Genomic DNA, 72089 nt, shown 5'->3' with positions numbered 1-72089 from the left:
TAGTATTATATACTATAATATACTATATTATATATTATATAGTACATTAAAATTGAAAAACCGGACCAAATTAGACAGAAAATCGGTAAAATTGGAATACCGGTTTAGGAGAATAATAAGTGCATAATTAGTTTTGAAAAATATAAAACCGGTACATACTGATTCGGTTTTAAATTTTATCCAAAATTAAATCAAATCGAACCGATTACACCCATAAGTAAAACTATCCCATCTTCCAAACAAGCTTTAAGGCTCCCATGATTCATTTTAGTTTTTGGTGTTAGTGGCATCTTAAATGACTTTGCATGATGACTGTATTTTAAACAAGTGTCATAATCCGGGTTGGTAATGATGTATTTAAAGATATTTCTTGGGAGAACAATGCATTTCAAGAGATATATTTTAAGATTTATAACTTAGATCATATAGATATATATCTCAATTTATCTGATATAGATATATATATCTCAATTTATCGTATAAACAAACTCTATAAATTAAAGAATTATTTTATTCTTAAATCTATGTGTAAAGTATATCATTCATATGATTTAAATTATAAGATTTTATTTGTAAAATTTAAAATTTAATAAAATTTAAAATTTAAAAATTATATTTTAAATCAAATTATCTCATGACTTATAAAATAGTAATTTTACAGAAATTCGTTAAATTCATTCGTCTTTATCTTTTATATAGACTGTATGTACGTAGTCACAGCACATGTGACATTAATGTAATGACGTAATCCTCCAAAAATCAAGACGGTAGTACCAATGAGAAATACAAAAAAGATGGGAAAACTCAGAGTGCTTGCCGATGCACCACTGAAGATAGATATGGCCTTGGAGTGGGGATGGCATCTAAGGAATATTCTAAGTGAATGGCCCATGGATACCGTACCCATCTCCCAGGCCACCAACTTTCCCATTCGCATATTCGCATATATCATATAGATCTTTTGTACTCTCTCTCTTGAAACCAATCCCAATCGACCTCAGTGTGCATCTGCCTCTCTCGTCTGTCTCCCAATCGACCTCAGGCCACCAACTTTCCCATTCGCATATTCGCATATATCATATAGATCTTTTGTACTCTCTCTCTTGAAACCAATCCCAATCGACCTCAGTGTGCATCTGCCTCTCTCGTCTGTCTCCCTTTTGCAGGCTGCAACCTGCAAATGCTGCAAAAGCCCCACCTCCCACCCATACTGTCCCAGTATCCGTTAGCCGCACAGTTTCGACAGTCCCACGTCCCTTAAACCAGCGGTTTTGTGCCCCTACCACCACCCTCTCACGTGTTTTAATTATAAAGAAGACATACTTGCGTAAGTTTTGTACAAGTTTTTATTTTTTTAATAAAAAGGTGAGATGCACTTAATAAAATTTATCCTTTTTCAGAAGGTTTGTTAAAAGTGTTTATCTTAAATACTATACTGATCAGGTAGATTCCTGCCTCGTTTGAATATGAAATGATTTTATTTTATTTTATTATTATAATTTTTTTAAATTTTTATATAATATATAATAAATAATTTAATTTTATTAAATTTTAAAATAATAATAATATTAAAAAATAATATTTTAATAATATTTTATTTAACTTTCACTTTAATTATCATTTCTACGTCGTATACTTTGATGTTGTTATGTCATAACAATGGTTTCATTTTGTTACACACTCTTGGAATATAATATAATACCATGTTCTTAGACGCCAAAGGTTTCTGTTCGAATATGATTCCTGTAGTTTTGATCAACGAAGTTTTAATAGTTTTATATTCCTTGAAGGAATCGTATCCATTTTTTTGGGTCCATCAATTCCAACGACCAGTCTTAGTCTTCCCCCAGTTACCACCTAACATTACCGACTTTTTCCGTTTATAAGAAATAAATAAATAAATAAAAGACGGACTTTTGACGTTTGGCCCACCATTCTCTTCCATTTTGCGACTACTTTTACTATCCTGTAGGTGTCTGGGTCTGTCTTCGACCTCCTCTGAAGTGCCATTAATGGCGGTTCGCTGTAAGAAAATTGTGGCTCTGTACCTTCTCTTTACCATTACCTTTGGCCTTTGCTTCTTCCATTTATCTGCAGAGCTTCAAAGGTTTGAGCACCCCACCAAAAGTGATGGGTCCCTTAGCTTTTTGGTCGTTGGGGACTGGGGAAGAAGAGGGGCTTTCAACCAATCTCGAGTTGCTTATCAGGTACTACTTGTTTGTCTTCTCTATTATGTTGTAGGTGCTTGTAAGATTCAAATCCAAGTCAAGTTCTTCCGATAACTTATGGTTTGTGGGTTAGAGAAAAACTCAAGAAGGAAAAGAAAGAACTTGTTCTGATTCTCTTTTGTGATGAGTCATGCTTGTATTCTAATGCGCTCACAGAGTATGCTTTGTTATGATTCTTGCTTGTAGATGGGAAGGATTGGAGAGAAGCTAGACATCAACTTTGTAGTTTCAACAGGAGATAATTTCTATGATAATGGATTGACTAGTGAACAGGACACAGCATTTGAGGAATCATTTACCAAAGTATACACAGCCAACAGCCTGCAGAAACCGTGGTACAGTGGTAAGTTCGAACTTCAACTTAAATTAGATGGATAAACCAAAAAATTACAATATTTTTTTCTTCTACTTATCTATAACAATGTGAAGGTATGATGTAATTCAGTTTAATTCCTATGCAGTTTTGGGCAACCATGATTATAGGGGCAATGCAGAAGCACAATTGAGCCCTCTCCTCAGGAAAATTGATAGCAGATGGCTCTGCCTGAGATCTTTTATTGTGAATTCTGGTAAATTGATCTTACATTCATACATTTCACATGTCAACATAACCTGAAATGTCCAACATTCACCATATTTTAGACTAAACAGATGCTATCCATTTCAAATTGAGAGGATCCTTTTTCTAGCTTAGGATTGGCACCCAATGAAATTAAGTTTTCCTCTATGTCTGTGATTTGCAGGATTAGCCGAGATTATATTTGTGGACACCACTCCTTTTGTCAAGGCATACTTTACTGATACAAAGGACCATACTTATGATTGGCGGGGCGTCCACTCTCGCAAGCTTTACATTGCAAAACTATTAAAGGTTTTTTTTTTTTTTTTTTTTATTTTTTTTTTTATTTTTATTTTTTATGGAATATATCAAATTTTGGGAGCAATTTTAATGAATCAAACTTTCTATATTGCTCACAAACCTTTGTAATAGGATGTTAAATTGGCATTGAAAGAGTCAACAGCAAAATGGAAGATTGTTGTTGGTCACCATTCCATCAAAAGTGTTGGACATCATGGTGATACAAAGGAACTTTCAAAGTGGCTTCTCCCAGTGCTTCAGGTTAATAACATCGTCAGAAACAACTCTTCATTTCTTATATACTATGGAAGAACAAAAGGGCTTCAGAATTTCTGTTCTTTTGTTTTCTTCTGCCTCATTAAGCGGCAGAAAGCGATAAAATCAGTTCATTGAAGCTAAATTCTGTTAATGTCATTCAAAATAACAGGCCAACAATGTTGATTTTTACATGAATGGGCATGACCATTGCCTTGAGCACATACGTGACACAGACAGGTAAACAACATCGGAATTTACACCCTTGTCTAAAATCGCTCTAATGCTGAAACTTGTTGCAGCCCTATACAATTTCTAACTAGTGGAGCTGGGTCTAAGGCATGGAGAGGAGACATTAAAGGACTGAGTAGAGATGGTCTGAAGTTCTTCTATGATGGACAGGGTTTCATGTCTGTCCAGCTGAACAAGATGGATGCAGAAATTATATTCTATGATGTTTTTGGCAAGATTTTGCACAGATGGAGAACATTGAAGCAACTTCACCAATCAACATGAAGTTTTGCCACTAAAGCAAAGCACAATGTAAACTTACCTTGTTATGGACTGGATTTTTGTATGCCTTAGTGATTAATTAATGAATTACTAGATCACTTTTTTCCTTTCAACTGCCCCGATTTTGAGCATATGAAGTCCCAACTACACAATTTAGTCCTCTCCTCTGAAAAAAGGCTCTGCCTGCTATCTTTCCTCTTATTTTATTTTATTTATATATTATAATATGTACGTACTAAAATAAAAATATATATTTTTTAAATTAAAAAAAATTCAATAACATTAGTATTTTTAAATCAAGAAACAAGTGACATGTTATGGAGGCTCCAAATCATTTCCATTTCACTTGCGTCGTAAAGTGATGGTATTCATTTACTGTAACACATTGGGTGTTTTGAACATTTCTCTAGCCAATTTAATCCATCTTAAAAACAAAATTATCAAAATACATAAGGTTTCATAATAAATGAATGAGAACAATCTATTTTAAGTACACTGAAGATGATCCTGATTGCATCGTTTGGACTAGATTATAGTGCTTGTGTTCCTGTTCTGGCCATCATCTCTAATTTAACCCAATTCCCAATTAATGCACCCAAGATGTTGCTGGAACCTATTGACTTAAATATTCAATTTTCGGGCACCACGTCCTGAAGAATATGCCTACCACTATTCCAGCACAGCTAATCATTTTTCTATTTTTATGATGGAATTCGATCGGCACTACTTGAGATAGTTGTTCTCCAATTATATTTCATAGGTAGTAATCAGAACTTGATCTTCCATGGCCTTCCAAGGTGGGTCTTCCTCTTCCTCTTCTTCCTCAGCCCGTCCATGGGTGTACCAAGTATTCTTGAGTTTTAGAGGTGAAGATACTCTAAATGGTTTTACTACTATCTATACGACGCTTTGAATCGAAAGGGAATGAACACTTACATAGACAACAAGCTTAGAATGGGAGAAGAGATTTTATCAGCATTTCTCAAAACTATTGAAAAGTTAAGGATTTCGACCATTGTACTGAGCAAGATCATTGACTGTTAAAAAAAATAAAGCCACAATTGGTTCTACCAATATTTTATAACGTAGATCCATCAAAGGTACTAAAACAGGAAGAAATTTTGGAGAAGCATTGATTGAACATGAAGAGAGATTCAAGAAAGACATGAAGGTGCAGAGGTAGGAGACAACCTTACAGAAAGTGGGCAATTAGGTCGGGTGGCATTTAAAAGAGTACGTACGGATACTTCTAACCACTTCTTTATTATTTATTCAAGATTTTTGTTTTCTTAAGAAATACTTTTTAAAATTATAGGGGTAACAACTCACCACCCCACCCTTTTTTTTTTTTTTTTTTTTTTTATTTAATTTTTTTTTTACGAGTCTCGTTTTTAATTCGGCAAGATTTTAAAATCTATCAAGCATATTTTTAAAACAAGTTTAGTATTATAAAACTTACAAATATTTTAAATATCCTAGAAATATTATATATTTTTAGTATTATCGAATTAAGTTTTATTTTCTAAATAACACAATTATAATATTTTTGAAGAGTTCTAAAAATATTATAATTATGAAAAACTATTTAATTTAAATGATTTTAATTATTTAAAAATATTATGATATTTCAATATGTTGAAAACTCTAAATTAATTTAAATTATTTTATTCTCTTTAAGTAATTAACAAGACTTCATCATTTTAATTAATGATAAAAGAATATTATTTTATGAACTTTAGTTCATAAAATAATATTCCATCTTAATTCCTCTTAGTGTTTTAAATTAAATAAATACTTATACATTTTCAAATCAGTATTTAAATTCATCATTAGATCATTTTGTGGATCCCAAGATGAATGGTCTGGATTAAATATCCAAGTTCTTACCCCTCTCTCTCTCTCTCTCTCTCTCTCTCTCTCTCTCTAACCCAACAAAAAGCTCTCTCTTCTCTCCGTCATGCGTCTTCTTCAGCCCAGCTAGTGCTACCCAACCTCACCTCTGCCACCGGCAGCTCCCTTCCCCTCTAGTGAGTCCCTTCTCGCACTGGTGAGCTCCACGCAGCTCTCATTCTCCTCCCACGGCAACTCAATCGAAATGGGTTTCAAAACCTATTTATCTCCTCCTTGGCTGCCGTGCTTGGCCAGCTGGGCCACCAAACACCTCTACCGGCACCACTATTTCAAGGGCTCCACCTCCATGGTTCCCCCTTTCCCCTAGCTCTCTCCCTCTCTGTTGCACCACCTCAAGCACGCACACAACCCATACGTAATGCACCGATTCTCCACCCACACTGCCGTGCACAGCTACCCACACCACCACCAACAACCTCCCCTAACCACTACGATCTCCCCTAGCCATCCCCATGCCCAGCCAAAGTCCCCACCTCTCTTACTCTCCCCCACTCTCTCACAGCCTCTCCTCTACCTCGCCGCCAGATTTACCACTGTGGACCACCGTACAGCTACCACCTCACCACTATAGTTCTACCACACCTCCCTCAAGCCCTCCATGGCCAGCCATCAACCGCCCAAGCCTCTATTTTCATTTTCCTTGGTTGAGACCCACGGCCCAAACTCCTCCACAATCCACCGTGCCTCCACCACGTGCCACCTTGGCACCACCATGAGGCTACCATTCTAGGACCATGATCAAATCTTTCCCAGCTCGGATCCACATCCGCAGCCATCTCTAGTAGCTCAAACAACCACTGTACACGGTTTAACCGCAACGTACGATTTTTCTAACGCTTTTGATCGTGATAGGCAGCAAGCAACGCACGGGTTATCTCGACGATTGTATAATCTTCTATCTCTCGTTATTGATATTAAATGTTAGTTGATAGATTGTAAACTATGCTGTTAGTATTGTAGAGTTCGCTACGTAGTTGTAAAGTGAAGTGTTGTGCGTAATTGTGTAGTTGTGATGCGATGTAGTGTTGTGAAGGGACAACACGTGGTGTATGCTCCATGTCTTGTAGCAACGCACCACGTGATGTGCATCGTGGTAATACTTGATGTAGAGAATGGAGTATACCTGGTGCATACTCCATGTTATGTAGCGATGCACCGTATGAAGTGTAATGAAGAAAAGGATGGTTGCATAGTAGAGGAGTGTGGAGCGTGTTGTGTAGCATCTAAAACTGTGTAACGGTATCCTAAAATAGCTGTGATGTGTCCTGTAGTTTGAGGTGACAGATGTCGCCTTGTAGTTGACTTATAGCTTAGAGTATATGTGAAGTGATAGGATAGTGTAAGAGTAGGGCAACAGAAGCATAATGGGTGTTGTGTCGTAACTCAGACTTTGTCTCGAGTTATGTGATGTGATGGAGATGTAGAGGTGAATGGAGCTTGTCGTGTCAAGTGTTGGGATGAACTTGTAAAGGAGCCAGGAAGTAGGAAGTTCCTACTGACCGGGTTTGAATAGAATTTGGTATCGAAGTATGGAGCTTGTTTATACAAGTGGTTGTTCAATAGACTATAAGTTGATCTTAAGTAATAAAGGGAAAGGTACATGTGCATCTGGTGAGACACATGTACTAGACGAATTCACCATATATAATGAGTAATTGGTCCTACGTATGGTTGCACGATGTTTAAGTCTCAGAATTGGCTTAAAGTCACGTGGCGTGTATGGATAGAAATGAGGATTAAGTATGGGCTAGGAAGCCTAAAGGTAGTAATGGGTATGTTGTCTAGGATCGAGATGCATGACTTAGTTAGTTTGAGTCATGTATCGGAATGTGGTTAATAGGAAAGTAAGACGAATGTTTTAATGTCTTAACCCTAAAGTGAATCATGGAGGTTCACACTAGTGAATAAAGCGCTCGACATAGAACATTGAGTTTGGAAGAAGTAGTGAGAAGAGGTAGTGACCGTAAGTGGATTCCGAAAGTTTTAACATAGTAAATAGCACGTAAGAACATAAGGATAGACAGAGAGTGTTCCAAGTTAAGTGTAGTTCTATTTCTAGTATAGGTGCTTATGTACTAGATAGAGAATGACGTTGAAGTTATGTGTATGCATGTAAGTTGCCATCTGACATGCACATGAATTGACTGCATGGAATGAGTATGGCATGAAGTCCAGGTAAGTACTACGTTCATACTTTTCTAGAGTTTTCTAAATAAATGAAAATGAAAACAAAATGTTTTTCTTTTACGAAATGACATGAAACACATTTTATCAAATAACGCTAAATATAAGTTTTTAAGCATAATAAGTATGTAACAGCCCTCCTTGGTAGCACCTTTTTACGCACCCAAAATATTAAGTGTATCCATGTGAATGGATGGTATATATGGTAAGTATTGTATGTATTTTCATGAAATAAAATGCGAGACTTAGGCCTTATGCTTTAAACGACGCGAAGAAAGAGTTTTAAAATGCCCTATGAAAGATGATGCTTTAAACGATGTATGGACTGATATTTTAAATGATGCCATGAAAGATGATGTTTAAGCTTATATTTTTTAAATGACTTCTATGAATGAATGGACTGAAAGAACTGAACGGACTGAATGTTTAATGTATGAAAACATAGAACGACCATGACTGAATGAACGGATGATTGTGCCGAAGGACTGGACTGGGTAGATTGCAATGCCGAGTAAGTAGTGCTAGTAGTGCACTTGATGCTGCACCCAAATGGAATGGATTCCTAACTTGTGGCCACGGACAGAATCAAAGTCCAAAAGATCGCTAACCCTCACACACTAGGCGTAATAGTGTGTAACGGCCAATGAAAGCAATAAGAAAGAATGTATGCATGTTAGAAAAGGATATATGCATGATAAAACTCTTTAAGAAATGAATGCAACAAGGCGTGGGAAACTTTTTACAAGAAGAAAACCCTTTTAAAGGAAAACCCCACCTCGTAACGTTTCAAAATGAATTGAATGTCAATGTATGATTTGTATGGAGTGATGAATTTATGATTGAAAACCTATGTTGTTATATTTCAATTGTATGAAGTAATGCTTATGAGTCATCGACTCATTTTATTTTTTATGTGAGCCCTCCCAAGGACAAGATGAGTATGACGCATCAGGATGAACACGGCCTAAGGGGAAGAGCACGAAAGCGTAGTCACAACGTGTTGTACAAGAGACTTTAATTATAAAATTTAATGTTTTCCGATGTAACCCTTTAAATTAATAAATATGTTTTAATCATAAACATGGAGTCTTTTGTATGCTGGTATGGAAGGAAAAGAAATTTCAAAATGAGTGGTAATTCCTTTCTCTTTTCTTAAAATCATCTTCTAAAGGTCCCACCACAAGGACGGACATTACAATAGAAATGGAAGAGAATTCATTCAAGAAATTGTTCAAGTAATCACAAGAATAATAAAATGTGAGTACTTTCAAGTTGATGAGTATCTAGTTGGAATAGAGTTTCATGTAAAAGACATCAATGCTCTTCTAAGTCTTGAGAAAGATGACATTTGCATGGTAGAGATCTTTGGAGTTGGTGGAATTGGTAAGACAACTATGGCCAAAGTGATCTATAACTCGATTGTTTATCAGTTTGAAGATAGTTGTTTTCTTGAACATGTGAGAGAAGATTCACAACGAGACTACCGCGGGCTGATCCAATTGCAAAAGAAAATTCTTTATGATATCTTAGGAGATTCAAGTTTGAAGGTTTATAATGTTGATCAAGGAAAAAGATGCCATAAGGGAGATTGAGTTGTAAAAAGATTCTTTTAGTTCTTGATGATGTGTATCAATTGGTCAAATTAGAAACATTAAGTGGAAAATGCGATTGGTTTGGTTTAGGAAGTGGAATTATCATTACAGCAAGAGAGAAACATTTACTATCTGTGCATAAAATCAATTTGACATATAAGCTAAAGGAAATGGATCATAATGGACTAATGAGGCTCTTTAACTTTTTAGTAGGCATGCTTTTGGCAAAAATAGACCGAATAAAGATTTTGTGGAACTCACAATAGATATACTTCGTTATGTTGGGGCCTTCCAATAGTTTTGAAAGTGCTAGGTTCTAATCTATTCGGTAAAGCTACACATCATTGGAGTGATGCAATAAGAAAGTATAGAAGAAATCCTGAGAAAAATATTCATAAGATACTTAGGACAAGTTATGACGGATTGCATGATAATGAGGAGAAGATTTTTCTTGATATTGCATGTTTCTTTAAAGGAAATCGGATTAATTACTCGGTTGTGTTTTCTCTCCAAATGTTGGTATCCAAGTGCTTATAGATAAGTCGCTCAAAACTATTCACAATGATAATATAGTATGGATGCATGACATGCTACAAGATGTGGGTAAAGAAATATTTGTTCGATAAAAATCAACTGAAGAGCCTAGTGAATGTAGTAGATTATGGTTTTATAAAGATGTTTATCACGTACTTGAAGAAAATACGATAAGAATTTTTTCAAAAAAAGACAAAAATATTTTGATTAAAATGTGTATGAAAATATCAATACATATTGATTGAGCTGAAATATTGCATATTTCATAGATTTAGAACCAATATATTTTAAGTAGATCATGACATTATTATTAGTTTTAGATGAAAAAATAGTTGATAGGCATAAATCTGAATTGTGATTTAAATTGATTAATATCATGATTTATATTTATTTTTATAATCTATGATTTAATTAGACAATAATTCTTCACATGTATAATAGAGTTTTAATATTCTACTTACTTCTTTTATTTTATTTTATTTTATTGTTATTATTTATTTTTGGGTTCTATTTCTTTCTAGTGTGTTGTTTCTTTTCTTTGTTTTTATTTTTCCTTTGATTTTATAGTTTCTTGAAAACATGCAGAGCTTTTTAACTCAAGTACATAGGACGAGATTTTTTGTGTGAGACATATAAACAAAGAGACTTATACAGATGATATTTTTGGGAAGGTTAGCAAAGCAAAAGAGGATAGCATACTCCGCAACTGCCCTTGAATGACGCCGGACCATAGTGGGTAACTGCAGCATATTTTTTGGATGAAAAGCAACATAGCTGCTTTTTGATGAAAGAAAAACGTGGGGAATGTGAAAGGGAAGGGAGGGCTGGTAAAGGGAGGTAACGTGAAAGGTGGGGTTTGTTTTTTTTTTTTTTTTTTTTTTTATTTTGTGGAGAAAGGTTGAAAAAAAAAAAAAAAAAAAAAAAAAAAAAAAAAAAAAAAGGGAAAAGAGCGTACTGACTTAGAGGGATTTTTACGAGACGGAAGTGAGGGCTGTGTTTTTCGGGTGATAGCGGACGGAGAGTAAAAGAAAAAGGAGAGAAGCTGTTTTTATTTTGGGCTTTTCTGGTTTGGGACGCAACACAGATTTTGTGGGGGTCATAAAAGAGTTTTTCTTGGGCTGTGAGAGCTGAAACGAGAAAGGAGTTGGGGAGTTGGGCATTTGACACAGAGGAGGCTTGCTTTTGGAGGGAGGCATGAGGTTTTGGATGGGAAGGATAGATGCAGGAAATTGAAAACATAGTAGGGGGCTGCACCGAAAGCTTCATATAAATAGAGAGAACGGCAAGGCTGAGAACGAATGCTAGGGAGCTGGTTTCTTCTGAACGTGGAGACGCTGGTTCCTGGGAAAAAAAAAAAAAAAATACTAACTTACGAACTGAAACGGTGGGAGTTACGGAGAGAGACATGAGGGTCGAATTGGTGAGGGAAAGATCTTTTGGGTTGACTATCGGTGTGAGTAGCTTTTTGTTTGGGCAAGACGGAGAGGGAGTTTTTACTTTTTTTTTTTTTTTTCCTCAGTGGACTCCAACTTTTCGAAAAAGAGAGCAGTTTTATCTTCTCTTCACTTTTATTTTTTTGTGACTATTTTTTTATATTTTATTTTAGTTATATCATGAAAAATATTTTTATAACTTTTATAACTTTTGTGATGAATATGATTAGTTAAATTTTTGTACTAAAGTTAGATGTGAAGTTTAATAGTTTAAACATTATTTTCGTATCAATATTAGAATTTATATTATGAGTTTTATCTATTGAAGGATTTTATTATTAGATATTTTGATTGTCTATATATTTATCTTAATTTATTGTAATTTTTAAATACAGTGAATACTTGAAAAAATTCCTATAATATTCAAATGAATTTGTAAATATTTTAACCATTAATCATTCATGCTTAATCATCAGTGACTATATTTCTTGACCTTGAATGCTAAATACTCTAATTAAACGGAATCATTATTCTAGTTTAATTCAAATAAATCGATCGAAAATAATATTTTAAATTATTAAATAGATCCTCGAAACCTTAATAATTTTTCATATCGATTTATTTTATTATTCTAGTTTTATTCTTTTATTTTAAAAATCTTAATCTCAATAATTTTCTTTTCTATTTGATTGCACATTCATTTTAGTAATTTGGTTTCATTGTTTGAGTTTTATTTTCTTATCATATAAGTCAATCCTTGTGGATTTGACCATATTAGGTATTACAATACCTGTATACTTGTAGGTAAAATTGCCATAAATTTTGGTTCACTAGCTTGAGTCAAAGTTTAGGTGCAACACATATATACACACATTATTGTCTCATTGAGTTTAAATAGAATAATTCAGTGCACACATGCACATGCATAGAGTTTAAGTCAGACAAAATAAAGTTGGAGTCGGATTTCTTTTTTAATTTTTCAATCAAAGTCAGAGTCGGAGTTGGATGTGTCACTAGACCGACTCCAACTTTATGCTCCAACTCTGACTCCGACAATCCGACTCTAAATTCAACTCCGATATTTTACATATATTTTAAAAATATGTATTTATCTATATATTTATTATATATTAGTATAGTTATGTAATTATATAAATATAACTTATATTGTTAAATTCAATAATATATTAGTATGAACTAATTATTATAAAATAATATACTTCTAATACAATATAAATAGACTAATGATAATTTAGTATACGTAAACATTATAGTATTATTACCATACATAATTAAGTATATGAATAAGTTAGACATTAGTATTTAAATAAGTACTCTATTATAATAAGTAAATAACATATATACTAATTTTTTTTTTTTCAGAAGAGCCGGTAACCACTCACATAATAGCCCTATTCCAAGTTTATTAAAAAGCTCTCACATATAGTGGAGGAATACCGTGGTTACAAAGCAATCACAAGAGGGTTTACAAAAAAAAATGAAATAAAACACCTAAAAACCCCAATGATAAAAAAATTACCAACCAAAGAAAGAGCTTACAATGAAAAAAAAAAAGGGAGAACAAACAATTACATCCTAATATAAGGAAGTCCCACAAATCCGTACGTACTAACCCACGAAGGATTCCCCTATCAAGGTCAAACCCTGTGAAATACTTACATCAATTAGAAGCCCCCTCTTTAGCAAGATAATCCACAACTATATTTGCTTCTCTGAAAATATGACGGATGGAACAATGTAAGTTAGCGAGCAATCTCTGGATATCATTCCAAAAATCCCACAAGTACCGTAAGCTGCATTTATCAGCTCGAATCCATCTCACAATAACTTCCGAATTGGACTCCACCAAAATATCTCGAATACCCAACTGTTGTGCCAACTTTAAGCCATCAAGTAAAGCTCTCCCCTCAGCAACATTATTAGAAACATGCCCATAATGATTTGCAAAACCCTCTATCACTCGACCATCATGATCTCTAATAACCCCCTGCCACCTGCTAAGCCAAGATTTCTGAGTGAACTACCATCAACATTTAGCTTATACTGTCCTATATTTGACTTAGTTCAAGCTACAACTTTCATACTTTTCTTGATAACAAGAGCAATTGGGCAATTTAATTCCTATAAAACCTTGATATGGTGTGAATGCAATCTATCAAATTTTTGATGCAGAGAAAAAATATCAGTTAACATCAACTTAATCCATCTCACCACACCTTTCTAATCAGTTTTCTTTCCTTCCATTCTATCCTCACACTGTGCTCTCCACAAAGCCCACATGATAATGATCGGTAAGATACGACGACAACATCCTGTTTAAGAAGATTCTGACGCTCGAAGCCACTAAACATTCATAACCACATTCTATCTTTGGAGCTGAGGTAACCGAACCCCCAAAATACCTATAAAAAATATGATCAATGGATTCTTGTTGTGGTAAAACACAACAATGACACTTTGAAGCTAGAGGAATTCCTAGCTTAATAATGATATCATCCACAAGTAACACTTGTTTTTGACCACGCCAACAAACAAAAAACATTTTTTAAGGAACCAATTTATACCAAAACCATTTTTTCCAAAGGCAAACAGGCACTGTCGCTTTAATTAGATGCCAAGTAGATTTGGTAGAGAAAGTACCATCCAGATTTGGCTGCCAAATATGCACATCTATTCCACCTGATATTTGAATCGGCGAGGCAATAATTTTCTCAAACGTCTCTTCTGACACTAGCATACGCAATTTAGTCACATTCTAACTAAGTTATTTAAGATATCAGCCACCAATAAATTCTCATCTCCATTAACATCTTCGAAATTTGCAATGGCCCCATCCCCTAGCCAATTATCAAACCAAAAGTTACAAGTACCATTTCTAACCAATATACATGAATTTTGTTGCACAATCGACATCACTGACATGATACCCTTCAAAATCTTGAACCTGTGGAATTAGAAAGAGCCGTAGGGTGCTTTTCACTCACATATTTCTTCTAAAAGAATTTTGCCCAAACTGAATTCCCCTCCAATAATTTCCAAGCAAATTTCATGAATAGAGACATTTGGACATCAGCGAGGCTCCGAATGCCCAAATCCCCTTCCTCAACCGGCAAACATATATTTTTCCAAGACACCCATTTTCTTTTCCTTTTATCATCAGTCGAATTCCAGAGAAAATTAGAGAAAATACTTTTGATGGCTTTGAAAACACCCTTAGGTAAATTCTGACAGAAAAAACATGAATTGGCATGCTAGATAAAACATGTTTGAGCAGAATAATCTTACCCCCAAAAGAAAGGATGTTACTCTTTCAACCAACCAATTTTTTATGAAGCTTCAACAACAAAGGTTCAAATAATTTGATAGTCATCCGTCCCACATGCAGTAGAACCCCTAGGTAATTACACGGCCATTTACCCTCCATAAAACCTGTGATCCTCAAAACCTCTAATTTTCTAGCACCCGAAAAATTAGAGGAGAAAAAGATAGAAGACTTGGTCGGGCTTACCAACTGCTCAGACATAGATTGGTACGCTTGCAAAGTCTTCATAATCTGCACTAGAGATATTTTACCTCCATTTGCAAAAGGCTTGATCAGAGTACCTCCAGTAGCATTAAAAGGCTTGACTTTCTCCTATTGAAAATCATCATTGATCATCTGAGAAAGTAACTCTTGTGATAAAATGAAAAGATATGGCGATAGAGGATTCCCTTGTCTAATACATTGGGAAGGTTTGAAAAAGCCCTTCAAGGAGCCATTGAGCATCACCGAACACATAGGTGAAGATATACAATTAAAAATCAAACCCCTCCAATGATTTGAAAAGCCCAATCTCTTCATCACCTCCAACAAGAACCTCCAATTCATCCAGTCATATGCCTTTGCCATATCAATTTTAATCATTACATTACCACATCTCACTTTCTTATTCATACTCTAAATCATTTCTTGAGTAATAGAAATATTATCAAAAATGTTTCGACCCTAAATAAAGGTTGATTGCTCATCAGAAATTAATTTCTTCATGATAGGTTCCAACCGATTCACCAGAACCTTGGAAAGAATTTTATAAACAATAGAACATAAGCTAATAGGCCTGAATTGCATGAAACCCATTGGTTCATCCACTTTCGGGATCAACACAATGTTGGTGATACCAAAGAAAGTGGTTAGTGGCTTCCCCTCAAAAAAATCAATCACCAACATCAATAAATCGTCTTTGATAATATCCCAGGCATGATGGAAAAAACTAGTAGAAAAACCATTAGGACCCGGACTACTATCTTGTGGGATCGACCAAAGCGCCTCCTTAACCTCCATCAAATCTGGAACTCTGCAAAGAAACAGATTATCAGCCTTAGTAATAATAGAAGTTATGAGATTCATACCAGGCTGCTCAATAGACACCGTTGATGTGGTTAACTGCTGCTGGAAGAATTCAGCAGCCCCCTCAAGGACTGCTTCACCGGAATCAAGAGTGCTACCATGTTCAAGAATCATACTCTCTAGAGTCTTAAATTTCTTTTTACATCTAAGAGAAGCATGAAAGAATGCCGTGTTTTCATCACCTTCACAAATCCACTTAATTCTAGATTTTTGACACCCCATAATCTCCTCTCCATGCAAATATTGGACATGCTTTTGTTTGCATCTCAAAAGTTCAACTTCCATTTCCTGGGGATAAGTTTTGCTGAACATTATTCTCCTGCTCCAGAAGCTCCTCTTTAATGAATTTAAGGTCTACTTCCACTCTACTGAAGACCTCCCTATTCCACTTCTTCAATTTTTTTAACTTTCTACTGAATCCTTGCCTCCAGCGCTCACTCATCATGAAAGCACCACATTCTTTGAAAATGGAAAGGTTTAGGGCCAACCCTCATGTCAACCAATAGAGAAGGAACCATTGGACAATGATCAGACGACGTGTGAGGAAGATACACCAAACAACCATTAGGGAAGTTTGATAAGAAGCCAGTATTTACCAACACTCTATCAAGGCAAGCCCAGATTCGACCACCCCCTAGCCTCCCATTTCACCAAGAAAACCGACTCCCAGAATAAGGAATATCAACAAGACTACAATCTTGAATACAATTATTGAACTCATCACGCCCCTAAGAAGAATGAAAAACACCACTAATTTTCTCACCTTCAGACCGGATAATATTAAAATCACCTCTAAGAAACCACGGTACACTATCACCACCATCTAAATCCTTAAGATAATTCCAAAGGATACGACGATGTTCTTGAAAACAAATAGGATAAATAACAATCGTCAAAACTCTAGAATTACCAAGAGAGAACCAACTTGAGAGAGCTTGAGCCATCACTGAATGCAATTGGAAATCAATGCCATTTGCCCAGAACAACCAAACTTTACCACCCGCTTCCACATTATTATAGAAATTAGGAAGATGTAACCATAGTGCCCATTGAGCACACTTATTAACTGAAAGAAAAGGTTCTAAAACTGCTACAACCGATGGACGATATTTATTAATAATTCGCCGCAAACTTGCCTTCGAAGAACAAATCCCTCTAGTATTCCATAAAAGAATATTCATCAATTAATAATGTCTATTGGAGCACGTCGTCAGTTCAAGAACAACAATAGGCTTCTTCGATTTACCACCACGATATTATTTTTTTCGGGACTTCAATCTCACTATCTGACTCATAACATTTGGTAGTCAACTTTTCAATCTCATCCTCATTATCATTATCATTATCTGACAACGAATGAGCCAACAAAGGATATGTCGAGCAGTTATCATTATCATTAACATTGCAACATACTTCACATTCAAGAGTTGTATCAATTAACTTTAAAGTGCTTCTAGGTGACCCACGATTTTCTGACAAACCATCTCCACCACCCTTATCAACCAGATTCTCAAATTCCTCATACCAAGACAGCGTAGCTTCCAGTTCTAACCGATTCACGTTCTGTCTCACAAGCCTTAACCCAAGTGTCCTCTTTCATATCCATAGCCTTATCATCCAAGAGAACTTGATTCTATGAAAATAAAACACCATTAGAATCAACAAATAATACCTCCATCGGTTCAGACTGTGCAACACTTTGTTTCTACCAAATACGTGCCAGAATTTCTTCCTGTCTTCCATTCAGCCCCTTCTCACCCTTTCCATCTTGAATCTTCACATCTATTTTTTTCTCCCTACCACCTTCCACGCCTTGATCTCTACCCCCTTCCCATTATCAACCGAACCCACTTTCTTTTTCCCCATCATATTATACTACTTTTTGGATTTACAGTGTCCTTCCGCATGCCCCTGTTTTCTGCACCAGTTGCAATATGCCGGAATATTCTCAAAGATCACTTCCTGAAAATGGTTATTCTCCAACCCAAGTGGTCCAATCTAAAAATGAGACTTTAACAGCGTCAACACGTCTATCTCAACACAGATTCTGGCAGCTTCTAGTCTGGTAACACACAAAGTGGCATTATTGCATTTCAGAAACCGCCCGAAGCCATCTCCAAAACTTTTCAACATGGACGTTTGGAAATAATTCGGTGGAAGGCTTGGTGGTGTGATCCAAATAGGGACCAACAGAGGTTCATCATCTTCATTAAAGCCCGAGGTCCAATGAAAAATTTTATACAGAACGCCATTAATGTCTAAACTTCCTTTAGCCATAACAGACACAAAATCAATCTCGTTGATTAATCAAACTAGAATATTATGAGGATTCCTTAATTGACCAACTACTGGCATATCTTTTACACCCCATCTATTCTTGATAAACACTCTAATCTAATCCAAGGAAGGCCGGCGATGTCGAAATTTCAAGACAATTGCAAACCGAAATGGTTCTGCAGATTTTGCAATTTCAGCTGGAGAAAACGTAAAAAACATCTCTCCCTCAACAAACCTGGGTTCACGAAACGAAACCTCCATGGATGGCAAAGGTTGTGGTCGGTTAACCACTACATCTGCAAATCCCCTCCGAAGACCAACTCTAGCAACGTGCGTCAATGTTTGAGCAACACCAATCACTGTTCCATGCACAACCAGCGCCTGAGCATCTGTGGAAGACGACAACGCCACAAGAATCACCATGCAAACCCTAGGGCAACGTACTTCCTAGAGAGAAAATAATATGTAAACACGTATACTAATTTACTAAAGTATAATAATATGTAATTAGACACTAGAAAGTTTAGTATATAATTAAGTTAGAAATAAGTTAGACATTAGTCTAATAACATATGATACTAATGTATAATAACATGTAATTAAACATTATATTATAAGTCTTGTATAGAAATAAATTAGACACTAGTATAGAGATAATTAATAAGTCTAGTATAATAAGCTAATAACATATAATATCAATTTACTAAAATATAATAATATGAATTAAACACTAGAAATAAGTCTATTGTAGAAATACATTAGACACTAATATAATATAATAACATGTAATACTATAATATGTAATAATATAATAACATATAATTAGACATTATAGTATAAGTCTAATGTAAAAATAAGTGAGAAATTTGAAAGCCCACAAAATATTCTTTTTTAAATGGGCTAATATGAAGCTAACAAAAAGAAGACCAAAGTTGAAAGTTCAAATCCAACTCCACCCCAACAAGTTAGAGTCGGATCAAAGCCTACAGAAGTTGAAGTTGGAGTTCGAGTCGAATTTAGGGGAATCCTACTCCAACTAAATCCGCGCTCACCCCTATGACCAACTTGTAAAATTATTCTTATTATTTGTATATACTTTTTATCATCTATATAATAATTGGAGTTTGATCTTCAACAAATGGTATAAACCTCAACAAACAAATATCTAAAAACTCATGAAAAATGTTTCTCATTTCTAAATTTTCACTAAAATCTTCTAACCAAATATGTATACAACACATAAATATAAAGAGGACAGTATTGACCAACCAACATGAATTCAACTTAAATTTTATATCCTTCAAAAAAGATTGCATTGCATTTTTTTTTTTTTCATTTAGGACGTGTGAAAGTCATCATGGAATAAATATGTATCTTAAAGTAAGAAGAGATCAAGAAAAGGGAAAGAAGGGGGAGGAAGAGGCAAATAAGAAAAAGAGAAGAAAAATAGTAGAGAAGCTGTGAGGGTGGAAGAAAGGGTGAAGAAAACAGAAAAGAGAAAGAAATGAGGGAAAGGCCATGAAAAAGGAAGAAAAAGAAAAAACAAAAGGGGTTGATTACAGTTTGCTTCTTCAAACTTTAACTCAATTCACAATATGCATCCGAAACTAATAATTGCATCAAAATGGACCCACTTACTTTCAAAATTTACCAATCCCCCACTTCCATTTGCCAGCAGCGTTAAATTAAATAGAAATGTCCTCCACGTGCTGCTCACATGCATCTACTTCACTACAAAGATAAAACCATCCATTACTTCATCGACTTCGTTGTCCCCAAACTGAAGGAGAAATTAGAAACCCTAAGCCTGCAAAATTTGAAAATCTTAAGTCAAAATCCACTGACTTCCTCCAGACCAGACCATCGATTGCTGTTCTCATTGGTGTTTTGTGGTAAATGCATCAATTTGAGTGGCTTCAAACATTTTCATTCATCCTCATCAAGTCGCTCTTTGTCTTCTTCGTGCAGTAGGTGCTGCAAAGGTGAGTCCATCTCGAAATGAGTCCATCTTTGTCATCAAATTTATATATTCTTTGTGTGAAAATGAGTAATTAGGCATGGCAAATGTTTCAGTTTTGAGGATGTCTGTATCCAGTGCTGCATATGGGTGTGTCCAATATTGTATGCTTCTTAATATGACACTAGTGTGTAGCTCAGTGGCTTTAGTGGTCTCAGTTTGAGAACACAATAACATGGGGGTGTTTTCTAGTGTCAAGTTGAGACAAAGGTGGTCCCTTGCACAGAAAAGGCACAAATTTATCTATTTGGTTCAATAGTTTACTTTTGGTTACTTTACATTTGGTCTAATAATTGACTATTTTTAATTGACTCTATGGTCCATGACTAATTTAATGGACAATATTTTGTAGGATGGCTACGAGGAATTTGCCATTTCAAGTCCATCATGGTGGGGTAATTGATAGGTGGTAGAATGGGAAATATGTTGGGAGTAAAACTGATGTGCACCATGAATCATATAATAAGGATCAACTGTCTTGGATTGAGATACAAATGATTGTGACAAGTATGGTTACAATCTAGGTGACCTAGTCTACTATAGATAGCCTAGCTTGGGATGCACAATAGTCTTAAATTGCTTACATTTGACCATGATGTGCTGCCTATTGCGGCTGCGCTTTAGGGTTGACAAGTAGTTAATTTGTATCTTGTGTCTCGTTCTCAAACTTTAGTGCACCAGTCTTATTTGCATGATCATCACATCAAGGATGATGTGAGTGAGGATGAGGAGGAAGCAAAAGCATGTAGCCTTGAACGTGTTCACTAGTGATGATGATCAAGATGATAAAGAGCCACAATCTCCCTTAGATGCTGGGGATGAGAAGGATGAAGGGAGTCATCTGCCACCTAGAACAGGCCAGGATAGAAGTGGTCCAAGGTGGCCATGACAATAGTATAAAATGCTCCTCTATTTTCTTGTTTATTATTTTAGTGTTCATTTTTCTAAAGCTGCTAAATAATGCTTGGCTTCACAATTAGCTTGTAACTTATCTGATATAGCACCAAGCGATGTCCTTTAAGCTCCTATCCATAGTGGCGATGAAGGACATTGTGATTTTAGGTTCCTTGAGTTTCAACATGTTGACTTGGAGAATCCAAAAATATCTATTGGAATGAAATTTGGATCCACAGTACAGTTTAGAGAGATAGTAAGGAGGTTAACCTAAATATTGGTAAGTCTATAAGGTTTGCAAAGAATGATGATAGGGTTACTATAGTCTGCAATACCCCTAAATGGCCTTACTAAGTTTATGGGTCTTGGATTAGAGGGCAACAAACTTTCCAAATAAAGTCTATGAATCCAAGACATGAGTGTAGCAAGAGTTATAAGAACTCCATTGTCACATTGATAAGCCGATGCCACTATTTATGAGCCAACCTAATGTTCTTATTTATGCACGTGCTGATGAAATTTAGAGAAAGTGGGGAGTAGAAGCTCCTAAAATGAAGTTATATCGTGCTTGAGTGAAGGCTCAGTTTAAGATATTTGACAGCCATAGAGAACAATATGGCAACGTATGGGACTATTGTGAGACCCTGAAACAAAGGAACCAAGGTAGTTGTTTATTAGTTAGGGTGGATCTAATAGCCCCTGAGTTACCTCCTACTTTTCAAAGGAAGTACGTAAGATTGGCAACCTGTAGAGAGGGTTTTAAGGCTGGTTGTAAACCATTGATTAGTTTGGATGGTTGTTCCCTAAAAGGTCCAATTAAGGGGTAGCTCCTATGTACTGTTAATAAGCATGTAAATGATAACATGTACGCCATTGGCATAACAATTATGGAGGTAAAGTTAAAGGATAGTTGTGGATGGTTTATTGAGACATTTATATCCAATCTTGGATAGCAACCTGAAGGAGGGTGAACATTTATAAGTGATAGCAAAAGGTAATTTTGTAAATCTTTCAATATATTCTATTATGTCTACCTATTAAATAAGCCACTCATCCAATATTTTTTGTAGGGTTTAAAGCTAGCAAGGAGGAGTTGGTGCCTTACAATGATAGCCATATTTGTATGAGAGACTTTGAAGGAGTAATTATGGCAAGCAGCCATAGTATACACTAAGAGAGACTTTAAGAGAGATATGGAAGAATTGAAAGCGCTTAGTAAGCCTACATATGACTACCTGAAGGTCATAAACCCATCACAATGGTCTAGTACATGGTTTAACACATTTTGTAAGTCTAACCTAGTAGTGAATAATTTTATTGAATGTTTCAATGCGTATATTCTGCAAGCACAAGATAAGTCAATTGTTACTATGGTGGAGACCATATGGAAGAAACTAATGAGGTGGTATTTGTTGAAAATGGAAGTAATTGATAAATATGAGAATACAATAACACCTCGGATAGTTGTGAAGCTTGAACTTATGCATGACCTATCCATCCATTGTACTCCAACGTATGCAGGAGGTGGTCAGTTTGATGTTAACAATGCTAGTGAGCAATATGTGGTTGATTTGAGCAAGAGGACCTACTCATATTTCAGATGAGACATGACAGGTATTCCATGCCCTCATGCATACACATGTATTGTGTATTTTGACCAAGACCCCAAGGAATTTGTGCATCATTACTATAGTGTGGAGATGTGGAGGACATCATATGAGCCTTTAATTTACCTTATGCCTAGTGAGGATCAGTGGCTCACTAACACATACGAGAAGCCCACTGCTCCTAAGGTTAGGAAACAACCGGAGAAGCCAAAGAAATATCGAAGAAGAAATGAGAACGATCAACAAAGAGCAAACAAATTGAGGAAAACTAAAGTGTATATGACATGTTCAAGGTGTAAGCAATCTGGTTATAATAGAAGAAAATGTCCACGTAGGAATGCAGGCACTCCCTCCTTCACTTTTGCAGCAAAATTTCAAGTTGCTTTATTTCCAAATGAACTGGTTAGTGGCTAATTTTTCCTTATTTAACTTTCAGTATTCATTTACATATATGTTGATAATGTTCATTTAAATTTAAATGTGCTACTAGGTCATTTCACAACCTCCATTGTCAAAGCTTTTATAGTCGACAACCCAATCTGGGCAAATTGAACACACTCCACCGTCATTGCCTTCACAAGCAACATGGCAAACAAGTTCAACAATGCAGACTCCCCTGTCAGAGCCTTCGCAGGCAGCATGAAAAACAAGTCCAATAGACCAAACTAATCAACTATAAGCCAATGTGGGTCGTGTGCCAAAGTTGATCACCAAACGAGCACCCAGGAAGTGGTCTGCAAGACTTAAGGGCCACCACTCACAGATTAGTATATGGCCACTTGTGCTTGTGGACTTAAACATCAATACAAGCAATCCAACACAAGAAATACTGTATTCTTGGGGCAATCCTGGAAGGGAAGGCATGCAATTTAGAGTTGGTCAACTACCACCCAACACCCAAGTGCCTATTGCCAAGGCTAATGCATCAATGCAAAAAGGGAATAGTGTAAAGTCATATTCACGTGTGGAGAGGATGAACCAAAATCAAAAGGAGAAACGGAAGAGACCAAACTGGCAATATTAACTATTGTTGTAATGATGTAGTTAGGGTTTATAGTGTTACAGATATTATAAAACTTTTGTTGTAATGGTCCAAAACCAATGTATTTTTAGTTTTATAGTGTTATGGTGACATTCCAATTGAGAGACTTTGATATGTATGGTGACATTATTACTAATCATTATTACCACCACTTGACTACTATGTACTGAGATTTTTTGGATAGGGACCAGCCTACTCTTGCTATCTTTGATCTTTAAATTATCATATTTATACTATATGATAAAGCTATGAAATAAATACTTTGTAGTAGTCTGACCTAATAATTACCAACAAAATATAGTAAGTTGTTACTACAAAATCCAATACATAATCAAATTACATATAACAACCAAATTCAACACAAGAAGTAATGTCCAAGACAACAACCAAACTCAACACAACAACCATAGTCAATACACATCCAAAAAATTACATTAACCAATCATACGCTATCATCAAGTTATTGTGACCTTCATCACCATCATGTAACATGTTCATGAAAATAACAACAAAAACCAAAACAATTACAATGACACCACACCATATGTAGTTATTGTATTTCTTATGCAAGTCCTTAGATTTTTCCTTCTCCTTATACAATAACACTTGGATATGCTCCCTACACTCCATCTCCATCATCAAGTTAGCCTCAAATTCTGACTTCTCAATCGTCAACTCATGACTCCATATCTGAAGTTTATCTCATATCTGGCCAATGACGTCTCCACACATGGAGCAATAGTCATCATCTACCCAATCACAAAATGTACAACACATGTCTTCACCCTCATGTTGACAACTAGGAGTCCAATATGAGCATCTCCAAAACTTCATTTTGTAGTTATTGTCCGTAGTTGATGCTCTTAGATGTGCTTGTAGATTGCAACGGAAAAATGGGTCATCCGGTAGTACTTTACCACCCTAGCTTGTGCTAGATGAACTAGTGGACATCTTTCATAACCTACTGAAATATACATGTTAGTCTGTATATCGGTCCAAGTCATGGCAGAATTGGATCCAAGCAATATATCATGGCAAATAAACTAGAACATTGTCTAAGTATAATAACATTAAGATTAAGACAATATCATGACAGAATTGGAATACTTGCATCACTTGCTTATATTATTGTTGAACTCAAGGTTTCAAGTTGTATGTAATTATATATCTAAATATAGATTTTAACGATAACAAATAAATTCAAAGAATAAAGAAGTCTCAATCTCAAGTTTACACAATGGAGTCAAGCACATCAAGGAAACGAGCATGAGCAAGAAGAAAACAAGTTCACATTAAATTCATAGACTAATGTTGTAAATCTCTTAAAAATTCGAAATTAGGATTAAGGCTCAAAATTAATATTTTATCATAAAGCATTAAAATACATTTTCTACATGTGCATGAATATTTTGAAAATTAAATTTAAAAATTTTGAAAGATGATTGATTGTCATCTTTCACATGTGCATACTTTGATTAAAGGGTTGAACTTTGAAAATATTAAAGATGATTGATTGTCATCTTTCACATGTGCATGTTTTATTTGAATATTTTTAAAAGTGATTGATGCTTTTTCTTTTACTTATGCAAAAAGTAGATGATTTTGTTTGAAATATTTGAAAAATAAAGTGTGCTCCTTTTGTCATATGCAAAAAGTAAAAGATTAGGTTTGAATTTTTTGAAAAGTAAAGTGTGCTCCTTTTGTCATATGCTAAAAGTAAAAGATTAGGTTTGAAATTTTTGAAAAATGAATGATGTTGTCTTTGACAATTGAAAAATAAGAACCTTTTATTTGAATTTTTTGAAAAAGTGAATGATGTTGTCTTTGACATGTGAATCTTTTTAAATTTGAATATGAAGTCTCATATGCATATAAATAGATCATTTGAGGGCTTCATATTCACAACATCCAGAGCATGCAACATTCATTCAAAGTTTTCATTCTCTCTTCTCTAAGCATTGAGCATTAATCCATGTTCATTTTAAGAGATATAGTTTGGGCTGTATTGTTCTTATTTCACTCATTGAGGAGTGTTTTCTGATAACCTACCTATTATCAGCTCTTGTATCAGTAAAAGAGCATGTATAACCCTTGTGCTTGTAGAAAGTGTTCTGCACAGGAAATAGTTGAATCACCACGTGTAAAGTGATTGCAAGTGTAGAGGGTATTCTACACGGATTTTTTGTAGCGGTGTTATTTAAAGGTGTAATAGGTTTCTATCTTCACCTAAAGGAGGTTGAATAGTGAATTTTGGGATCCTCAAGGGGTAGCTTGAGGCGAGGACGTAGGCAGTGGGGCCGAACCTCGTTAACATACTGAGTTTGCTTCTCTCTTACCCTTACTCTTTATATTTATTACTGTTTCGTATTTTGTTTATATTTTATATTGTATATTTGATTTATAATTGTTATTTTTTTTTAATACAACTCAATTCACCCCCCTCTTATGTTAGTCATCTGGACAACCATTGGTATCAGAGTTAAGAGCTCTATTATAAGATTAACTATCTTTTGAGTTAAGATCTTATGGCTAACATTGCAGCTTCATTTGGTGAAGGTCAATCTAGCAGTCGACCTCTACTCTTTTGTGGAGATAATTACTCTTTCTGGAAAGTTAAAATGAGAATATTCCTTCAGGCTCATAGTCGAGAATTCTGGAAATGTATTGTAAATGGACCTTATATTCCAACAAAAGTGGTTGATAGAGTAAAGGCCAAAAAGGAAGAAGAAGAGTTTGATCGTGAAGACGATAGACTTTATACTTTGAATTTAACTGCTATAAATTTATTATTTAATACTCTCAATGGAAATGAATTTAATAGAATAATGACTTGTGTTACAGCAAAAGAATTTGGGATAACTTGGAAGTTACTTATGAAGGAAATTCACAAGTCAAGAAATCAAAAATTTATATTCTTACTCATGAATATAAAATGTTTAAGATGAATGATGATGAATCTATTTCTAGTATGCACACTCGTTTTATTAACATCATAAACAGCTTGACAGCTCTTGACAAAGTTTATTCCAAAGAAGAGATAGTAAAAAAAATTCTCAACTCTCTACCAAAAAGTTGGAAATCAAAAGTGAAAACGATTCTTGAAGCTAGAGATCTCAAGAAGCTCGAAGTGAATGAACTCATCGAGTCACTTATCACCCATGAGTACACATTGAAAAGAGGAGAAGAAGAAGGAAAGCCAAAAAAGAGCTTGGCACTTAAAGCTGTTTCTCATGAAAGTGAAAGTGATGACGATGAGGAAAATGAAGACAAAGATTAAAAAGTTGCGATGATAACAAGAAGAATTCAGAGGTTCTTAAAGAAAAATAAAACTCCTCCAAGGAAATCCTTCAAAAAGTTTTCCAAGAAAAATTTAGGTAAAAATGACACTTTAAGTTGTTATAAATGCAATAAAGTTGGTCATATCAAGCCAGATTGTCTTCTGTTAAAGAAAGATCGAAGCAATGGCAAGAAAGCAATGAAAGCTACATGGGATGATGATTCAAGTAACTCAGATAGTGAAACAAGCAATGGAGAATCAGCAAATCTTTGTCTTATGGCTAAAGATGACATTGAGGTAACAAATCTTGATAATATTGAAGATCCTTCATATGAAGAATTGTAAAATATTTTAGAAGAAGTATATAAGGAATTTGAAAAATTGAGTATCAAGTATACTGTTTTGCAAAAGAAAAATTCTTCTTTAACAAACGAAATTGATATTTTAAGAAAAAAAAATTATCATTTTGAAAGATGAAAATCTTGAGTTAAATAAGAAGAAAACTGATTTAGAAAATATTGTTGAAAACTTTACGAGTGGAAAAAGAAATTTTGAAAAACTTCTTAGTAGTCAAAGATATGTTTTTCACAAGGCAGACTTAGGATACAAGCCAAAACAAAAATACAAACCTTATAAAAATTTCTTTGATAATCCTTATACATCAAAGACCAATATTCAAAATTTTTTTCATAAAAATAATTTTGTCAAAAAAAGATATTATTATAATCATTCAAGTTCTTCATATATGTCATATGCTATTTACAAGTTTTGTAATAGAAATTGTCATAATTATCATACTTGTTTTTTTAGAAGAAATCATATAATGACTATTAGGGTCATATGGGTACCTAAAAATCTTGTTTCTTCTAATACTAATAAATAAAGGACCCAAAGAACTTGGGTACCAAGAAAAATAATTTTAATTTTTTTTATAGGTATGCATGAAGTCATCCACAAGCAAAAACAAATAGTTTTTAGATAGTGGATATTCAAGACACATGACGAGAGACAAGACTAAGTTCTTTGATCTTAAATTTAAAGAAGAAGGACACGTGACATTTGGAGACAACTCGAAAGGGAAGATCGTGGGAATAGGTAAAATTGGTAATGAATCTTCTCTCATAATTGAAGATATTCTACTTGTTGAAGGTCTAAAACGTAATCTTTTAAACATAAGTCAATTATATGATAAAGGATTTACAATTACTTTCAAAATGGATAAATGCATTATTTTGAATGATAATGATTATAATATTTGTTTTATTGCTTTTAGAAGCAACAATATTTATATAATCGATTTTGAAGAAATTACCTCACAAGATGTAATTTGTTTTTCAGTTCAAAATGAAACTAGTTGGTTATGGCATAGAAGACTAGGTCATGCCAACATGGAACTTATTTCCAAACTTTCAAAAAATAATTTTGTGAGGTTTACCAAAAACATATTTTCTTAAAGACAAATTTTGTGATGCATGCCAATTTGGTAATCAAACAAAAACTTCTTTTAAAATCAAGAAACATATTTACACTATTAGACCATTGCAACTGATACACATGGATCTTTGTGGACCAAATAGAGTTGCAAGTCTAGGAGGAAAATACTATATATTTGTTATTGTTGATAATTTCTCTAAATATACTTGGGTCATCTTTCTTACTCATAAAGATGAGGCACATAATGACTTTATTAAGTTATGCAAGAGAATTCAATATGAAAAGAGTTATACTATTTCAAGTATCCGAAGTGATAGGAGAAAAGAGTTTGTTAATAAAAATATTGAAACATTTTGTGATGAAAATGGTTTTGTGCATAATTTTTCTGCCCCTCGAACTCCTCAACAAAATGGGGTAGTAGAGATGAAAAATAGATCTCTTCAAGAGATGGCAAGAACAATACTCAATGAGAACAATTTACCTGATTATTTTTAGGCCGAAGCGATAAGTACTGCATGTTATGTTATAAATAGAGTTATGCTAAGGTCTAAATTAGATAAAACCCCCTATGAGTTTTGGAATCAGAAAAGCCCAATATTGATTATTTTCATGTATTTGGATGCAAATATTTTATTTTAAATGACAGGGATAATTTAGACAAGTTTAATGCAAAATCTGATGAAGGTATTTTTTTCGAGTATTCTACTAATAGTTAAGCTTATAGAGTATTCAATAAAAAGACTTTAACTGTACAAGAATCTATGCATGTAGTATTTGATGAATCTAATTCTCCCTTTTTCAAGAAATCTATTGATGAAGAAACAGGAGGTATAAATAACACAAAAAGTCTCAATCTCAATAAAGAGAACATAATAGAAAAAGTTCAATATGGAACCATCAGGAAAGATCATCAAAATTTAATACAAGATGCAACCAAATAGTGAAAATTTGTGAAAGATTATCCAGTGGAATAAATTTTGGGAGAACCTTCACGAGGTGTAAGTACTCGATCATCTTTTAGAAATATTTACAATCATACTGCTTTTCTATCTCAGATTGAACCCAAAAATATTGATGACGCACTTCTTGATGAATTTTGGATTCTAACTATACAAAAGGAGTTGAATCAATTTGAAAGAAATGATGTTTGGATACTTGTTCTTAGACCCAAAAATTATACTATTATTAGAACAAAATGGGTTTTTAGAAACAAAAAAAGATGATTCCGGAGTCATTACTAGAAATAAGGCTCGACTTATAGTCTAAGGTTTTAATCAAGAAGATGGAATCGATTATGATGAGACATATGCACCAATCTCAAGATTAAAAGCTATTCGAATGCTACTTGCATATGCTTATTATAAAGATTTCAAACTTTTTTGAATGGATGTTAAAAGTGCTTTCTTAAATGGTTTTATAAATGAAGAGGTATATGTTGAGCAACCTCCAGGTTTTGAAAATCATATTTTCCCAAATCATGTTTTCAAACTCACAAAAGCATTATATGGATTTAAATAAGCTCCTAGAGCTTGGTACGAGAGATTCAGTAGTTTCTTGATTGAAAAAGGTTTTTCAAGAGAAAAAATCGACACAACTCTTTTCATTAAATATGAAAATGATGATATTCTTTTGATTCAGATTTATATTGATGATATAATATTCGGTGCTACTAATGAAAATATGTGTCAAGTTTTTGCTAAGACTATACAGGAAGAATTTGAGATGAGCATGGTGGGAGAACTTACATTCTTTCTCGGATTGCAAATTAAGCAAGCAAAAAGTGGGACATTCATCAATTAATCAAAATATATTAAGGAATTACTAAAGAAGTTTGGGATGGAAAGTGCTAAGGAAATTGGAACACCAATGAGCCCATCAACTAAATTTGATAAAGATGAATCCGATAAGCCAGTTGACTCGAAAATATATCGAGGTATGATTGGTAGCTTATTATAATTAACAGCCAGTAGACCAGATATTATGTTTAGTGTGTGCTTATGTTCACGCTTTCAATCATTTCTAAAAAAATCACATTTAATTGCAATTAAGAGCATTATTAGATATCTTAGTGGTACAATTAACCTAGGGTTATGGTACCCTAAGCATACATCTTTAGATCTAATCAGCTACACAGATGCAGATTATGCTGGCTGTAAAATAGATCGAAAAGGCACTAGTTGAGCATGCCATTTCTTAGGTCATGCACTAGTTTTCTGGTTTAGTAAAAAATAAAATTATGTTGCACTATCTACTGTTGAGGCAGAATATGTTGCTGGGAGTAGTTGTTGTGCTCAAGTTCTCTACATGAAGCAACAACTTGAAGATTTTAAACTCATGTATAATCACATTCCAATCAAATGTGATAATACAAGTGCTATAAATCTTTCAAATAACCCAATACAATATTCTAGAACTAAGCATATTGAAATAAAATATCATTTTCTTCGAGATCATGTGCAGAAAGGCGATATAGTACTAGAGTTCACAAACACACAGTTAGCAGATATTTTCACAAAACCTTTATCAGAAGATAGATTATGTATGATCAGAAGAGAAATAGGTATGATGCATGCTATGAATATCTCTTAAATGATAGATCAGAGTCAATAAAAATAAGGATAAATTTTTGAAATACTTTTACATAAACTTGAGATTCTTAGCCTCATGTTTGAAACGCTCATTCTCTTCATGCAATATCATGTCATTCTTATCCATGGGAACTGGCAAACGGAATGAAGAATCTAATAAAGATTTCAACTGTTTATTCTTCTGCCGAATGATTTCTTCCCTTATGTGAGACTCTTGAACAATTTGTTGAAGTACAACAATTTGTTCTTTGAGCTTTTCAATTTCATGATTTTTGGCTTATAGCCGCTGGGAAAAAATAACAATAGAGGAAGAGTAGCGAGTCTCAAGACTCACCAAATCATAGATAGCATCAGAATCTAACTTATTAGCCAAATTATTATTTTCTTGCTGCAACATGGTACCAATGACAGTTGCAGAAAGGACAGAAGGTTGAGGTGCATAATGCCTCATGGATGGATCTAGAGAAATGTTAGAAAAATAAGCCATTGAGAAAAGAATAGAAGGTTTAAAACGAGAATGTTGAAGGAATGCAGATGAGTTATAGAGATGAGAAGAAAACTTGATGCGGATTGGATGAACTTTAAGACTGATTTTATAGAGATAGCATAAAGAACCAGACGAGCTATCATCCAAGTCAAAGAGTAATGTGATTTTTTTTCCCGATCGGTGAAAATGACATTTTTTAAGAACTTGAAGCCTTCAATCTCGTTTGTCATCAAACATCAGGCGATTTTTTCAAATCTCCAACCACACTTGTTGGGTCACAGATGGATCCAATTTTTTTCAACTATCTACAATGTCTACTAACGCACCATTTTCTTCAATCCATTTACTTGTTGCGGATCCTTTTTAATGATGTCAAAAAGGAGAGAAGTGTTAGACTAGAACATTAACATTGTTTGAATTGCTAAACTTGGAAAAACTAACGCACATTCTCAGGGAGAGCTTAAGTATTAATACAGGTTTCAGATTCTATCAAGTATTTGTCATCATCAAAAAGGGGGAGATTGTTGAACCCAAGGTTTCAAGTTGTGTGTAATTATGTATCTACACGTGGATTTTGATGATAATAAATAAATTCAAAGAATAAAGAAGTTTCAAGTTTAAGTTGTCTACACAATAGAGTCAAGCACATCAAGAAAACAAGCATGAATAAGAAGGAAACAAGTTCACATTAAAGTCAAAGAGTAATGTTGTAAATCTCTTAAAAATTTGAAATTAGGATTAAGACTCAAAACTAATATTTTATCATAAAGCATTAAAATACATTTTTCACATGTACATGAATATTTTGAAAATTAAATTTGAAAATTTTGAAAGATGATTGATTGTCAGCTTTCATATGGGCATACCTTGATTAAAGAGTTAAACTTTGAAAATATTAAAGATGATTGATTATCATCGTTCACATGTGCATGTTTTATTTGAATATTTTCAAAAGTCATTGATTTTTTTTTTACTTATGTAAAATGTAGATGATTTTGTTTGAAATATTTGAAAAGTAAAGTGTGCTCCTTTTGTCATATTCAAAAAGTAAAAGATTAGGTTTGAATTTTTTGAAAAGTAAAGTGTGCTCCTTTTGTCATATGCCAAAAGTAAAAGATTAGGTTTGAAATTTTTGAAAAATGAATGATGTTGTCTTTGACAATTGAAAAGGAAGAACCTTTTATTTGAATTTTTTGAAAAAGTGAATAATGTTGTCTTTGACATGTGAATCTTTTTAAATTTAAATATGAAGTCTCATTTGCATGTAAATAGATCATTTGAGAGCTTCACATTCCCAACATTTAGAGCATACAACATTCATTCAAAGCTTTCATTCTCTCTTCTCTAAGCATTGAGATTTAATTCTTGTTTATTTTGAGAGATATAGTTTGCGCTGTATTATTCTTATTTCACTCATTGAGGAGTGTTTTCTGATAACCTATCCACTATCAGCTTTTGTATCAGTAAAAGGGTGTGTATAACCCTTGTGCGTGTAGAAAGTGTTCTACACAGGGAATAGTTGAATCACCACGTGTAAGGTGATTGCAAGTGTAGAAGGTATTCTACACGGATCCTTTGTAGCGGTGTTGTTCAAAGGTGTAATAGGTTTCTATCTCCACCTGAAGGAGGTTGAATAGTGAATTTTGGGATCCTCAAGAGGTAGCTTGAGGTGAGGACGTAGGCAGTAAGGCCGAACCTCGTTAACATACTGAGTTTGCTTCTCTCTTACCGTTACTCTTTATATTTATTACTGTTTCGTATTTTGTTTATATTTTATATTGTATATTTGATTTATAATTATTACTTTTTTTAAATACAATTCAATTCACCCTCCATCTTGTGTTAGTCATCTGGGCAACAGTTATATTCCTATTTTACACGAAACATAGAATGCAACTCTTGGGCATGTGCAGCTGCTACAAACAATAAGAAGCATGAATTCATTTCAGTTCCAACAGAAACTACTTCTGCAAACTAATTATTTGGATATAAAGAACCAAGTCAGTTTGAATGTATTAAAAAAAAACAGTAATTTCACCTTTATCCCTCAGGAACTTGATGAAGATTGAAATTCCTAACGTACCCCTGTAAAACTACGAAATTGTCTACCAATTTCCTTGAACAAATAGGTTAGATCTCAATTATCAAGATTATGAAACGAATCAAATACTTTAAAATAAATAATCAAACTTGCAAGACACAACGATTGGTTACGAAGGGAAATCCTTTAAAGAACTCTTTAAAGGTAAAACCCTACGGGGCAGCCAAACCCAGGAAAGTCAATCTTATTATTTGAAGAACAATTACAAGCAATAATCATTACAAAACCTTTGCAATTCGACTCTCTTACTTGCCTAGACAAACGACCCGTTTGTCTTCTACCGCAGTAGCAGCCAGAACCTCTAGCGATCTTCAAATGTTGACTTCCCTTCTGGAACTCCAGAGGCTGAAACCCAATCGATGTTGTTTCGCACTCAAAGCATGATCACACTCAAGAAGATATGAAAAATCCCATGAAAATTCTCAAGTGAATTTTCTCTCATAAACACTCAGAATCTCCTCTGTAAAATTCGTGGCTTGAAGTTCTTGAAGAGATACAAAACCGAATCCCTTTAAATAGAAGGTCTGAAAAGAGTTGTAGTTGCAGTAGGACTCTGCTGACGGTTAGTAACAGACGCGAAAACGCGTCCCGACGGACTGCTAACATTTCGTGATAACTTCTTCTGATATAGATTAAACTCTGTTCAGATTTCTTCTGGATAAGTGCAACGCTATCAGAACTCGATTTTGACTTCAGGGACTTATCTAAACAACACCTAAGACTTCTAGATAGACACAATATTGTTTAGATACAAATCAATACTTATTTTACATTCATCCAAGTTTAATCAAATAATGATAAGATAAACCTTATCATTCATTTAAATTTAATCAAATAATGATAAGATAAACCTTATCATTTAGTCATCTAATCCTAGCCAATTTTTGCCTTTACAATCTCCCCCTTTGGCGGATTGGTGACAAAACCAACTTGATGAATGTCTTGCATATAAAATCTTCCCTTTGGCGGATCGGTCACAAAACCAACTTGATGAATGTAGTGTGTACCTAAGACAAAAACAACCAGCAGACCAAGATCTCATGAAAAATATCTTAATATAGTAATGATAAAAAATGACATAGAACATTCCTTAAAACTAGTCCCAATAATAAACAAAAGTTAGATGTAATGTAAACCTACAAAAAGAAAGTGTTCTAGTCATCATCAATAACCATATTCAATACTTAGTTCTCCCCCTCAATATTCTGCTGCTCCCCTTTTTATTTTCAGCAAATTCATTAAACTCTCACTTACTCAAACTCCCCCTAAAATTCATAATATCAAGATATTCTAATTTGTTTTTCTCCCCCTTTTTGTCACTAATCTGACAAGACACAAAATAGAATAAATATCACTTATGTGAGCCAATATGAAGATACTAAGAAAGACATGATGAACAACTCACATGTGTCTCAATTTTTCATGGATTAAATGCACATGATGTATGAGCATGAATGTATGTTTAAACAATGAGCAAATGATTGAGACAACTTGGTTGAGACAAAAAAAACAAACACTTGGTAGGCATTCCATGAAAACCGAATGACAAAGGCTAAAGAACCACTCAAAAACTGTCTTCAATACATGCATAGAGTAGATATAACAAAAAAAAAAACATTGAATTTTTTTATAATTTTTTTTTTATAAAAAGAAAACAAAAGGGCAAGTAACATACTTAAATACATCTTAGTTCAAACATAGTGTAACTCAAAAAACAAATTCAATAAAGTACACCATTTTATTTGCAACAATCACTATGGATGTTCACTCCTCATAAGATCATCAATATCAAAGTTCATGTGAGTGTGTGAGTGAATATACTTATATCATAGCATGTTATGAACTCCCTTTTTTTTTCAGTTTGCTTCCCCCTTTTTTTTTAATATATCTTTGAGACCTTTGTTCAAAGAAAGATTACTTTTGATAGATGCTCTCAAGAGTTTGTTACTTGACCTTAAAAGTCAAACTTTATGCTAGGGCCTAGATACATGAGCATCTCCTCCAAACACTAGTTTGTACACCCCCTTTGTTCATGTTGGCTGCTCATCTTTTTCCATAATGATTAGATCAACGATTTTTTCTGTAAGAACTCAAGGTGGTAGATTTGTGTAGGGTGTTTGTCTTTTTCCGCAATGAATTAACACCGACTTTTTCTATATGGATCACTCTTTGTGTTTGGCAAGAAGAGAGCTCTTTATATATGTACTAGGTTCAACTAGTATTAGTCAATTTAAGACATGAACTCCCCCTTTGATGAGCATCTAAAAAGAAACATATTAATTATAGGATGCTTACATATAGGTTCCTCACAGTGCATTATAAATGAACTTTGCCAAGATAATTTATAGGGTTAGTATGCACAAAGTGAATCGCACAAAATAGAAAGATGCATAGGTTCAGGAATTTATTATGTGAGAACACAATTGCTCAAACTTTGACATATCAAGCATGCACTTTCCTTAAAGAAAAGTTTTGAACTAAATCAGAATTTTTTTTATAATATATTTTTCTTATTTAAAACTGAAAAACAGAAATATAAAATAAAACAGAAAAATAAAATGCATGTCCTAGGCTAATGCAATAATATAAAGGATGCAAGAACATGCAAGTAGTCCTATCCATTAATGTGACATGGCATCCTCTTTGACCACCCACTTTGCTTTAAATTTTGGCCTATTCTTTTTATCAACATCACTTTATATGATCTTTTCTTTATTTTGAAAACAAAAATCTGCTATTTCACCAATTTTGAGACTTAAAAAATTGATTTGTTGACTCATATCACAAACTTGATTCTCTAGACTACTTCCTTTCCTTTTTGGATTTCTTTCACATCCATTTTTCTTCACTTTATTCAAGTTAAAGCAATTTGGTCTTATATGACCAACAACACCACAATAATGACAAATAGGAATAAACTTACCTTTGCACTTATCTTGGTTGGGCTTCTTTGTCATTGATCTATCATGTGAGGCTCTTGGAACATGAGTTGTAAACACGGCCTTATTTGGAGTTTCCTCATCTTGACTTCTTTTAACAAAAATGATATCTTTTGATGAGGTGGCAGCGGATGATGAGTCTTTAAGTTCCATACCTTGGGAAGTCATATACCCCAAACCGGTGCGATCACAACTAGATTTTTGACTACTCAACATCTCTTCTAATTTTTGTGTTGCTGTTTTTTCTTGAACCTTTTCCAACTCTTTTTCTAATGCAATTTTTTGATCCCTTAATCTTACTATTTCAATATCAGAAATTTTGAATGCCTTAGACAAGTTATTTTTCTCACTCTCCATATTAGTGAATTTCTTGTACAGCTTTTTGTTGAGTTTCTTTAATTTGATCACTTCTTCACACACATCATTGTAAGCTTCTTGTAAACTCAACTCATGATCATCCACAACTAGAGCAACCTCTGAATCACTATTGTCATCATCACTTTCAAATTTTGTTAGCTCAATATCAGAAAAATTATTAACAACAGTAGAAAAAACCACAAAAGTATTGTCATAATCAGATGATGAACTTGAAGTTTCAGATTTTGAACTATCACTAAGTGTGACGTTCAATGCTTTTCCTTTACTTTTCTTGAAATTTGGACATTCAATTCTTATATGACCATAACCAGAACATTCATGACACTTTATTTTATCAAATTTTTCTTTATTCCATTTTTCAAAATAATTTTTCTTTGCAGAAAATTCTCCACCTCTTTTTTTCTTTCCACTATACTTTTTATTAAACATGAATTTTCTGAACTTTCTTACTATAAGATCTATATCCTCATTGTTAAGATTCTCTTCATCAGAAAAATCATCTTGATTTTCTTCTATAGTTTTTAAGGCAATAGACTTACCTTGTCTTGCTTGAGGAAGCGAAGATTCATACGTTTGTAAAGAACCTACCAATTCTTCTACCCTTATTGCATCAAGATCTTTACTTTCTTCAATAGCGGTAACTTTGGATCGAAATCTTTCAGGTAAAGACCTTAAAATCTTCCTCACAATCTTTGAATCCTCCAACTTCTCGCCGAGATTAAACCTGGAATTCACAACATTATTCAGTTTGGCATAAAATTCATTAAAATTTTCATCTTCCAACATTTTAATCTCTTCAAATTTTGAGGTTAACATTTGCAATTTCGAAGTTTTTACTATTCTTGTGCCTTCATGTGTAACCTCCAAAATATCCCAAGCTTCTTTAGCAATCTCACACATGGAGATTCTTTTAAATTCTTCGGAGGATAACGCCATGAAAATAGCGTTAAGTCCTTTGCTATTCAAATTGCAATTGTTGATTTCATCTTTTGTCCAAGCATCTATAGATGTCTCTGGTTTAGTCCATCCTCGTTCAACCAAATGCCATACACGTTCATCCAAAGACTTGAGAAAAGCCCTCATACGAACTTTCCAATAAGCATAGTTTTCCCCATCGAAGTATGGTGGAACGTATAGTGACGTCGACATGATCTACAAGGGCACGGATCACACTCGAATGAGTGAATCATGCTCTGATGCCAATTGAAATTCCCAACGTACCCCTGTAAAACCATGAAATTGTCTACCAATTTCTTTGAACAAATAGGTTAGATCTCAATTATCAAGATTATGAAACGAATCAAATACTTTAAAATAAATAATCAAACTTGCAAGACACAACGATTGGTTACGAAGGGAAACCCTTTAAAGAACTCTTTAAAGGTAAAACCCTACGGGGCAGCCAAACCCAAGAAAGTCAATCTTATTATTTGAAGAATAATTACAAGCAATAATCAATTACAAAACCTTTGCAATTCGACTCTCTTACTTGTCTAGACAAACGACCTGTTTGTCTTCTACCGCAGTAGCAACCAGAACCTCTGGCGATCTTCAAATGTTGACTTCCCTTCTGGAACTCCAGAGGCTGAAACCCAATCGATGTTGTTTCGAACTCAAAGCACGATCATACTCAAGAAGATATGAAAAATCCCATGAAAATTCTCAAGTGAATTTTCTCTCATAAACACTCAGAATCTCCTCTGTAAAATTCGTGGCTTGAAGTCCTTGAAGAGATACAAAACCTAATCCCTTTAAATAGAAGGTCTGAAAAGAGTTGTAGTTGCAGTAGGACTCTGTTGACGGTTAGCAACAGACGTGAAAACGCGTCCCGACGGACTGCTAACATTTCGTGATAACTTCTTCTGATATAGATTAAACTCTGTTCAGATTTCTTCTGCATAAGTGCAATGCTATCAGAACTCGATTTTGACTTCAGAGACTTATCTAAACAACACCTAAGACTTCTAGATAGACTCAATATTGTTTAGATACAAATCAATACTTATTTTACATTAATCCAAGTTTAATCAAATAATGATAAGATAAACCTTATCATTCATTCAAATTTAATCAAATAATGAGAAGATAAACCTTATCATTTAGTCATCTAAGCCTAGCCAATTTTTGCCTTTACAAAGATAAACAAAAAAGTTTAAAGCCACTCAGATTTGTGCATTTACCACAAAACAGTAATGAGAACAACAATCGATGGTCTGGTCTGGAGGAAGTTGGTAGTTTTCGACAGGGTTTTCGAATTTTGCAGGTTTAGAGTTTTCGAATTTCACCTTCAGTTTGGGAACAATGAAGTCGATGAAGTGAGGGATGGTTTTGTCTTTGCAATGAATGAGATGCATGTGAGCAGCAAGTGGAGGACGTTTTGGTTACATTTAATGTTGTTGGTAGAAGGAAGGTGGGGTTTGGTAATTTTTGAAAGTAAGTGCGTATACTTTGATGCAATTATTAGTTTGGGAGACACATTATGAATTAAGTGAAAATTCAAGGGGACAAAGTGTAATTAACTCATACAAAAGATGAAAGAGAGAGAAAGAGAAAATAAAAGAGAAAGAAAGGAAAGGAGGGGGAAAGAAAGGGGGAAAGAGAAAAGAAAAGACATAAAATAAAGGAGGGTGGGAGAAATGAGGAAAAATAGAAGAAAAAAGAAAGAAATGAAGGATAGTAATGTGGAAAAATAGGAGAAATGGAGGGAAAAAATAATGGAGGAAAGAAAAAGACAAGAGTAGGAAATAAGAATGAGAAAAGGACAAATATGATTAAGTTAGAAAAAGGGGATGGGATCTATAGTAGTGAAAGTGCTTGTTCGTATATCCATAACAGTGTATATAAAATAAATATAAGAAATATAGACTGAGACACACAAATTTATGTGATTCGGCACAGGGCCTACGTCCACTAGTCGTTTGGAGGACAAATCCACTATAATATAAATATGTTGCATTCTCTCATAGTTTCTCATTGCTCTTTATATACTAGAGGTCAAAGACTTCTTTTATGGAGAAAATATCCTGGAACTCTTATTCTCAGGTTGAAAATGACCTCTTTGTGTTATTATCCTCCCCTTTGATTGCCTAGAAGTAGCTTTTTTTATTAAGCCCTTGTAAGTGGTTGGTGAGGATTCAACTTTACGTTACTTCACCTATCTCGTGTGTTTGACTCGCTTTTTTCTGATTTTTCATTTTTCTCTCTTTCCCACATCCTCATTCTTTTCCCTCTAACACTTATTTTTCCTTGTCCCATCATTATCTCTTCTTCCTCTCTCTTATATTATCTTTTCCTAGCCTTCTCCAATTTCTTTTTTCACCCTTAGCTTCCTGATGATGATTTGGACTTAATGAGTCTTGGGATGGGTCTAGAATATTTACCCCAGCATAAATAAACTCATATAATAGTATATGTGTGTGTGTGTGAGGGTGTGTGTTTTTATATTTAATTAAGTATTCAAAATAAATATAGCTTATTATCTCTCTTCATCTAATTTTGGGATTAGCTAATAATTATTTTATAGTATGGATGTGGTGCAAGGAGCTGTAATATTTTTGGACTCTTATAAATTCAATTAATAGTATGAATTTGATGTAAATAGAAAATAATTAAATATCAAACTATCAATTGGAATTGACACAACACCTACTCATTTTAATTAAATTCTAGTATCAACTATAGACTTTTGAGTTTTTCTGACGCGGGAGCATTGGAAAATTCATTTCATTAACTACCTACTCCAACATCTTTCGTTCTCCTCACGGCAATAATGACGGATTAAGGATGGGTTATTGGCTTAAGAAGCAAATATATATATATATATATAATAATCAAATGAAGTTGCATGGAATTAGCTAGTTTAGTAAGCCGACTTGCACCCATCTACACGGTTTTGAACACCCATTAGATTAAGGAAAATTTACCGAGAGTGTCTGTTGACAATTCTCACTTATTATCGTTTTTTTTTTCTTAATAATTAAACAAGTGTCTTTTAATTAGTTGTGATTTTTATTTCTTTTTTAAATGTTTAAGGGGTTTAAAGAAATATTTAAAAAAAGTAGTTTAAATAACTTTAAATATTTTAAAACAAAAACATTTTTTTTTTAAATGTTTAAGTGTCTTTCTAAAACCCCCTGGCTTTTCTTCACTAATGGCCTCACCATAATGACTGATAATTATATTTTGGGTTTATCCCTATTTGTAGCATTTGACCCTTACTATCCACTATTGATGCTACAATGACACTAACCTCCGTCTAGCATTTGACTGAAAACAAGTTCGTGCAGGGCGACCCAACTATTTTACGTAGTTTCAGGTGAGATTTTCTTTTTATTTTTGTTTGTTCTCTCTGGTATTTGCCCCTTAAATTAGGAGCTATCATATGTTTCATATATAGTGTTAAAACTGCTCATATTGATTGGTTGGGATTATGGACAACTCACTCTATTGATCTCAACTTTTAGATTTAGGAACATTATATATGCAAATAAAATTTTATGATTTGCAACAATCATAATCATCTTAGTGAGGTGATATAAATCTTCTCAAATCCGTTAATTAAGAAACAAGAGCCCAATTTATTTGCTCAATGATTTTTGAATGAGCCCCACCTAAAAAAAAGTGCAGAAGAAATATTTTTTATTAGTGAAACCCAGTTTTTTACGAAAGACGTGTATAAAACTTGTCTATTTAAGTTTTGTGCCTAGCATTTTGGTATTGTACACCTTCTAAGAGAGTTAATTCCAAACTCCCAATTATCATGATATTGAATAAAAACAATGCTAACTTGTTTATGTCAACTAGGAGAGGGGAGCTCATTTGGGGCTCGAATTCACATTATATGCCGTCTCTAAACAATAATTACTAGAGAATGATAGTTACAATCGTAAATATGAAAGCGCCGTGTAATTATTTTGAAAAAAGTGAATAAATACGAAATCCATATAAAAAAAATTAATAGTAGACCTCACTCTTTTTCAAAACAAGTGTATGACACTTGCGCACTCCACAATTTTATGTAGCATTACTCTAATTACTAGCAATTTCTAGTAGTGTCAACTATAGACTTTGAATTCCTCTTTATTGATTTCTTGAATTGAAGATTTAACACGTTTCCATCTCTCCTTTCTTTAACCACATCTCTATAATTGCACCTTTGTTGTGATCATTTATCACACATATAGAGGAGAAGACCACTTAGCTTCTTCCATGGCCTTACAAGGAGCTTCTTCCTCGCTCTCTTCTGCTTCAACTTCTTCCATCCATCCGTGGACTCACGATGTATTCTTGAGTTTTAGAGGTAAAGATGTTCGCCAAAAATTTATTTCTCATCTATATAATGCTTTGGTTAAAAGGGGAATCAACACTTACATGGATGACGAGCTCGAAAGAGGAGAGGAAGTTTCGCAAGCACTTTTCCAAGCTATCGAAGGATCAATGATTTCCATCATTGTACTCTCTAAAAACTATGCAGAATCAACATGGTGTTTGAACGAATTGTTGAAGATCCTTGAGTGTATGGATACAATAAAACAAATTGTTCTACCAGTATTTTATGACGTAGATCCATCAGATGTAAGACATCAAAAAGAAAGTTTTGGAGTAGCATTCGCTAAACTTAAAGACAAGTTCAAGGGCAAGGTAGAAGTGCAGAAGTGGGAGGCAGCATTAGAAGAATTAGCCAATATGGCAGGGTTCGAATTAAAGAATTACTGGTACTTCAGATTTCATTGACTACATATATGTGTGTGTATTTGTGTGTGTGTGTGTGTGTGTGATGTTAAAGCAAACTTTATGAAGAAAACTGAGACAATTATGGCATTGATAAAGATATGATACTACAATATTAATTTCACCTAAAATTTATTGGAGAAATTGAGAACATGAAAAATTCAAATCTAAATCTAGGAATAGAGGAATATATGGAGTTTCTTCCATAAAACAACTGAATAATAATTAGAAAAAAATAATTAAAAAAATATGGAAATTTTTTATTATTTGGATACTGTATATAAAGAATAAGATTTGGAATCATATCGGCATGACAAGAAAACACGCAACTTTAAATAAGTAGTGATTTGTAGTTTCAATTTGTTTCTAGATATAAAGACTTACAAATTTTCTTAAATTATAAGTTTCAGATTAAGTTTGTTATGAAACAATGTTCAAATTAAAGAAGTAGCAAGACTACCCTTCTACACTGTAATCTATAGCTATCACTTTGTTATGGAGAGAAAAAAATTGAAAAACACTATAGATTTTAACTTAATTATATTCATATGTCATCTATTGTGAAAAGTACTCTAACTATTTCCATTTGTCTTCTCTTTAATATCGATAGGAAAGAGTCAGAATTTATCCAGGAAATCATTCAGTGGGTGGACTTAAGAATGGTAAATCAGACACCTCTAAGTGTTGCCAAGTATCCAATTGGGATAGAGTCTCGTATACGACATATTTATCGGTATTTAAATATTGGAATGAATGATATTATATGCATTGTAGGGATATTTGGGACTGGTGGAATTGGAAAGACAACTATTTCAAAAGATATCTACAATCGGGTTTTTCCTCAATTTGAAGGAAGTTGTTTCTTGAAAGATGTTAGAGAAACTTCAAAACAGGCAGGAGGTCTAATTAAGCTGCAAAATACCCTTCTTTACGATATTTTAGGAACAAGTTTGGATGTTCATGATATTGACAAAGGCATCAATGTGATTAGGCATAGACTTTGCTCTAAAAGAGTTCTATTAATTCTTGATGATGTCGATGAGTTGGTTCAAATAGAAAATTTAGCTGGAGATCGTGATTGGTTTGGCTCAGGAAGTAGAATCATCATAACGACAAGAGATCAATGTTTACTCGATAACTCTAAAGTTGATTCAAAGCACGAGGTGATGATTTTGGATGATAATGAAGCTCTTCAACTCTTTAGCTTGCATGCTTTCGAGGAAAAAGAACCACTGAAGGATTATATGGACCTATCCAAACAAGTAATAAAATATGCTCAAGGTCTTCCACTAGCTTTAACAGTATTAGGTTCGGATCTAAAAGTTCAAAGTATACATCAATGGAGAAGTGCATTGAATAAATATAAAAGCATTCCCAACAGTAATATTCACAAAGTACTCTTAGTGAGTTATGAAGGTTTGGATGATACTGAGAGGGAAATATTCCTTGATATTGCATTTTTCTTCAAAGGAGAATCTTTGGCTAATGTCATTAAAATATTTGATTGTTGTGGTTTTTTTCCTGTTCATGGAATCAAGAGGCTTATAGACAAGTGTCTTATTACCATTGAAGGGCGTAACGAATATATTTGGATGCATGACTTGGTACAAGATATGGGACGGGAAGTTGTTCGACTAGAATCACCCAATGAACCTTGTAAACGCAGTAGACTTTGGTTTCATGAGGATATCCGTGAAGTGTTGGAAGAAAGTATGGTAAGAGTTAAAAAGAATATCTTAGGTTTTACATTTATTTCCTTTTCCAAAAGTTAAAACTAGTGGATTTTTTTCTTTTTTGAGAAAATATAAATCGTATGAATTTATACATAAATAAATATATATACACAAAATTAATTCCACAAACTGACGTAGATTGATGTGGTTCATCAAATTATGAAGTTACTTTTATTATAAAATAGATCTAATGGATCAGCTAAAAACACGTCAGTTTGTGATATTATTTTTGTGTAATTCCTTTGTGGATGTAACAGTACTCATATATATATATATATATATATATATATATATATATATATATATATATATATATATATATATTCTTTTAATTATCAATATGAATTTGTAGATATATATATAAAGAATTTGTTTATTAATAATTAAAATGAGTCAATAAAAGTACCAAATCTATATATCCTTTTTTCATTCCAAATATCTAGTGTGTAATATTAATTGATAAGTTCAAAGTGCTATTTTTCGTAAAATATCTTAAGCAGCTTCATGCACTTGTATCAGGGGCCAAACAAAATTGAAGGCATGCTAGTAGATTTACCTGAATGCGATAAGGAGATAAGCTTGCATCCCGAAGCATTTCGACATATGAAAAGACTTAGAGTCTTTATAAATCGTAATGCACGTTTTTCTTGTGCACCCAATTATCTCTCCGACAAGTTAAGCGTACTCGATTGGTCAAAATATCCTGTAGAGTCTTTGCCACGTAATTTCCAAGGGAAGAAACTGGTTATTTTGAGAATGCGTGATAGCTTCGTAAAGGATTTAGGGGATGGATTCAAGCCCAAGGTACGTAAACAATTATAATCATCAATGATTTTTGTTTTCTTTAAATTATGTAGTAAACTCCATTAAAAAAATTTTCTTTTCTATTACAGAATTTGACGAGTATGACTTTTTATGATTGTAAATTCTTAAAAAAGATTCCAGATCTTTCAAGCATCTCAAATTTGAAGGAATTGACTGTTCAAGATTGTATAAAATTAGTTGAGGTGCATGATTCCGTTGGATCTTTGGAAAATCTTTCTAAGTTGGATTTTTGTGGATGCTCTAAACTCCAAATCCTTCCAAGAAGCCTCAATTTGAGATCTTTACGCTGGCTTCTTCTTGCTGATTGCTCAAGCCTTCGTTATCTTCCTGAAATTGAGTGTAAAATGGAATGTTTAACTCGATTGACTCTAGATGGCACCGCAATAGAAGAACTACCTTTATCCATCAAGAACCTAGTTGGACTTGAGGAATTATATCTATGGGATTGCAAAAACCTTATACGTCTCCCAATTGCATGCATTCAGTTGCAACATTTATGGCGGCTTGACATTGGTGGTAATTGTCCAAATATTGTAGAGAAGAAGAGAGATGATGGGCTATCCCTTCTGGCTATTGAGTCTGCAAAAATGGAAGAAGAGATATCATTACGTGAAGAACGACTACATGAATTGGCTCCTCCAACAAATTCAAGCAATGGGAGCACTGCATTACAATTGTTGAATCTTCAAAGCTGTTTCCAGTTAGAAACAAATTTCTTTCCAATATCTAGTTTATTTACCATGTTTAACTACTCCACCAGTTTGCTTTGTTTAAATCTATCAAACACTGAAATTGTTAGTCTTCCCATGAGCATCAAAGGATTCATTAAACTAATTGATCTTGACTTGAGATTTTGTCGTAAACTTGAAGAAATACCAAAGCTTCCACCAAATATAAGACAAGTAGATGTTACGGGATGTGAGTCATTAGAAATATTTCCGGAAGTATCAAAAATATTGGAATTCAATGGAAGCCACATCAGATCGCTAGGAAGAATTGATTTGGACAACTGCTACAAAATGCATGAGAATATATGGAATGATAAAGTGCAAAATCCTTTATTATGGAAGGTATGTATGTGTGATCTCATTTTTAATAGTATACATGGCTTAAATTAAATTGATGATGATATTTGATGTTTAACAGGGAGTCTATGAATATGATGCTACTTTGTTTCCAGAAAATCAGATTCCAGAGTGGTTGAGTTATATTCATGAGTTTTTAAAAGATAGTGAAATGGTGAAAGAGACTAATGATTATGTCAGACCGAGGGGAGAAGAAGAGTGGGTAATAGATATCGAGGGGCCGCACTATTTGGAGGAGATAAACGGAATTGTATTATATGTTGTAATATTTTTTAAAGATGCTACAGGCTGGAAGAGTGATATTGGTGGTGCTAAGATAACTAGTAATAGCTCAAATCATATATGTTGTATTCAAGAAGGGGTACAATTGGTTAATATGGATTGGTACAAAAAGGGAAATAGGACTGGATATGATGTATGGGTGGGGTACTCCAATTTACAATCTTTTGAACAAAAGGTTTTGGCTAATTTGCGAGTTCAATTTGATGACTTCCATCATCATTACGATGGGATGGTGCTGTTTTATAAAAGTTGCAGAGCCAAAGTGGTATACAACAATGAAAGGAGTGCAAATAAAAGAAGAATACCCATGTTCCTTTGATTTTCAAGTAATATTTTCTTCTTCTCTGCCTATTATAATTTTTTCCCTTTCTTTCTAAATACCAAAAAAATAAAGACACTGCTGTTAACAGTATTGCTCTGTCTAGAATACACATACATTATATCCAATTTACAACTTTTTCACCTTGTACATTTAATTTTGTTTCTTGGATGATGATTTTACTTATAGCATTTCATAGTGGATGCCATGGTGCTTCTTCGAAGCTTCACAATGTATTGCCACCAAAATAACTTGCATCTATGTGCTGTTTTTGAGACATTGCACTGTTTTAGGCCCCAATAAAAATATAGCTTCATTTAGTATTCTTTTTTGCACTTCAAACTTGGCATTCTTCAAAGCCATATAATAGAAAAGCATGAAGAGAGAGTGAAAAGTCATCTAGGTGTCCTGCGTGAAGATAGTTGTTTAAGCAGAATCTTCAATTTTTGTTTTCTATTCCCCTGTTGTCTCAGCAAGCAAACTGTGTATGGAGAGATGCATGCACATGAGGAAATTGAATCAAAGTAATGAATGTATGTAATGAATTAAGTTGGGACTGTACTTTTGCCTTTTGTCTAGTAATTTTCTTTTGGGATTTTCCTTGTTTGCAGCATTGGAGCCTTACCACCCACCATTGATGCTACAATGATGCTGAGCTCCATCTTGCATTTGACTGAGAACAAGTTTGTGTAGGGCAACCCAACTATTGAATGTCACCTTCAGGTTTTCATTTTGGTTTTGCTCTGAGTTTTGCAGCATTTGTGTAATCTAGCATAGGCATTTAAATCTTAGATATCAAGCTAGTTGTTTTACTCTGCAAGACCTCTTTTTCATTATTTTTGCTAATGATATGGTCACTTTGTATATGCAATTCTGGCTATGAGTCTATGTGGTAAATTCCTTTCAAATTTGTTGTCTTTTTTAACCAAATGTGACAACTATAACTTCCAATGATTGTTATTTCTTAACAAATTTGAAGGAATTGATTGTCGAATGATGTACAAGTTTAGTTTAGGTGCATGATTCCACAGGTATTTCATAAATCGTAATGCTCGCTTCTCTAGGGCTCCTAATTATCTTTTTAACGAATTAAGAGTGCTTAATTGGATAAAATATCTCTCACAATCATTGCCATACAATTTTCATGGAAAGAAACTCATTGATTTTAGAATGAGGAATAGCCTTATCAAGGAATTGTGTGTGGGATTGCAGTTACAACAATTTTTTTAAATATATTTGAAGTTAACTTTGGTGTGGGGTATCTATCTTGCTTATTCCTTTCTTTCTTACTCATGCTTGTGTGAGCTTTGGTTTATTGGTTGTTTAACTTGTTTTGTTGAAATTTACTGATATATTTTCATTTTACAGGAACACTTCAGAAACCTTTCAGTCGGCATTATATTTCCGGGGAATAGGATTCCAAACTAGTTTACCCATAGGAAGCAAAATTCCAGAAATTGGATTCCATAATGATTCAGCCATCGTGAGGTCCAGAAAAGTGGATTCTAGATTTTAACTGGGCTTTAGATGAAGTTCCTATCGAACAACAATAAATGGGCTGAGAACTTTGGAAAAGATAAGAGGAATTGTTATATGTGTAGTTCTCAAACCCATTTTGAAGATTTATCCAAAAGAAGGTACCAATCTTTGTTTCACGAACAGATGGAATGTTGTCAAAGAGATAAAAGGGACATTATGTTGAATTAAGGAATTCAGATGATTATGTATGGCAGCATTATGCCAGTTTAGAGAAAGGGAGATGGAGTAATGTAGCCATACATGATAATCTGAACCAATCTACAAGTTGAAGTTTTTAGTGAAGATAGACAAGTGCCTTTCAAAAGGTGTGGAGTCCATCTGGTATATAAGAACGAAAAGGGAGGGAAAGATCAACAAAATAGGGGTTGTCCACAGCAGAACTTCGGTTCCTCAACATTGGCCATCAATTTCAAATTTGGAGAACACTCTAGCCAATTTTGGGGAGGATATTACAAATAATTTGTTGAGAATAGCCAATTTGTAGATCAGGTTTTCTTGTTTAGAAACTGATTATCTCCATTTGGTGTTTTTGGTGCGAATGACAGAAGAACGACATTTCAAGTGCAAAGGCGCAGGGATAAAGTCCTTGAATCTACAGCAGCTTGGCATTCCAACCCATTTCCCTTATAGTTTTAGCAAGACAACCACTTTTTGAGAGATGATCACCAGGTCAAGTTATTTGAGGAGAGTCTCTCTCTCTCTCTCTCTTAGGAGCACCTTTGGTTAGAGAAGCTGGAACATAATTCCAACTTCAGCGAATAGGACATCTAAACCAATCAAATCAATCCAATTTCTGCAGTTAAGTAGTGCCTCATAAAGTTTGTTAATTATTAATTTTTGTTTTGGTTTGACTGTTTGCAGCAAATGAATCTTATCATCCCATTCTTGTATGTCTTCCCAGTTATGCAACCACGCACACAAAGCGTGTTCAGCCTTACTATAATGAAGGAGGTTGTGTAAGGCAACCAAGCCATCTGAGGCACCGTCACTAGCATGAGTTGTCCCAAGTGCAAGTTTTTGAGAAGGTACTTGTCTTTAGGGCCTTTTCCTGCTTCTACTATCATGACCAATACTGAATTATACTTTCATTTAAACTTCAAAGCATCTACAAAGCCAATTTCGTATACATTTAATGTAATCTTTTGCAGTAATTTTTTAATCTGGAAAATCAACTTCCATTTGTAATCCTTTCTACTGCAAAGTGTTAAGGCCAAGTTCTTCCAATTGCATTTCTATCCAAAGATTTAGCAAGTTGCTACATTTTTCACTCGTAGACTCAGTTGCTCATAGGCTTGTCATGATCGTGGCCATGCTAGCATGATGAAAGCCTCACTCTCGCTCACTAGCAATTGGCGTGTTGGGTGATTAGATCTAAGATTTTTTGCTTGTTGGTTGGCTAGATCTAAGGTTACAAAGCAACACAAAAATCCAATTAGGTTTGATGGTGAAAATTAAGACTAACTTAGGCTAGCACTCAACTCTCAAAGGTATTGAAGAGAAAACTCTCATTCATTGAAAAATAACATAACAATTGATTCCCTAAACATGCATGGCCGAATCCTATATATAGAAACCTCTAGGGTTTCGGCCACAATAGATCTAGATCTCATATACATCTAGATTCCATCCCAACATATATCAATTCCTAATTTAAAGGAAATAGAATCAAATCTCTAAAATAAAGGAATTATCTAGGAAATAAACTAGAAATTAAAATAGGAAATAACAAAACATATTAAAATGAAATAAATTCCTCAATATAAAGATCATGGCAGGCCACCACCATGATTTGTGCCTCCACCCCTATTATTTAGGATCTTGTCATCTTCTCATGCAATCTTCTTGTCATCCAACCCCTAAAATCAAGGAATTGGCCACTCATGAAATTCCTGTAGTTGCACTTACCTTGGACACCCAATACCTCAATACCCAAGCCATGCATGCTACCCAATACAACCCTCCTAGCCTCGGCACGCCTAGCCCTCCTAGTGGCATTGCGAACGGCTTTTCTCAAATCTCCATTAATCCTCCCCCCTTCAAGACCAACCTTGTCCTCAAGGTCCAAATCTGAAAATTGATCCTTGAGAACCGGAATACTCTCCCATGTAGCATCCTCGAATGGAAGCCCTTTCCATTGAACCAAGGCTTCGGTTCTTACTTGGCCACCCTTCCTCATAAGGCTATACTCTACGATCTTATCGGGTTGGATTGTCATTCTTCCCTCTTCATCGACCATGGGCATCTCACTCACCACCTTGGTTGGATCTCCAACCTTTCTCCTTAGCCATGAGACATGAAAAATAGGGTGAATGTGAAGGCCAAATGGTAGATCTAGCTTGTATGCAAGCTGTCCACACTTCTCCAACACTTGATATGGGCCAAAATACTTAGCCCTCAACTTGCTCAATGTTGTTTTGGATAATGCCTTATTCTTTCTTGGTAGGTACTTGAAAAATACCCACTCATCCAGTTCAAAGGACTCCATACTCCTCCCTTTGTCAAAGTGCTTCTTCATTTGGCCTTGAGCATATGCCAAATTCTTCTTGAGATCTTTCAAGACTTCATCCCCCTCTCTAAGTTCCATATCCACCAAATCATTTGGTGAACTCTCCATTTCATAGGCTACAAGCACCCCATCACCACCATTTGAGGGTGGTAACCTTTCCACAAAATCTATGGTAACATCCTCTCAAGAGTGAGTAGGGATCGATAAGGGTTGCATCAACCCCTTGGGTTTGCTACTCTCGCCCTTCATCATTTGGCAAGTGTCGTATCTTCTCACATACTCCCGCAAATCAAGAGGCATTTTGGCCCCTAACTCCCTTTCCAAGCCACCATCCTCCACTTCATGATCTTCATTCAAGCCCCTCGGTTGTGAGGCCAATGTGATAGCAAAACATTCCCCCGTTGCCTCAAGATCTTCTCCCTCTCACTAGGACCCACGGCCTTGTATCCTCCTCTTCCTCTCATTCTCATGGTCACCTATTTGTCCCCCATTATGAACTGCATAGTCATTTTTTTATAATCCAACACAATCTTCCCTAATTGCTCTAACTATTGCACACCCAACACCACATCCAACCCAACAATAGGCAAAGAATACAAGTTTACCACAATCTCAAGATCTTGTGCTTTTAAACATACATTTTTATATACTTCTTTACACATCATCCTTTCCCCACTAGCTACCTTGACCTCAAATGGAGTAATAAAAGTCATAGGCAACCCCAAGCTCTCGGCCACCTTTGAATTGATGAAGTTCAAAAATAAACCATTGTCAATAAGAACAGTTACCTCCATCTTGCCGATGTGTGCTTGTGTTTTCATTGTTTTAGGCCGGACAACACCCACCAAAGCATAAATAGAAATTTCAGAGTCTCCCCCAAGGCCCCATGTTGATCTTGCTCCTTTTGCCCTTGCACCTCCTCCACTACACCTTTATCTTCCTCGGACTCCACCCCTATAAATAGATTTGCTTGGTTTAACATTTGTGGCCCATAGTGAACCTCTCATTGCAATTGAAGCAAAGCCCCTTCTCTCTTCTTCGTTGCATCTATTCCCAAGATATTCTCTTCACCCTTGCATGTCAAGGTTTGGATCCGCTTGATGCACCTCCACTAGGACCTCCCGGTGAGAAGTTCTTGCCAAAAGTCATGTTTGCATCACTCTTGGAAACCATTGGGGGTGGTTTCCTCACTTCAAACTGGTCACTCTTCTTTAGATCTTGGAGTTGATCTTTCTTGACTCGTGCAACCTCTAAAACTTGCATCAAGGTCTTTGGTCTAAACTTCACTTTCGCCGCCAACTCGCTCTTCAATCCGCCCACAAAGGTCCCAATAAGGGCCTTCTCCAACCACCCATGTGCTCTAGTGGATAAATACTCGAACTCTTTTTGCTAATCTCTTAAAGATCTAGTTTGATTGATATTTGAGAGAGTCTCATGATAATCCATATACTCAGTTGGCCCAAATCTCCTTAAAAGCTCCTTGATGAACTTCTTCCACTTCAACTCCCTCCTTTGATCCCCATACATCTTCCTCATCTATTGCCATCATTGGTTGGCCTCCCCCTCAAAGAAGTAACCGACACAGGACACTTTTGCATGGCCCTCCATATGATTGTGCTCAAAGTATTGCTCGGCTCTACTAATCCATGTGCTCAGGTCATCACCATTGAACTTTGGAAAGTCCATCTTTAGCTTGAGAATTTCCCCCTACATGCTCCTCTCCTCTCTTCACAGTTCCCTTCTTCTCCTTCACTTTCACCGATGGATTCCTCATAAGTGCTTGAGGAATCTTGAGAAGATGAATCCAAATCATCCACCCTCTCACGGCGTTGGCTTCTTTTAGATCCAACGGAACCCTCAGGACTATGGGCTCGTCTTCTATGGCGTCTTCTCTCTCCATTCCTCCTTTGATCTACCAATTGGTGGAGCACCTCCTCAATCCTTCGAAGCCTTTCATTTGTGGCGGTTTGTTGCGCCTCCAAAGAGGCTTCAATATTCTCAATACACTCCCTATGAGTTGGTTGTCGATCGGCCATGGCTTCCGCTTCTTGGGTTGGATCTCTCTCAATGAAAGCACCAATTGATGGAAGTCTCACTCTCACTCACTAGCAATTGGTGTGTTAGGTGATTAGATCTAGGGTTTTTTGCTTGTTGGTTGGCTAGATTTAGGGTTACCTCAAGGCAACACAAAGATCCAATTAGGTTTGATGGTGAAAATTAAGACTAACTCAGGCTAGCACTCAACTCTCAAAGGTATTGAAGAGAAAACTCTCATCCATTGAAAAATAACATAACAATTGATTCCCTAAACATGCATGGCCGAATCCTATATTTAGAAACCTCTAGGGTTTCAGCCACAATAGATCTAGATCTCATCTAGATCTAGATTGCATCCCAACATACATCAATTCCTAAATATAAGGATCATGACCGGCCACCACCATGATTGGTGCATCCACCCCTATTCTTTAGGATCTTGTCATCTTCTCATGCAACTTTCTTGTCATCCAACTCCTAGAATCAAAGAATTGACCATACATGAAACTCTTCTAGTTGCATTTGCCTTGGAAGCCCAACGCCTCACCACCCAAGCCATACATACTACCCAATACAAACTTCCTAGTGGCATTGCAAACAGCTCTTCTCGGATCTCCATCACGGCGTAGTAGTACTCTTGGGCCACTGAAAATGGACGCTGGTCTACTCTGTTTTGTTTTGAATTTGATGATAAGATAAGGTGTAGCCTATCTTATTTTAAACAATAATCAAATAAGGAAAAATCTGGTTGTAAGCGATTTTGTGTACAAATACATACACACATCCAATGTGATTGGTCAGAAAGTCATACTTTAATGAAAACTGTGCCAATTTGAATTTTGAATATAAAAGTAACATAATTAATGGTACACAGATTGGTACATGAATTCGATTGTATGTAGCAAAAATCTAAAAATAATAATCAAGAAACAAGTGACATGTTATGGAGGCTCATTTATGGAGTGAGATATGATCCACATGGTATTTTCATCATATCACATAATAATATAAGGACTAATTTTTATTTTTGGAGTGACATATGATCCCATAACAGAATAAAAAGTATCATGTATTTGTATTCTATGACTACGACTATACGCAACAAATTTCCAAGTTCCGATCCTTTGGATTCCTTGCACACAAACCTAAAACACATGCCAAAACGTGGTGTCTTAACATAGGAAGTTGCTAGGAAATTGATACGAAATTAAGCCTTGCCAGTTTGGACCAGGCATTGGTACCCTTCCACAGTTACATATCGTACAGCCACATATCTTTTAGGCAGCCAGAATCTGATTATAAACTGTAATTGGGAGATCCTTAGTGCGTATAACATATAAAACAAGGCAAGGTGCTCCATGCGAGCCTACTTAGCAATATAATCATATGTTTGTCATTTTGTACATTAAAATTATTGTCGCCTTCTTCTTCGTGTCCATGGAATATTATCTTGTTAGTCTATAAAAGAGCATGCTGAAAGTCCATCTGAATTACAACTCGAGCTCTCTTGTTTGCTTGGATTTCATGGCTGGTTTTTGGGACAATGCCATGTCTATTAGTTTTCTCCTGGTGGCTTTCTTCTGTGCTTGCTTTCTTCCCATAACAGCTGAGCTTCAGCGGCTCGAACACCCGGTTAAAACCAATGGCTTGCTTAGTTTTTTGGTGATTGGAGACTGGGGAAGAAGGGGAAATTACAATCAATCTGATGTTGCTTATCAGGTTTGTTTAGTAGTTTATTTTGATATCTAATTGTTATAAAATGAGCCTTTTTCTCTCTCTTTTTTTGCCTTTTTGCTTCCCCACTTTGTGCTGATCATGAGCAATAAATGTGGAAGTGAGAGGAGAGGTTATATTTTCCCATAAACACTTTATTTCTCGCACTTCTTGGAGTCTGAAAGAATTGAAATAATTCTTCCATGGACTGGAGGCTCATTTGCATTAAATTCTCAACGAATATGTTGTAGATGGGAAGAATTGGGGAGAAGTTGAGCATAGATTTTGTAGTTTCTACTGGAGACAACTTTTATGAGGATGGACTTACCAGCATAAATGACCCTGCATTTGAGAAGTCATTCACCAAGATCTACACTGCTAAGAGCCTGCAGAAGCAATGGTACAACGGTAAGTTCATAGGAACCTTTGTGTAGATGTATGAACTTATGTATATGTGACCCTTTTGCCTGTTGCCCATCTAATGCACAAAGCACCGTATTGGATTCCAGTTTTGGGCAACCATGATTATAGAGGAGATGTTGAGGCACAACTGAATCCAGTTCTTAGGATAGTTGATAGCAGATGGCTTTGTCTAAGATCCTTTGTTCTCAACTCAGGTATGAGCAAGGTCATTTTTTAAGCCCCCTTTCTGATCATTTATCTTCTATTTACTTAAAAAATGGAGTTTCTTAATTCATTTTTCTTCGTAGAAATTGTGGAGTTTTTCTTCATCGACACGACTCCTTTTGTTGATAAGTACTTTCGGAGGCCAAAGCACCATACTTATGATTGGAGAGGTGTGCTTCCGAGGAAAGAATACCTCTCGAAACTCTTAAAGGTCATTCAGATATCATCTTAGTGAATTGTCTGAACTACTGAAGCAACTAATGATTTTATGCTTTATGCCTAAGATCTAATTTGGCTTTTCGAATCAGGATCTTGATTCAGCGCTGAGGGATTCCACTGCAAACTGGAAAATTGTCGTTGGACATCATACTATCAGAAGCATAGGGCATCACAGAGACACCAGGGAGCTTGTAAAGCAGGTTCTACCAATATTAGAGGTAAATTTTGTACACAGAGAGAGAGAGAGAGAGAGAGAGAGAGAGAGTTGATGAACATATGTTTGAAGATGCAGCTTCTTAATTAAATTTGGTCTTATTTTTTATCCAGGAGCATAGTGTTGACATGTACATAAATGGGCATGACCATTGCTTGGAACACATAAGCAGCAAAAGAAGGTCTGTAAAATCAACCAAACCTTTTTATATCACTGAATTTTTAATTTTTTTTTTTTTTTAGGTATATATCACTGAAAAATTAACGGACCTTATCATGATCAGTGATGAAACTTTATCATAATGCAGCAACATCCAATTTTTAACCAGCGGAGGAGGTTCAAAGGCATGGAAAGGTGATATAGGCAAATTGGGCCGAGATTTATTGAAGTTTTACTATGATGGGCAAGGATTTTTATCTGTTGAGCTTAAGCAGACTGAAGCGAAGATTGTATTTTATGACATATTTGGCATAGTTTTGCACAATTTCAATATTTCTAAGGGGCTCTTCTCTACAATGTAGATATGTAATCATAATATGATGTCTCTTATCTCTAATAAATGAATTTTAATCACAGGCAATATCTTACCAAAACCAAGACTATTCTACTATATTGTATATTCCCCAATAAACTTCCACATCTTTTTCGTTTCCTTTTTTTTTTTTTTCCCCTGTTTGCGTGTGGCAAATCGCCATGACATATACATAGTGGCTTGAATCCTAGTTACACGTCTTTCTTGCATTATCTCTTGGCAAATATCAGTCCACCATTGCAAGCTAGCATAAGGATTACGTCAAATAACCATCAAGGGATGCTTAAAAGTAACATGTCTATCCCTGATTAATCTGTGCTTAAAGTTCAGTTTTCCAAGCTCCTCTCAAAATTAACTCAATATTCAAAAGTGTCCCATCTTCTTTCCTGTACCTAAACAATATCTCCACTTTGGATCTCAGAATAACGTTTATAATCAGTTGCAGCATATCCATCTAATCGCTATTTCAATTGAAGACTACATTTAGCAAGATTGCATTTTCACTTTTCTGCAATATATACACATTCCATAATGCTATCATTCCAAACCAAAGTGTATTCGGTTCTGCTTGGCCACTAAGAATTCTCATATGAGAATTTTGAGTTTTAAGATTAAATATTAAAATATTATATTTTAATATTATTATTGTATTGGGATTTGAAAAAGTTAAGAAAAAGTTAAATTATTTATTATATTTTGTATGGAGATTTGAGAAAGTTATAATGATGAGATGAGAATTTTATGTTTGAGATAAAAATTTCTTAAGGCCAAGCAGAACCAAGCATAACAACTCACTTCTCTGTGCCTATATGGATAAACATGAGACAAAATCCAATTACATTTCACAGCACAAAATTCAAATAACCAAACTATCTTTATTCCTTGATGAAGATCATAATAAACATTGTTTATCACGACAAAAATTCTTATACACAGGACAATTAGCACTTCAGTACTCCGAACAAATCACCAAAGTTACACTAACACCTTTATATTGGTCAGTCGTGCCTCCACTACCAATTTGCTTAGGCAGGAATATAAGCGGAGATGGATTAATTCATAACAAAATGGTACCTAGAATCCACGTAGCTCTCAACATCCCAGAGAAAAGAACCAAAAGTCACTGCCTCCAAGACCAGTCTCTTCAAACCACCAAAGCTAATCCTGATTTGCTCATCCTTAGAAGAATCCACAGTTCCCTGAGGTGTTATAACAATTTCAGGCCTTCCAAACAATGCCTCTGTGTGCTTCTCTATGATGCTAACAGCCTCTTTCGATCTTATTGTGGCATATCTCTGAAGTGTCTCCCCATCAAAAGACATTACGTAAGTTCTCAGTCGGGAAGCCTTTATCCCATGACCAAACCCCCCAGGACTGGTGCCACCGGACCAGGAAGAGACCTCAGGATGGGATGCTGTAGTTTGGAAAGTGACATCATCACCACCGGGTCTCATGTTCCCACCAGCAGATGTCTGAATATCACTCTCTGCTTCATCAGAAGCATTTGGAAGGATTTTCATCGTCTTCTCAAGCTGAAACCTCTGGTCAACCCGCTTGAGGAAGTATCCATACATCACAGATGCTGCATAGACCTGCCCAACCCTGAGTTTGCTTATCTGGGCTACAGCAGTTGAATCAGCTACACGGTTCCCCAGAATCAGAGTTAAGTGGTTCTGGATCATCTCATAGGCTTCAGGAGAGTGAAGCTGCTCGAGCTTCTCATCTTGGCTTGTCCATTCGTCCACTCGGCCAGAAGGATCAGAGGAAGAGGGGGCAATGGTGGGTATCAAAGAAACATTGGCATCCATAAACTTCTGCACTACCAGTGCATATAAAATTTCTTCCAAAGCCTTTTTCCTTTCATTAGCCTTAACCTCAGCGATTCTCCTGAGTTCAAAAGGCCATTAAAATTAATATTTCTCTCAACATTACAATTCTCTTTTTAGTTCTCAAGAAAATGAATGGAAAGAAAGCAAAAAAAAAAAAATGTTAAAACTTTCTATTTCATTTTCTTATGCAGTATTCAATGTTCAATCGAAGAAGAATCTTACTAATAACAAACATACAAGAAATTGTAAATCTAATAGATTTTTATTGTTCAAAAGATAAGTTATGCTACCAAGCATCAATCAGTTTTATCAACCACCAAGCCAAGCCAAAGAAGGTGATTGTGAAATTTAGACTAACCTGTAAAGAACTAAGTCAGTCCCCAAAGCGGGAGGCTCTTCGTTCTTTGTTTCAGCATCACGATCTGTTTGAAGCTGTTCAAGCTGCTGCTCAACCGCAGCAGGCAAAAGATGTGGGTGGCTTACCAGGATCTGTGACAGAAACTGCCCAATTGGAGATTCAAGCTGAAGTGGAGCAATTGGCGCAGTGGACCCTGCTGAGTCCGAGGACAATGATGCCCGAACCACCAAACCTCTCCTACTTCTACAAACCACTTTCCTGTGTCCCAGCTTTGGTTGAGAAATTGAAGTGCAATGCTGCAATGCATCAATAACATGAAAAATTAATTAAACTCCAGAGTGCAGGGAAAAAAGGTTTGTAAGTGCATGGTTGGAGGGAAGGAGACCAAGAATTATGGAAAGCAGCTTCCATACGTACTAGTAGCTCACATGTTTCATCTGAGAAGCAGGGAAAAAATAGTGTCGGTTTTAATTTTGGAATAGCGAAACATTGGTAATAAAAAACACACGTGATTGAATCCATGACCTCACCATTCACCCCTCCGTATGCACTGTTGAGGCACGCGTTTCATTCCAAAAGTGGGAAAAGAACGATCTCTAAAGTTTTGGTTTTCTTGGATAGGCAAACATCACTTGTGCACTCGAACGGGACTGAAGCCATGACCTCGCTCATCCTTCCTTGTTTCTATTTTCTACTCGTCGTGTCCACTACCCATATTTGTAGCCTTAGCGTGTCTATACTTAGATAAACGCATGCCTGAATTTATGCTTTCGCTGAGGAAAAATGATTTTATGTTCAGTTCTAGACCTCTTGAGGAGCTTAATACATGTTTGGCAGAGAAACTCGTAACTGAGCTGTAGAATTATTGGTCGAGAAAGGGACAAAAAAGGGAAAGTTAAGAAAAATAAACTTGCAGCACCTAATCCGGGACGAATCCAGAAAAAGGTTTCTCTACTTTAAAAAGCAAAAAAATTATAAAGCATTCCGAACAAAGAAATAAATTAAAAGTGAGAAACAAAAGCTTCCCCAAATAATAATCACAAACCCATGCAAAAATCACATCTTTGAGCCGTTTTTGTGTTTCTTTAGAACAGGGTTCCATTCTTTTCATTACACCGCCATGCTTAAACCTTAAATCCATGAATCCAAAAGAAGAAAGAACATGAGAAACCAAAACAACGATCCCACACCTTAACAGCGGGCTGGAACTTGGTACCGAAACGCACAAAATCGGGCCCATTCGCAGTCAAAATACCCGATCTGCCAATAGAAGTTGACGGTATTGAGCTGCCGAATTGGGATCGGACGACTGTCGCTGCCCCAGCTTCCATCTTTCACCTCTGCTAATCCAAAAATTAAAAAACCATATAAAATATCAGGAAAACAAAAACAAAAAAAAAACAAAAGCAAGGTAACCCCAGAAATGTAACAGATCGAATGGGAAAATACAATACCTTGGATGGAAGATAAACCCTGAAGTCGAGAGAGCGCGAGAGAGAGGATAGAAAGTTTTGAGTGGGAAATCTGTACAGCGGATTTGATACGGAGGATTACTTTCTTTGCTTTCTTTGCTCTATTGTATATATAAAGATCTGATTCACGTTCAACGATGCAGGAAAAATAAATGCCCCTGCTGTTTGGGTTTATTTACGGTAATACCCCGCTAGCTACCATCCCATGGTTGTTCGAGTCTATTTATTTTTTTAGCATTAAACGTCTTAGAATTATAAATATTAATTTTTAAATAAATATTTTAAAAAAAATTAATACTAAATATAGTTATAAAATATGTAAATTTTGCATATTTATTTTTTAAAATAAAGTCCACACTTATAAATATAATTTTTTATTAAAATTTCAAACTTATTTAATTTTTTAAAAAAGAGTGTGTGGAATTTTTATATCTTAACACTACAAATATCATTTAAAAAATAAAATGATATTAAAATTATGAGAGGACTTGATTTTATATGGTGAATTAAAATTTGATAAATAATATTATCGAGATTTAATATATGCACCAACTTGTATGATATTGATAATCTTTATAAATGTAATTGTCGCTACAATTATCAATTACTTAATTTGATTAAATGAAAAATAAATATTTTTCAATTTTTGAAGAAAAGATAGCTAAAAATTCATTTTGATATAAGGAAATGAATATATTTAGGAAAATAAAAAATGAATAATACATATAAATATTTGAAGAAGGGGTAATTTGGTCATTACATTCTTGTCGGGGTAGAAGATCTTTTGGTGAGAGCACAGGAGAGGGACAATCTTGGGCAAGACTTGTAAAATTTAGGTTGTTTGTCGTGGTAGGTGGGATCCATTTAGCAAAATTGTGGTTGGCATTAAAGAAAAAGAAAAAGAAAATGAAGGAAACAGGTAGGAAAATGGGGTCTTGGAACAAAGCATTTTGGAATTCCAAAACTCTAAAAACATTTAACGCGTCTCATTCTGGATGGGACGTTCTTTTTGTGGCTTCAGAGGTGTTCCAGAATCTTCCCCTTTCTTATTACGTGTGTCCGCTAGACACACAACTTAAAAGATTTCCACTCCTCATAATTTTTTATGAGTTTTGTTATATATAAACATAGTCGTGTACTAATTTATATATTAATATTAATTTATTTATATTTAAAATTTAAATTAATATTATTTTTAATAAAATCTAATTTTTAACTAATCACATCATATTAATATACAGATTAGTACACAATTATACTTACAACTATACTTTTCCATTTCTTATAAGTGGACTATGATTCACGTGCTATTTCATCCGGATTAATATTTTTTAAAGAAAAATATTTTAATAGATTACACATAAATAAATTTATAAATTAATGTATTTTGATATAATATATCAGATTATAAAATTATTTTTATTATAAAATAAATTTAATAGATTCTATAAAATCACATTAATTTATAAATTTATTTTATATAATTTTTTTTATATATGTAACAGTTCTTTTTTTTTAAATATTTTGGATTTTTACTTGAATTTTGAAAAAAAAATCGTAATTATATATTTTAGTTAAATTTTATTTAAAAAATTAATATAAGATTGTCAGTTAATATCGCCATATTATATATCGATCTTCGATTGGATTATAGATGGCACATACGTGACAGTAGTATGCTACGTAACAATTATCCATTAGTTTTTCACTTTTTTTCATCCCATTTTTATTCTCTTCATATGTTATGGAATTAAGATTTGAGGAAATAATTTCTTTTATAGAAAAAATCTATTCATCATTTATTTTTTATCATTCTCTTACTATTTTATGATATGGCATTAAATGATAAGTTTATAAATAAAATATAATAATTAATCTTTAATAATCTAATATCATAATCACATCATGAGATGATGAGAATATGATAAAAATTAAAATGATGAGTAGTATTACTCATATAGACAGATAGGCCTTCTCGTAATGCGATGCCCTGCACTCATCCTGCACTCATCCTCTTGTTTGGTTTGTCTATCTGGTTAACCAGGAAGATAGACTTTTTATCCCCTCTACCTGCAAATCTAGCCAAGATCAACACTGAAACAAAGATTAATACCAAAATCTATATTAGAAAAATGAAACTCCAACCACAAAACATGGACCTAGCTTGAACCCAAAAACCCAAAATCTAGCATGGCCGCAAAAACCCAAAAGTCCCCAATCCACAATTTGGACGACCCTTCTTCTTGGCTTTATGAAAATAAATATGATGCTGCTATTCGAGAAAGGTTCATTATCATTGTAGGGGTATGCAACAACTCTAGAGGAGATCATCTTAAGTCCTGGGCAAAAAGCATCTTACCCTTTATGGTGAAGCTAGCTATCAAAGAGGCTTTGACTCTCAAGGCACAATCTATTTTCCTAGAAGGAGACTCGCCATTGGTCCACGGAGCAATTAATGCCTGTTCCTAAGATGTACTGTACGTTTAGATGGTGAGATCATTCTTATGAATATCGTACTTTTTTTTAATTTTTTTTTATTTTTTTAAATTATAAATTCATTTTTTATTCTCAATTCAGACCAGACTATTTATAATTTATAATTTATATATATATATGTATTTCTGTATAATTTATTCAAATATAAACTATTATTTTAAAATATAATTTTTATATATATTTATATATATAATTTATTCATATATTGATTATTTCCAAATGGTCATGTTCGTCCCGCCCCCGCATATGCGGGGTGGGGCATCCACACCGCAAGGGTGGGAGGCCCTGCCCCCCACACATATGGTGGCGTCCCAACGGAGGTGGGGGACTGAAACGGTCTCTCCCCGATCCGTTTTTTCCCCGCCCCGCCCCAGTTACTATATATATAATATATAATATATATTATATTATATATATAATATTAATAAGTCTTCTTATATGAAACGGCGTCATTTTGTACTTGACAAAATGGCGCCGTTTCATTTAGTGGGTTAACCCTAAGTGTAAACCCTCTCCCCCCCCCCCCCCCCCCGCGTCGTCCCCTCCCGAGTCCCTTCGCACATTCCTCCAATCTTCTCAAAAGCTCTCTCTCCCTCCCGTCACCCCTGTGTTCCCTCCTCCCTCTCGCAACCAGTCGATCCAGTCGCTCTCATTCTCTCCTCTCTCTCGCACGAAGTCGGACGCACGCTGCATGCCGCATGGTACACAGTAAGTTAGCTCGTTCTCTCCTCTCTCTCCTTTCTCTGTTATTTTTATTTTTTTATTTTTTTTTGAGTTTTGATCGGAGATTGGAGGAATGATGAGTTGAATCGGAGATGGAGGATGTGATTTGTGAATTGTGTGCTGTGGATTCGTGACTTGTGTGATTGTTTCAGATTTCAATTTTTTTGGATTCATTGGATTGTTTTTTTTTTTTTTAATTTCATTGAAACCCGAACCCCTAGGGGTTTCATGATTGAAACCCATCATGAAACCCCTAAATCAATTTAGGGGTTAGGGTTTCGGATTGGAACCTTAAATTAAATTAGGGTTCCAATCCGAAACCCTAATTTTTTTTAAGGGTTTCATGGATTGAAACCCCCAAATCAATTGAAACCCTTAAATTGATTTGGGGTTTCGGATTAATTTGGAGTTCCAATCCGAAATCCTAATTTTTTTTTTTTTGGTTTCATTGATTGAAACCCCTAATTGAATTAGGGGTTTCAATCAATGAAACCCCTAAATTGATTTAGGGTTTCGGATTGGAACCCTAAATTAGGGTTCCAATCCGAAACCCAATTATTTTTTTAATGTATGCAGTTTTTGATGATTGTGTTGAATTGCACTTTGAATTTTTTTTTTTTTTTTTTTTTTTTTTTTTTTTGTGTTGGAGAATCAGAAATGTATTCGAATTTCAGTGATAGCTTGCCTTCCCCAGCCAACACCCCTACCCCATAACCTAACCCTACTCCTACCCGTATAATGAGTACACCTTGCCCTACCCCGAAACCCACACAGGGCAAGAAACCTGTATCCATAGTTTGGCAACACTTTACCAAACTAGAGGGTAGTGACCCCAACAACACACAAGCTAAATGTAATCACTGTGGAAAAATGTATGGATGTCACTATAGGAAACATGGTAAATCCCAGCTGAAGGTCCATCTAGAGGAACAATGCAAGAAGAGTCCAATTTTAAAATCTTTAGTAGAGAATGGTCAATCTAAACTAGATTTTAAAATGGCGGATGGGAGTAGTGGGGCCGGGGGGCCAACATTGAAGGGGTATACGAAGTATAACCCCGATGAGTATAGAAGGAAGTTAGCTCGTATGATTGTCATGGACAATCTGCCTTTTCAGTTTGTGGAGGGTAAAGGGTTCCAAGAATTTGTCCAAGAGTTGGAACCGAGATTTGTACTTCCTTCTCGTCACACTGTGGCAAAGGATATTAAGAAGATGTACATCCGTGATAAAGATGTTTTGAGGGGCCAATTGGCAGGTTTGGTAGTTTAACTCATTACCGATACTTGGACTTCTATCCAAAATATGAATTACATGTCGTTAACTGTGCATTTTGTTGATGCTGATTAGGTTCTGCACAAAAAGATTATTAAATTTTGTCAAATAATTGATCATAAGAGTGAGACGATTGGGAAGGCCTTGGAGGCCGCAATAAAGAAGTGGGGGTTGGAAAAGGTTTTGTCCGTGTCAGTTGATAATACGTCGTCTAATGATGTCACCTTGGGATATCTAAAGAATTATCTTAAAGATGCAAATAAGACATTCTTGGGTGGTGAATACTTGCATGTTAGATGTACTGCACATATTTTGAATTTAATTGTCATTGAGGGGTTGAAAGATGTTGATGACTCGGTTGCACGAGTTAGAATGGCTTTGAAATGGGTGAGGTCTTCTCCTTCTAGATTGGAGAAATTTAAAGTTGCTGCAAAGGCTGCGGGCATAACATCGAAGAATGGTCTTTGTACTGATGTTCCTACCAGATGGAACTCAACCTTCTTGATGTTGGAGGCAGTCCAAGAATATAAGGCAGCCTTTCAATTATTAGGTGATGAAGACATCCAATATGTCAAATACTTTGATGAGAACGAGAGATCACGAAAGTCTAATAATGATGATTGGGTGGTAGTTTCTACTTTCGTTGATTTTCTTGGATTATTTTATGATGTCACATTGAATATATCTGGTTCTTTGTACCCTACATCCCATGGGTTTTGTCAACAAATATGTAGGGTAAAAGAAGAATTAGAAAATATGCGTAGGGATTCCAATGAAAGGATGAGGGGATGACAGTGACTATGATGCTAAAATATGACAAGTATTGAGGAGATTTGACTAGAATGAATATTTTCTTATATGTGGCTGCTATTCTTGATCCCTGTTTGAAAGTTTCAGGCTTGTTATATGGGTTGGGACTTGTTCACGATCAGGTATGGACTGAACTTATTGGTGAATTGGCCCGAGATACCCTGAAAAAATTGTATGATGAGTTTAATGCAATTAAGGGTGATACTACATCGAAGACACATACACCGACCCCAACGCCTTCTACAGACACCGTGACCGGGCCTCCTACAAAGAAGCACAGAATGCCGTGGACTAAGACCCTCGCACAGAATCCCACACTAGTCCATCAATCTACGGAGGTCGTTTATGAGTTAGACAACTATTTGTCAGCTGATATGGTCCAAGATGATGATGATAATTTCGATATATTAGGATGGTGGAAGAATGCCTCAAAGAAATATCCCATCATTTCTGAGATTGCCCGCTGTATTTTGGTCATCCCTATTAGCATCGTTGCCTCAGAGTCAGCCTTTAGTACCGGAGGTCATATATTGGATCCTTTCCGTAATTCATTGTCTCCTACAACTGTAGAGGCAATGATATGCATACAGAGTTGGACGATAGGAAAGGATATTTATGTTCCGAATATTTTAGATTTTAAGGAGACCGATGAGGGTGGTGATCAGTTTGGATTTGGACCACCTGGTAATTGTTTTTTATTTTATTATTTTAATTTATTTATATTCATTTCCATTTCATCGTTATTAATTTTAATATTAATTTTTGTAGTAACACATAAGACGTCTAGCACCTCTGGAATATAAAAATGTACTCAAACCCGGGCCGCCCCAACTGTCACACCCCTAGACTCAAAGACAAGTCACAGCTGATAAACCTCTTTAGAATATTCAATTTTTAATTATTTGTTCATATTTTGTATTCAATGATTTGTAATGTTGATACAATGTCCATTGGACACTTTTATGTTTGTAATTTTGTAATTGTTTAGCCTTTCAATTTTGTAATAGCTTAGTTATTATTATTAGTTTATTACGTATTAGACTCTTAAACTAATAACTTTTATTAGCCATAAAATCAATTACCATTCATAACACTTTTTTTTTAATCTGGTTTTTAAATTTTTTTTCTTTTTACTTATAATTTTATAGGCTGAAAAATGAAAGTGGCCTACAAGCTTTTTTTGGGCCAAAAATACAACCTTGTGGGCCATTTTTGGTCCATTGCTGAGGTTTCTGGGTCCAAAATGGCCCAGAAATTGCTTCCGGGCCCAAGGCCCAGAAGTGGGTGCGGGGGGGCGGACGGATTGCCCCCCCACACCGTACCCCGTCATGCTGGACGGGGTACCCCGCCCCAGCACACCGAGGGTGGGGGACGGGGAAACATTTTCCCATTCGCCCTATCCAGGGGCGAGGGGCACGAGGGGGGGTCTACCCCGCACTGTATGATGCGAGTAGCACCCCTACCAAACGGTACCGATACAGAAATATTTCGTTCCAGTGTCTTAACCGGTACAATATTCAAAACATTTGTTGAAATACTCTCAACACTTCTAAATATATTTCACTATTATTCATTACTTTATTATTACTTTTTACCTACCTTTACTATTATTCATTACTTTTTACTACTATTCAATATTCTATTATTACTTTTCATTATTATTTACAATATACTTCAATATTTCTCAACACCTAAATCTAACCTACTAGTCTATCCAAACCATCGTTGAGGATTGTAGACAACATCTCAATTCAAGGATTGGAAATTTGTACGTCCCCCAAATTGCCAACCATATAGCAAGCTCAAATGGTCACTTTGGTGCAACAACGTTACCCACAATCTTGTCACTGCCTCTTTGTACTTGACTCACTGGATTTGCCCCTCTTTAGTTTTTTTTATTTATTATTCCTGTTCTATGTATTAGCTACTCTATTTATTCTATCTATATACAATGTGTTTGAGGGAAAGAAATGTAGAATTGAGTTTAATTTTAAAGAAATTTTAAATTGACTATTATTTTTGAACTTATGTCGCATATATGACTAAACTTTTTTATTGAATCGTTGTGTATTTAATTACTCTATCATTTGCTTCATTTAGAAATCAAATCCTCTATCATAAAAATAAAAAATAAAAAATTTCTAATTATTGTTAGAATTTATAATTAGTATGGATTTTTTTATTTAAATTAATTATAAAAAAATTATGTTTATAAACGTGGGAAAAAAGTTATTGACATGAAATAATTTGATATAAAATTAATATTTTTTAAATTGAATAAAAAAACAAATATATCAATGGAGATCTATTTACCGCCTGCCATTGCAATTAAGGGTGTAAACATTAACCAAAAAATTGGACCGGACTAATAAACTACTAAGTATTCAACAGAATGCCTCAACAGAGGGAATAAATTCAAAAGACATTTTATGATATTGTATTCGTTCTTGCATACAAGGTCTAAGTATTACATCAATATTTATAGAAGAAAACATATCACTAAAGACAAAACCTGGTATGAAAGAATTCCATCTAGAATCATCTAGTGCATTCTTGGTTATCACTGCTTGGTGATGTGGTAGGTGATTCAGTCGTGCTTGAAGGAATATTGGTAGAGTCAGTTGCAAGCAATACCTTTGGTGACACATATTGAATATATGGCTTAATATCCCCCCTCAATGTAAGCAGCACTGGTAGGATAGTGAGGCCTGATCGCAGTGTAGCAAATCTGGTAGAGGAGAGGGGCTTTGTGAGAATATTAGCAAGTTGGTCTTTGCTGGACATGAAGGAGACTTGAAATGTTTTGGCCGTCACAAGATCTCGTACAAAGTGGTAATCAAGCTCAACATGTTTAGTATGAGAATGCAAAACAAGATTAACGACTATGTGGCTCCAATATTATCACATCAAAGTATAGGTGGTTTAGTGAGGAAAACGCCAAGTTCCTTAAGTAAAGATTGTAACCAGATGAGCTCACAAGCAGTATTAACTACTACTTTATATTCAGCCTCAGTTGAAGATCTTGCAACAGTGGGTTGCTTCTTAGAGCCCCCAGACACAAGATGTTTTCCAAAATAAATGCAAAAACTACTAGTAGATTTCCTATCATCTGAGCATCTAGTCCAGTCAGCATCAGAGTAGGCAGTGAAATTAAGAGAGGAGGTAGAGAAAAAATGCAAACCAAAGGTGGGAGTGAGCAGGAGATAATGAAGAATCCTCTTGACAACTTGCCAATGAGGTACACTGAGACTATGCATGAACTGACAAACCTTTTTAACAGCAAAGGAAATATCGGGTTGAGTAAAGAACAAATATTGAAGACTTCCTACAACACTACAATAAAGTTGAGGATCTTCAAAAGAGTTTTCATCAAGGGCAGTGAGTTTAACCGAGACAGTCATGGGAGTGGAAACAGATTTTGATTGATGCATGTTAGCGCGAGATAGTAAATCAGAGATATGTTTTTGTTGATACATGAACAAACTAGTGGCAGTTAAAAGTACCCCAATGCTTAGAAAATAATGCAAGGTCCTAAGATCCTTAACAGGAAAGGATGTCCTAAAAGCCATAATCAAATTGAGAATAAGTGCATGGTGTGAACTAGTGACCACAATATTATCGACATATATTAAGAGAAACACGGAAGTATTGGCAGTAGAGTAAATAAACAAAGACGAATTAGACTTTGAACTGTGAAAGCCTAGCTTTAACAATTTTGTACTCGATTTAGAAAATCAAGCCCTAGGAGCTTGCTTAAGACCATAAATGGATTTACGCAATTTACAGACATAAGTAGGAAAGTCAGAATTTACAAAACTAGGGGTTTGCTACATGTAGATGTCCTCTTCTAGGTCCCCATGTAGGAATGCATTAGGAACATCAAGTTGGTGAAGAGGCCAGGGTTTTTGTACAGCAAGAGAGTTAAGAAGCCATATGGTTGCAAGTTTTACAACAAAACTAAAAGTCTCTGTGTAATCGATACCGGCATGTTGATGGAATCCCTTGGCAACAAGGTGAGCCTTGCGGCACTCAAGGTAACCATTAGCATGCCGTTTCATCTTAAGGACCCATTTGGATCCTAAGACATTGAGGTGAGAAGAGGCAAGGACAAGATCCCACTTTTTGTTATGGAGAAGTGCTTGAAACTCAATATTTATGGTAGTATGCCACTCAGGAAATTTGAAAGCTTTGGTGTAGAAGGAGGGTTCCTTAGGGACAATAGATAAAGATGAGATAGTGTAGAGGATGATGGATGAAAGATTTCAAGTGAATAATCATGGGGTGGATTGGAACTAGCTGAGAGGAAGGAGGAGAGGAAGATTAAGAAAGGATGGACGATGAAGACGGTGTAGAGGAAGAAGATGAAGTGTTAGGGTTAGGCACATGAGTATGTGTGGGTGATGGGTTTTCTTTAAGGGGCTAAGATGGGGTGAGGGTAATTGGACTGGGATGTGATGGGCCTAAAGGTAATGGGCCTAAGTGAGGCTGATTTAACTGAAGAGTGGAGGGAGAAGGCCCAGCGAAAATCTGTTGAATGGGAAAAACATGAGCCTGAGAGAGATGTATTTGGTGAAGAGATAGTCAACGTCAGGAAGGGAAAATGGGCCTTATCAAACCGCACATCATGATAAATAGAAACCCACGCAGTAGGGATGTGTAGACAGTTATATCCTTTTGTGATAAGGTGTATATCCCATGAAAACACATAATTGAGAGCGAAAATCCATTTTGTGACGATTAAAATGATGAAAATTAGGCCAACATGCGGAACCAAAAGTACGTAAAAATGTGTAATTAGGAAGATGACCAAAAAGTTTTTGAAAAGGAGAGTGATATTGTAGAATTGGTGTAGGCATTTGATTGATGATAAAAACAGCTGTTGAAAAGGTCTCTGCCCAGTATTTTATGGGAACTAAGGCATGAGAGAGAAGAGAAAGACCAGCTTCAATGATGTGACGATGGAGTCTTTCAACGCTGTCATTTTGAGCATATGAGTAAGGACAAGTGATACGGTGAGTAATGCCAAAAGATTTAAGGATGGAGGAGAGAGGGTAGAATTCACCACCCAGTCTGTTTGAATTAAGACAACATTAATGGAAGAAAACGTGTTACTAACAGAACATAAAAATGCTAGAAATATAGAGGATACATAAGATTTCGTATGAAGTGAAAAAGGCCAAATATACTTTGAAAAGTCATCTACAATGGAAAAATAAAATTTATTACTAGAAGAGGACAACATAGGCACAGGTCTCCAGATATCAAGAAACAGTAATTGAAAAGCTTGAGTAGACTGGGAAGGTAACGATGGATGAGGAAGTGCATGGGACTTGGCCTGAGCACAAGCAGAACATGGTGAGGGTGTAGTGTCTGTTGTAAAGGGAAGCTGAAACTGATGGATGGTGATTGACATGGTGTGCGGAGAGGGGTGTTCAAGAAGAGAATGCCATATGTTGGAGGAGGTTCTTTCACCAATGAATGTAGCAACCGAGGAAGAAGGAGTGAGCTTGGCAGTAGTTGAAAGCTCGTAGAGACCATTCCTAACGGGAACCTGGAGGAGCACAACCTGAGTTTGTAGATTCTTTACAAAAAAAACCCGAAGAGTGCAACTCTAAATAAATAGAATTATCTAAGCAAAATTAATGAACCGATAAACGTTTGCGAGTAATTTAAGGAAGATGTAAAAGTGTGTGAAGAAGAAATTTGCCATTTGGAGTGAAGAGATGAGTAGTGCCAGTGTTGGAAATGGGTAGAGACGAGCCATCTCTAATGCTAACGAGATCTATGCTATGATAGCAAGTGGATTCTGAATTGAGATTAGAGAAATCTGCTGTGAAGTGATTAGTGGTTGTTGTGTGTAGAAACCAAGGATTGGAATTAGTGGAGGAGGCTGGGAGAGATGTGTAATGCATAGTAGGAGAGGATGGAGGAGGAGCTTAGTACGATTGATTAAACCGATGATAGCATGACAGAGCAGTGTGACCAATTTTGTGATAGACCTAATACATGGGTCTAGAGTTAGACAGGTTGGAAAAGGGATTTGGATTAGAGAAGTGGGCACGACCTATGCCATGACCACGTCAAGGGGCATGACCACGAGCCCGATTAGAAGAGGGAGAAGGGTGCTTGGTACTAGTTGTATAAGCTTAAAGAGGACTACCAACAAGAAAATTTTCTAACTAATGAGCTAACCTGGATTCAAGCAAATAAATAAAGACTTGAGAAGGAGATAGAGGATAAGGCTGTGTGGTTATGGAAGTAACATGGGACTCAAAATCAATGCCTAGACCCACAAGTAGATAGGTGATGAATTCAGAAGAAGTGAGGGATTTCCCAACAACGCTGAAAGAATGAGAGAGAGAGAGAGAGAGAGAGAGAGAGAGAGAGAGAGAGAGAGAGAGAGAGAGAGAGAGAGAGAGAGAGAGAGAGAGAGAGAGCTTAATGGAAATACTAAGTTATTGTTTCAGAACCCTTCTTTAGAGTAGGTTTGCATGACATGGGCTGAGAATTGAGAAGAGAACATGCTATAGAGGATGGTCCAAACTTCTCGAGAGGTGGTGCAATCTAGAACTTGGGAGAAGACAGTGTCAGGGAGTGAGGAATTAATCGTCGAGATGATTAATTGATCTTGTAAACGCCATGTTGTATATGCTGGGTTTGGAAGATCATTGATAGTGGTGGGAGGAGGATTAGATCCATCAATGTAGCCATCTAATTGATGCCTTTGAGAAAAGGAAGAATTTGAGCTTTTCATAAAAGGTAATTATCAATGGAAAGCTTCTGAGTAATAAATGAGAGACAAAGGTGATG

At 35.1% G+C, this 72089-nt stretch overlaps 4 protein-coding genes and 1 pseudogene across 8 annotated transcripts; 4 read left to right on the top strand and 1 right to left on the bottom strand.

Moving 5' to 3' along the window:
* The first annotated feature begins 1719 nt into the window (after positions 1–1719).
* On the top strand, positions 1720–3968 carry LOC122295589 (purple acid phosphatase 17-like). The gene is made up of 7 exons (XM_043104666.1): positions 1720–2207; positions 2415–2571; positions 2690–2797; positions 2972–3099; positions 3220–3348; positions 3515–3582; positions 3645–3968. Exons 1-7 carry the CDS (start codon positions 2013–2015, stop codon positions 3856–3858), a joined length of 999 nt encoding a protein of 332 aa, XP_042960600.1. The 5' UTR covers positions 1720–2012; the 3' UTR covers positions 3859–3968.
* Positions 3969–9344: 5376 nt separating this feature from the next.
* Positions 9345–9840, top strand: LOC122296916 (annotated as a pseudogene).
* A 32326-nt stretch (positions 9841–42166) lies between these two features.
* LOC122296915 (disease resistance protein RPV1-like) lies at positions 42167–48448 on the top strand. Its single transcript, XM_043106711.1, has 8 exons — positions 42167–42672; positions 43299–44403; positions 44941–45225; positions 45360–46316; positions 46393–46757; positions 47406–47456; positions 47544–47615; positions 48301–48448. Exons 1-8 carry the CDS (start codon positions 42167–42169, stop codon positions 48446–48448), a joined length of 3489 nt encoding a protein of 1162 aa, XP_042962645.1.
* Positions 48449–54416: 5968 nt separating this feature from the next.
* On the top strand, positions 54417–56360 carry LOC122296523 (purple acid phosphatase 3-like). 2 transcript variants are annotated; one of them, XM_043106299.1, is made up of 7 exons: positions 54417–54733; positions 54979–55135; positions 55237–55344; positions 55438–55565; positions 55663–55791; positions 55901–55968; positions 56030–56234. In XM_043106299.1, the coding sequence occupies exons 1-7, from the start codon at positions 54485–54487 to the stop codon at positions 56049–56051; spliced, it is 861 nt and encodes a 286-aa protein (XP_042962233.1). In that variant the 5' UTR covers positions 54417–54484; the 3' UTR covers positions 56052–56234. The 2 variants fall into 2 exon arrangements, with proteins under 2 accessions (XP_042962233.1, XP_042962232.1); XM_043106298.1 differs by having other exon boundaries at positions 54420–54733; positions 56095–56360.
* An 814-nt stretch (positions 56361–57174) lies between these two features.
* Positions 57175–60118, bottom strand: LOC122296522 (UV-B-induced protein At3g17800, chloroplastic-like). Of its 4 annotated transcripts, none has more exons than XM_043106294.1 (4): positions 59961–60118; positions 59697–59846; positions 58507–58802; positions 57175–58206 (listed from the first exon to the last, which is right to left on the bottom strand). In XM_043106294.1, exons 2-4 carry the CDS (start codon positions 59835–59837, stop codon positions 57372–57374), a joined length of 1272 nt encoding a protein of 423 aa, XP_042962228.1. In that variant the 5' UTR covers positions 59838–59846; positions 59961–60118; the 3' UTR covers positions 57175–57371. The 4 variants fall into 4 exon arrangements, with proteins under 4 accessions (XP_042962228.1, XP_042962230.1, XP_042962231.1 ...); XM_043106296.1 differs by lacking the exon at positions 59961–60118 and adding an exon at positions 59037–59279 and having other exon boundaries at positions 59697–59837; XM_043106297.1 differs by lacking the exons at positions 59697–59846; positions 59961–60118 and adding an exon at positions 59037–59293.
* Positions 60119–72089: the final 11971 nt, after the last annotated feature.

Source organism: Carya illinoinensis, chromosome 15 (assembly GCF_018687715.1).
Source record: "Carya illinoinensis cultivar Pawnee chromosome 15, C.illinoinensisPawnee_v1, whole genome shotgun sequence".
In the NCBI taxonomy this organism is placed as follows: Eukaryota; Viridiplantae; Streptophyta; class Magnoliopsida; order Fagales; family Juglandaceae; genus Carya; species Carya illinoinensis.
Note: the sequence above shows the minus strand (reverse complement) of the source record. Positions and strands in the feature narration are given on the sequence as shown.

Excerpts from the sequence above, each read along its gene's own strand:
- LOC122295589 (XM_043104666.1), top strand. The coding sequence starts at position 2,013 with ATGGCGGTTCGCTGTAAGAAAATTGTGGCTCTGTACCTTCTCTTTACC. Across the intron at positions 2,208-2,414 it reads AATCTCGAGTTGCTTATCAG|ATGGGAAGGATTGGAGAGAA; the intron begins GTACTACTTGTT and ends TCTTGCTTGTAG. Across the intron at positions 3,349-3,514 it reads GGCTTCTCCCAGTGCTTCAG|GCCAACAATGTTGATTTTTA; the intron begins GTTAATAACATC and ends TCAAAATAACAG.
- LOC122296915 (XM_043106711.1), top strand. The coding sequence starts at position 42,167 with ATGGCCTTACAAGGAGCTTCTTCCTCGCTCTCTTCTGCTTCAACTTCT. Across the intron at positions 46,317-46,392 it reads AAAATCCTTTATTATGGAAG|GGAGTCTATGAATATGATGC; the intron begins GTATGTATGTGT and ends GATGTTTAACAG. Across the intron at positions 47,457-47,543 it reads CATGAGGAAATTGAATCAAA|CATTGGAGCCTTACCACCCA; the intron begins GTAATGAATGTA and ends CCTTGTTTGCAG.
- LOC122296523 (XM_043106298.1), top strand. The coding sequence starts at position 54,485 with ATGCTGAAAGTCCATCTGAATTACAACTCGAGCTCTCTTGTTTGCTTG. Across the intron at positions 54,734-54,978 it reads AATCTGATGTTGCTTATCAG|ATGGGAAGAATTGGGGAGAA; the intron begins GTTTGTTTAGTA and ends AATATGTTGTAG. Across the intron at positions 55,792-55,900 it reads AGGTTCTACCAATATTAGAG|GAGCATAGTGTTGACATGTA; the intron begins GTAAATTTTGTA and ends TTTTTTATCCAG.
- LOC122296522 (XM_043106294.1), bottom strand. The coding sequence starts at position 59,837 with ATGGAAGCTGGGGCAGCGACAGTCGTCCGATCCCAATTCGGCAGCTCA. Across the intron at positions 58,803-59,696 it reads AGTTCCAGCCCGCTGTTAAG|CATTGCACTTCAATTTCTCA; the intron begins GTGTGGGATCGT and ends GATGCATTGCAG. Across the intron at positions 58,207-58,506 it reads ACTGACTTAGTTCTTTACAG|GAGAATCGCTGAGGTTAAGG; the intron begins GTTAGTCTAAAT and ends TTTTGAACTCAG.